The sequence below is a fragment of the Pteropus alecto genome, unplaced genomic scaffold (genome assembly GCF_000325575.1).
Source record: "Pteropus alecto unplaced genomic scaffold, ASM32557v1 scaffold114, whole genome shotgun sequence".
In the NCBI taxonomy this organism is placed as follows: Eukaryota; Metazoa; Chordata; class Mammalia; order Chiroptera; family Pteropodidae; genus Pteropus; species Pteropus alecto.
In genome coordinates, this window is record NW_006435793.1 from 2,379,682 (window position 1) to 2,444,193 (window position 64,512).

The 64,512-nt window shown below is 43.1% G+C and overlaps 2 protein-coding genes and 1 pseudogene across 2 annotated transcripts; 1 reads left to right on the plus strand and 2 right to left on the minus strand.

The window, feature by feature from the left end:
* Nucleotides 1-22,909: 22,909 nt before the first annotated feature.
* On the minus strand, nucleotides 22,910-31,053 carry SEC61B (Sec61 translocon beta subunit). The gene is made up of 4 exons (XM_006911537.3): nucleotides 30,895-31,053; nucleotides 30,598-30,695; nucleotides 26,507-26,608; nucleotides 22,910-23,667 (listed from the first exon to the last, which is right to left on the minus strand). Exons 1-4 carry the CDS (start codon nucleotides 30,895-30,897, stop codon nucleotides 23,580-23,582), a joined length of 291 nt encoding a protein of 96 aa, XP_006911599.1. The 5' UTR covers nucleotides 30,898-31,053; the 3' UTR covers nucleotides 22,910-23,579.
* On the plus strand, nucleotides 30,896-36,499 carry ALG2 (ALG2, alpha-1,3/1,6-mannosyltransferase). The gene is made up of 3 exons (XM_006911538.3): nucleotides 30,896-30,983; nucleotides 31,343-31,713; nucleotides 34,122-36,499. Exons 1-3 carry the CDS (start codon nucleotides 30,896-30,898, stop codon nucleotides 35,022-35,024), a joined length of 1,362 nt encoding a protein of 453 aa, XP_006911600.2. The 3' UTR covers nucleotides 35,025-36,499.
* Nucleotides 36,500-42,000: 5,501 nt separating this feature from the next.
* LOC112479491 lies at nucleotides 42,001-42,119 on the minus strand (annotated as a pseudogene).
* Between the last annotated feature and the right edge of the window lie 22,393 nt (nucleotides 42,120-64,512).

Below are 64,512 nucleotides of genomic sequence, written 5' to 3' on the forward strand. Positions count from 1 at the left end.
TAAACCCATTTGACAAGCATATGCTGACAGCCCCATGGCAGAGGTTCTTACCCAAATGCCAGGGAGGTGAGCACCAACTTCCTGACTAGTCTCTCACATGACCCAGGATGCCATGAGGGCCCTGGGTGGCTGCCACCAGCTCCAAATCAGCAGGTGGTAGCAGCAGCCCCAAGATACTGGATACTTTGTGGTTCACATGATGCTTCTGGAATCTACTTAAAATAAATTATAGCTCTACCATGAATATAATCCCAGCAAGGCCTGGTGCCAAGCACACTTTCTTGCCTGACTTTCATTCAGGGACAAACATTCTCTAAAAGCCCCACTCATTGTGTATGTGTGTGTGTGAGAGAGAGAGAGAGAGAGAGACCACTCATGAAAATCCTCCACCATAACTGAGATATGAACGTTATGCATCCTGTCATTTTTGCAAGCAGGGGTGAGAGCTGCTGTTCTCTATTGTATAGTTTAGAGGTTTCATATTCCTTCTGAGCTGGTCTATTGCCGAGTTGTTCCCATTCTCGGCCATTCCTATTTAATCCTTTTGGGAGACCAAGGGGGAGGGGACAGTAAATTTCCAAGAGAAAATTAGAGACCCTGAAGCAAAACTGGAAAGAAATTTTGAGATCACCTGGCCCAAACACCTTGTGCTACAAAGAGGGAAACTGAGGCCCAGAAGGAAAAAAAACCCCCCTGATAGAACCGAAACTACAAATAAGAACTCATTCGTCAGTCCAGATTTCTTCATCTACACTCTGAAATGTCCAGGTTATCATACCCCATAATCCAGAATGAAGGTCGTTTTCCTTCTGGCTCAGACCTAGGACACGGTGAAGAAAGGGGGAGAATGTCCAAAACAGCAGATAGTGACATAGCATAGACTCGACCTTCATAGTAACATCACCCCTAAAAGCTGACGGAACAAGTTGCCCACATTTTAAGTAAAAATGCCTCAAAACGTGTTCTCTTAACACCTTCATATTCAGACCAGATGGGGAAGCCAGGGTCCCAAGAAGAGGCAGAAACCAAGTGAAGGTCACACACAGTTAGGTGAAGGGTGAGATTAGGGGCTTGACCGCAGAGAGTCCAGTCCAGCTTTTTCCTTGGCAGTGGGTCAGACCGCCAGCAATTCCTGTCCTGAGGCTACCAGCCAGTCCTGAACTTGGGACTTCATCTCAGCGTTTCCTACAGAAAGTCAGCTGTTCTTTCAGGCCAGTGGATGCCAGGTTGATATTGTATTTCTCTCCTTGGCCCCAGAGACAGGGACACGCTTTCTCACAGCCCAAGGCCATCCCCTGCAGCGTGATTTCTGTGTAGTGGCCCAGGGAACAGCTGGCTCAGGGACTGGCACACCGTGGCTCTGAGTCAGGCCTGGCTAGCTGTTAGGATCACCTGCCTGCCAGGAGGGCTTGGGTTTACCACCCCCTGGCCATGTGTCACAGCAGGACATGCTGAACTCACCCCCTGACTTGAGGACATGGGTTGGGCTGTCTAGGGTAGGTAGAGCAGGAACCCTGGAAGTACTCCACACAGCACCCCTTTCCTGGGGTGTCTTCAGAGCATGTAGCAGGGAGGCACTGGTCTAGCTCCTGCCCTCAGGCAGGGGGAATGGACATTCTCAGCCTCAGAACCCCCAGTTCCAGACCCATCTCCAGCACACCCATCTTGTGGGGCCTGTCTAGGAAACCAGCAGACCAGCTCAGCAAAGGATGGAATGGGATGAGATGCTTTGCCCCAGAGAAAGAATCAAGGGTATCAGAAAGTAACACTTTGCCAATGGCCCAGGTCTGTGGGCTGAAAGATTTCAAAGATCTAGCCCAAGTCCTTCATGGTACAGGAAGGAAAACAGAGGTTCAGAGCGGAAAAGAATCGTGTCAGGGGGTTGCACAGCAACTTAGAGCCAGCACTGAAGTCTGGTTCTGCTGTCCAGCCCAGTTCCTAGCCTGCAAATGTTTTCAGAGCGTGGAGGTGACAGACCTCACTCAGATCCCCAAAGCATCATGAGGGAACTATCTCTAAGAGCCACGAGGTGCCCTCACAGGGTGAGTGTCAAGTGTAGTTACAGTCATTGCTTTTTACAGCATCAGGCATTGCACATGGCACTTAGAGGCACTGCCTTTTTAAATATGTTCCGCAATCCTATAAGTGCAATTGTTGTCATCATTTACGTGGAAATTAACCCAAAGACACTCATTGGACCCTCTCTAGTCATCTCTTGTCCCTCTTTGCCCCTCACTGTTAAGGCCAGTCAATGGAGAGTTAAAGCCAGCCATCTCTGGAGGATCCCTGGAACAGGAGGAGAACGAGCTGTAAACAGAATTCCAGGTAACCAAGGTCCTGAGGACCACAATATGGACTCTCCGCTAAACGCCATTCGAAACCCTCTCCAGCCAGTGAAGGGGCACAGCCTGGAAGTGTCCAGCACTTTCTGCAGATGGCTCATGGGGCCAGGTGGGCTCACCTGAACCGCAGCCTCCTTGCGAGAGCACATGCTGGGAAGAAGCTTCGCCCACAGTAACCCTGGCCCTTCTATTTTTGTTCCCGCACACTCACCGGGGCTCTGTTCCCTCCTCCTCTTCTTGCTTTCCACCCAACAGCCAGCTGCCTATCCATTTGAGGAAGCTGAAATTAGAGCCCTCTGCGGTCTTTCCTCCCTGCCGGCCTGGTAATGCCCTGTCACGGTTGTGCCCTCCCCGTCACTAAGACTCAGTCTGGGGACGAACTGGGGCACAGTTGGAGAAGGTGACCCAGAGAGCAAGGGGCTGGACTTCAGGTACATAGAAAAGCAGCGGAAGAGCTTGAAGGCACCGGAGCCACTCACCCTGAGGAAGAAGAAACTCAGGGGAATGCGGTCAATGTCACCATATCTCTGAAAGAATGTCAGGAGCAGAGAGAGCGGGCTCACTCTTCAGAGCTCCAGAGGAGAGAGAAAGAGGGCAGTCACAAGGGGAATATTTTGTTCAGAATATGAAAAAGATCCTTGACTCTCCTGAGATGGCCTAGGGTACTTCAGATTGAATGACAAACACATTATACTTTGAATTATGAAAGCCCAGACTGGAGCCCCCCACCCCCACCCCACAACCTCCCCCGCCCCACACTCCTTCCTGTGCCCCAGGGAACAAGGTGCTCAGGAGTCATCATCTCTAAAATATATCCAATGAGGCGTATCTCATAAACTCACTCAGAACTCCTTGTAACACATCCAAAGACAAACTTGGAATTCCCCAAGAGGAAAAGGGTCATCCATCACATGTACCAGTCTCAGCCTCCCCCACACAGAGGCTGTGATCCCAGCCAGGGCTTTTCACAGCGGGCTCTGAGAAAGGAGCCCTGGTCAGGAGCCACATCAACCTGGGATCAAGTTCCAGCTCTGCCTCTTATCATCTTGACCTCTAATGAGACACTCAGCCTGTCTGAGTGAGTCTCAGTTATTTTACTTGTAAAATGGAGCTGTAAACTCCTGCCCTACCTTCTTCGTAAGGTTGTATAAGGATCAAATGAGAGATAAGAGCAAGTACCTTGGAGGGTACAGGTTACTTATACAAAAGGCAATGATGTGTTGAGAATTTCTAACTGCATTTGTTTTTATCCCAGGAAGAATATAGGTAACACAACAATTGCATTCAATAATTAATGTCCATTCGGTAAACTTTCTGTCCCTACTGTACCAGATTCTGGAAAGGCAAACATAAATAAGACAAAATTCTGTGTTCTTCAAGACAGGCTAACTGGGAAGACAGACATGTAAATTATTCACTAACACAGAATGTGGTTCACAGAGGTATATACAAGTAACAATGAAAGGGAAGAGGAGAGCGACTCTGCCCGGGGCTGGGGGAGGCGGGGGTGAGGGCGCCAGATGAGGTAACATTAGAATAGAGTCTTAAAGAATGAGCACGAACTTTTATGCACCTAATAACAGACTACCAAAATATATGAAGCAAAAATGGACGGAATTGAAGGGAGAGATAGACAACTGTACAATAATAGTTGGAGACTTTGATACCCCACTCTCAATAATGAAAAGAACATCCAGACAGAAGATAAGTAAGGAACTAGAGGACTTGAACATTATATAAAACAACTAGATCCAACAGACATAACACAGAATATTTTACCCAACAATAGCAGCATATATTTTCTTCTCAAGTGCACCTGGGACATGCCCCAGGACGGACCATACGTTAAGCCACAAATTAAGTCACAGTAGCTAAAAAGTGGAATCAACTTACCTGTCCATCATCAGATGGATGGATAAACTAAACGCACTATATATCTATAATGGAATATTATTCAGCCTTAAAAAGGAAGGAAATTCTGACACATGCTACAGCCCGGATGAGTCCTGAAGACATTATGCTAAGTGAAATGTCAGTCATGAAAAGACAAATACTGTATGATTCCACTTATATGAGGCACTTAAAGTAGTCAGATTCATAGAACCAGAAAGTAGAATAGTGGTTGCCAAGGGCCAGGAGTGAGAGAAATAGGGAGTTATTTTTAAATGAGGAGAGTTCCAATTTTGCAAGATGAAAAGGTCTGGAGATGGATGGTGGAGATGGTTGCCCAACAACGAACTTAATGCCACTGAATTATACAGTAAAAAAAAAAAAAAATGGGTAAATGTTAAATTTTATGTCATGTGTATTTTACCACAATTTTTTTTTAAAGAAATAATTTTTTAAAATAAAAGAGTGAGGAGAGAGTTCCATGCACTCCAGGTGATGGAGAAAAGTCTAGATAAGAAATAGCTTGTGCAAAAGCACAGAAGTACACAAGCAACTCGTGTTCTTTGGAATAGCCAAGGCATCCCCAACATGTAAGACACATGGAGGCGAGGGGAGCCACAGCGGACTGGAGGAGGTCCCCAAATGCCCCACTAGGGAGTTTGCGTGCCACTCTGTGGGCTCTAGGGAACCACATGGTCACAGCAAGGCTTAGAACAATCAAACTTGGAGGAGCCTAGGGAGGGCAGACAGACAGAAGGAGGCAATGTGTAAAGAGCAATACCCACTCTAGACAGACATTAAAAGACAAACTGCTTTGAGACTGCCCCAGCTCCCAGCCCTGTGGTCGCCTTCTGTGGTCACCATCCCAGTTCTGCAGTGAGAGTGACTCACGCCATTTGCTTCATGGGGGCCACCAGCTGAAAGCAGGCTGGATTCCCCTGAAAATGAAACCAGGACCAGACGCGTTGGCGGAGACCCAGTGCAAGAAGCTTCTTTCTTTCTGCTGTGTCATTCTCTATGCGCGGTGCCGTCTGTTTGGGTGATGCCCTAGAGATGATGGGGGTGGGGGGGCTTGCGTCCCTGCAGACCCACCCTGTGGTTTCCACCAATTCACAGGAAGACACGTTCAGCTGTTCAAATGTGCAAATGGGTGTAAGGAGTGGGAGGAGGCCCCTCTGAAGTCCTCCAATCAAGTCAGTGTGGGAAATCCCAATTCTGCAACTTATAAATGGTGACTGTGGGCAGCCCCGTGTCTATATTTGGGTCTTAGTGTGCCCATCTATAAAATGAAGGCGTTAGACCTATAACATTAAGAAGGGCAGGATATCACTAGACACGTTTTAAAAACTAGACAATTTGGTATGCACACACAATCCAGAGGATGGGGCACAATGTTCTTTGTTTTTCCCCTTGAGTCTTTTTGGTCTACGTTTAGTCTAGCTTCGCCAAGCTTAGGCGAATGTTCCCTCTGTGATCTACCTTCTCTCTCTTCCTCTCTCTAGTTCCCTTAGTTTCTTTCCCTCAAGTTTTCTTGCTTTTATGAGTGGAGGGACTATTATAGGGGGCTTGGCATTCTGTGGATGGCAGGAGAAAAATGAAGGCAGGTCCTTCCCCGTTTGACCACAGGACAAAAAATCTACAAAATAAATCTATGAGTAAAATTAGCTGCCTCTTAGCCAAAACTGGTATGTTATTCTGCTCAAAGTACCACTTGGTCTTTCCAAAGGCAGCAAGCCAAGTAAAAAAAAAAAATTTTTTTTTCAAGAAAGAATCTCCTGAAAACAGGATTGTCAAAAGTCAATTTGCCAAAAGATCAATTCACTGCCTTACTGAGAATGTTCTTCACATGACATTGTAGTTTTAGCACCATGATAGAAGAACTGTTTGTGTCCTAGTTAGGTGGGCTAGCCCCAAGATAAGGCAGGTCACCAACTGACTTCAAGGATTGCCCTGGGGGTCATCTGCATTCCAGCCAGCTGGGCAGGGAGAAACACATGGGAGCCCCGTGTGGGAGGTGCACATCACCAGCAATCGCATTCTATGCCTGGCTCTAAGTGGCATGTCCACCTACGAAGCAAACTGGGGATGTAGTCCCTGCACAGGCAGCCCCCACCCCCACCCCCCGGCCCACCCTGATAGCTCTGGAAGCCCTGCAAAGGAAGCACTTATCTTCAGTGGGCAGCCAGCCATCTCTGCCACATATGTGTTTCAGACACAGCGCTCTTCTCAAATGCTCCATTCTACACAGCCATGTGTGGGCCTTTTCTTACACACGGCCATCTCCTCTGGTTTGGCAGATTACGTTCTGTACTTCCCTTGCCCCAATGTGGACCATGTGAATGAGTGCACTTTCCCTTAAGCGCCGCTCACATGTGGCCTTGTACTGAGCTCCAGGTTTGGCACCTTATCTGCCTGGCCTCAGCCTGTGTTTCCGCCCCACTTCCGTCCGCCCTGGCATCTCCCTGGGCCCTGCAATTCCGTGAATGGGCTTCCCCTTCAACACAGTCTACTCTCTCCTCTAGTTTTGAAGACTGGTACCCTGTCCACGTTGGGAGGGAAAGCCTGTAGAGTTCTGGGAAAAACAGATTGGAGATAGAAGCTTAGCTCTAAGGGACTAAGTAGTTGCCCAGAGAGGTCGCATTTTGAGTTCTTCAAGGTAACAAAGAAAGAGGGAGCCCCTGCACTTTGAAACTGGAAAAGCTGTCCTCGCCCCTCTGCCCTCACCACAGAAACCATCCTAAACAGACCATTTAAATGTAGGAAACAAAAGAGAATGTGGGGACTTCTGCTTTTAGCTAAGATGCAATAACAGGGACTGATATATCCTCCTGCTTAAAACAACAAAAAGAAAAGAAAGGAGGGAAGGAAGGAAAGAAGGAAGGAAGGAAGGAAGGAAGGAAGGAAGGAAGGAAGGAAGGAAGGAAGGAAGGAAGGAAGGAAGGAAGGAAGGAAGGAAGGAAGGAAGGAAGGAAGGAAGGAAGGAAGGAAGGAAGGAAGGAAGGAAGGAAGGAAGGAAGGAAGGAAGGAAGGAAGGAAGGAAGGAAGGAAGGAAGGAAGGAAGGAAGGAAGGAAGGAAGGAAGGAAGGAAGGAAGGAAGGAAGGAAGGAAGGAAGGAAGGAAGGAAGGAAAAGAGAGAGAGAGAGAAAGAGAGAAAGAAAGAAAGAAAGAAAGAAAGAAAGAAAGGAAAGGAAAGAAAGAAAAAGAGAGGAAGAGATGAGCGAGAGTGAGAGAGGGAGACAGTAAGAGAAGAAAGAAACAGAAATATATAAAACAGTGGTTTTCCACACACTGGCAATCACACAACGAAAACAGCCATGCCTGAGAAACCAGAAGCAAATGAGGTGAGCCCTGTGGTTGCCCCAACTCACTACCTTGTGAGAGTCCTCCAGTTTTGGCATATGAGGGAGAACTGAGACAGAGTCTGGCAAACTCCCTGAGTTGAGGAGATGGAGCTGAGAGTCCAGGGGGACCAAAGCGGTCAGAGTTTACAAAATAGAACACCAGAGAAGAGGTCTCTGGACAGAGAGATAACCTTGGAAATCAACCACTCATCATCTAAGGAAACTACCAGAGGTGGAAGAAAAAACCACCCGAAAGGGTTAGAAGAAACAGAGCCAAGGGCTCATATAGGGCCAGGAACAGTGCCCCAGCCACCAGTCAGACTGGAAAAACTCTGTAATTCACAGGGCATGAGGTACAGCCCTCAGGAAGGTCTTGCCTGCACAGCGAGGAATAACCAACCCTAACCTGCACTGCTTTAGATCCACCTAGCAAAACATGTTCCCAAGTACTAACTGCATCCTGGAACAAAAATCAAGATTTATAGGAATACAAATATCCAACACCAACAAGACAAAATTCACAATGTCTGATATCCAATCAACACTAACTAGGCATGCAAAAAAAAAAAAAAATCTGGAAATCATGACCCATAATGAGGCCAATCATTCAAAATCAACTCAGAACTAACACAAATGTTAGAATCGGCAGAGAAGGACCTTAAACAGTTATAACTGTACTCTCAATGTTTAACAATTCAGTAGACATGGAGAATACACAGAAGACCCAAATCAGACTTCTAGAGATGAAAACTACACTGATCGAATTCATGGTAGGTTAGAGAGTACAGGAAAAAAAGATTTGTGAACTTAAAGGCATAGCAATAGAATCTATGCAAAATGAAACACAAAAAGAACTTTTAAAAATAAGAAGAGCATCCGTGAACTGTGGGACAGCTTCAAGTAAAGATGAACCAACTTCCCTTGGGAATTCATTCTTCCAACCCTCCGCTTGTAGACCCCCAAAGGGTGGAAAGTCGCCAACCACTAAGGGCGCCTTTGTCTTCCCGGTGGATTTTAGGGGTGTGTGTGTGTGTGTGTGTGTGTGTGTGTGTGTGTGTGTGTGTTCTACATTTTTTTAACTGAAATACATCTATAGATAAGTACACATGAGTGCACAGTTCACTTCTTTTCAAAAATATTTATAAAAGCTTTTTCATTTTGAGATCATTAGATTAGCAGAAAAGTTGCAGAGCTAGTTCAGAGGTTTCCTGTATACCCTTCATCCAGTTTCACCTCATGTTAACATCTTACATAACTGCAGTGTACTTGTCAAAATTTAATTAATATACTGCTATTAATGAAACTACCGACTTTATTCAGACTTTGCCAGTTTTTTACATTAATGTCCTTATTCTGTTTCAGGATCCAGTCTAAGATACCACATTGTATCTATTCCTTAAAGGTTTAAAGTTGAAACCCAGAACCCAAAAGTTGCCTTATGGGGGAGTCGGCAATCAGCAGTGATCAACAGTGGCCCTGTGGTCCACTATTTACTACCCACACTTTATACCCACAAAGGTAGGCTCAGAATAAGCCTTCTGTTGGAAATCACCTAATATACATTACCGGAGTAGTATGACCTCACTGGAATAAAAAAAACTAAATGTATGAAAAGTAAGACTACCAAAAAAATAGACCAAGAATTTAAAATAAATATCATATATATTTCATTATGAGACATGGACCCCAAATTCATTTTTAAAACCAAGTGGATATATTCACATTGGATTAGAAAAATGATAGGACAGATTCAGCTAAAGAATATATTAGTGAACTAAAAGATTAGATTGATGGCAGCAGGAAAAAAAAATCCTAAGAAGTAGAGAGATTAGAAGTTCTTCACATTTAAATAATAGTTCTAACAAGAGAGAAAAAAATAAAAAGGAGAAAATATTTGGGTAAATAAATGGACATTAATTTTCTAGTATTAAAGATGAAAGCTCCACATTGAAAATGGACAGAGAATAAAAACCCACACCTACACACATTATGGGGATACTTTTTAAATTGTCCCAAAGACAAAGATGAAATTCCAGAAGACTCCAGAGAATACAGAATACCTACCTAGAGAAAAAGCAGAGAAATACCTAGAGAACGTCTAGAGAAAAAAAAAAGTACCTACAAAGATTGACATTAGTCTTTCAAAAGAAGCATGGGATATAAAAGACAAAAGAATTATATTTTTAAAAACTGAAGAAAATAATTTGGAAGTTAAGACTTTATGTCCAAAAATTGGTATTAAAATATGAGGGATAATAAAAATAGTCTCAGGCATACCAGGTACCGAAAGGGCTACCACACAAAGACACATTGAAAAACAATTGGAGAAAGAACTCAAAACTTAAGAGACATTAAATTCAGGAAATTTTCAAAATCTAGAGTGGAGGAAAAAAGAAAAAAGAAAGCATTTTTACATAATGATCGCATAGGGATGGGGGAGAGGAAGAGACGAAGGACTGGGGTCTTTTTAAGAAGAGACTAGATCACAGAGAAGCACATAGGGAAGGCAGTGAGAAGACAGAGGGATGATCCTGTGAGTACACAGGGAGAAGGCGGCCATCTATGCAAGCCAAGCAGAGATTCTTCCGAAGAACCCAAACCTGCCGACACCTTGATCTTGGACTTCCAGCCTCCAGAACTATAAGAAAAAATACATTTCTGTTGTTTAAGCCACCCAATCTGTGGTACTTTGTCATGCTAGCCTGAACTAATACAATGACATAGAGTCATGATTTTTTTTAAAGCTGCTTGGTGCTTTGCTTCTTAGAAGGAATACTATGTGAAAGCCGATGATATTGTTATAAATATTTATTATTTGCATGTATAAATATGTATGAGATTAACTTTCTATGGACACAGGGTGGGAGTCAGGGAACTGGCAGCAAGGGTCGGGGGGTGTTTCACTTCTTCCTCTGCTGTGGCGGCCATCTGATGGCCACAAGGCTCAAGTGCCAACTCGAGGCCAAACTGTACTGACTACATTTAAAAGGTTTCTCTCCGAAGGTGTGGGCTGTGCCGCACAGCAGTATATTCATACCATTGAATATTCTACAGCTATTAAAACGAACAAAGTGTAACCACACGACATAACATGGCTAATCTCATAACCATAAAGGTAAAAAATGCTGGTGACAGAAGACACAGTATGACTTCACTCATGTAAAATTCACAATGTTTGGACGAATACATAAACCAAAAAAAAATGATTCTCTCCCAAGTGAGGCTATGATAACCTAGAATGGAGAGGGAAGGGGTAGTTATCAGTGAGGGGACCCAGGAAGAGCACAGATGTTTACAAGGTTCCATTTCCTGACGCGGGCGGTGGGTACACAGGGGTTTACTTTATAAGTATTCATTAAAATGCGTAATTTTAAACTTTTTGTGTAAATCACATTACAAAAAAAAAACAGGAGGAAAGCTAAAGCAAATATAACTCGATATTAACTGTTCTCAATCCTGGCAGGTCTATATTATGTCATTAATTATACTTCTCTGTAATTTGGTTTTTTTTTATTTTTATTAAAATATAGTTAACATACAATATTATATTAGTTTCAGGTGTACACTATAGTTATGCAATATTTATACACCTAAAGAAGTGATCACCAAAGGTCTAGGAACCATCTGACATCATGCATTTATTTTTTTCAAATTATTATGCTGAGTAAAAGAAGCCAAGTGAAAAGAGTACAAACATGATATATAAAATTTTGTATTCCATTTATATAAAATTCAAAAAAACTGCAGACTACTACTCTAGGGGGTGATGGATATGTTCATTATGTTGATTGTAGTGATGGTTTCATGGGTGTATACTTATGTCAAAATGTATCAAATTATATGACTTTAAATATGGACAGCTTCTTGTGCGTCAATTATACAATAATAAAGCATTTTTTTAAAAAAACTTTCTTGTGCCTTTTCATATATTTCATATAGTCTTCAATATACATTCATTGCTTAGAAATGAGGGAGATGTCTTTCAACGGTCAGGGAAACCTGAGTAAGAACTGTGATGATCTCTCCCAGAGGGCTGCATGCGTCTTTGGGTCAGTCACGACATTCAATTATGTCAATATACTTTTATTCTGGCTTTGACATTAAAAGGGCCTCCACTCTTCTCTCCCCCTTTCTCCCCTCTCTCCACCTCCCATCCCTACTTCTCAATATCCTCTCTCTCTCTCTCTCTCTCTCTCTCTCTCTCTCTCTCTCTCTCTCTCTCTCTCTCTCTCTCCCCCCCCCCCCCCCCCCCCATCCCCCTCCCTCCCCTCTTCTCTTTCATTTCCGTCCTCCTTTTCTTTTCGGCTCTCTTGCTGGCTCTCACAAAACCCTATTCTTCAATTGAGCAGGCAGCTTTAGGAGACATGACAACACCCATAATAATGATAAATGATCATTCCTGTCATTGACTAGCTTTTTATAGTTTATAACACGCTTTCTCATCTCTGTCTGTTGATTCTCATAACAATCTTTGGGTGTAGTAATAGGAAAATAAGAGGCAACTGTGACCGCTTCTGCCTTCTAAGGAGGGTGGTAAATTTCCTATCAGCGGGAAAATAAATCTATTTGCTTCCCTTTCCACTTTCAGACACTGTTAGCGGAGACAGCAGATGAAAGAGTCAGTTCTTTTACCCCAGCTCCCTCCCTTCAGCAGTGCGATGGCCTCTTAGTTCTAATGGAATGAGTCACCGGCTAAACAAAAACAGCTCCAGAGCTGAGTTGGGGGTTGTGGTAGACGGTGTTGGTTGCCTATCCAAAATGTATTCTTCTCTTCTTCCTTACAAAGAGCCCTGATTTTGATGCAAGCGGCAATGTACACAGCTGAAAAATTAGATTTCCCAGTCTCCCTTCCAAGTAAGAGTGGCTATGTGACTAACTTCTGACCAATGGAATGAAGGAATAAACTGTTGTATAGAAGTTTTGGAAATGTTCTCTGAAAAGGTGACTGACTTAGTTGGCAAGTCCCTTGTTAACCTTCCCCTTCCCTCTGCCTGAAACATGAATGTAATGACTGGTACTGCAGCAGCCATTTTGCAGTCCTGAAGTGATCTTGATTGAAGAAGACAACAGGCTTGTGCTAAGGAGAGTAAAACAGAAAGACAAGAGAAAGTGAGGACATTGATGAGATGATAGCACAGTCCTACCAGACCTAGAATGCCTACCTCCAGACTTCTTTTCCATGGGATAAAAACTTAAACCTTTTTTAAGGCATGGTTTTATAGGTCTCTGTTCCAGCAAAACATAGTTCCTAAATAATAGAGAATTGATAAGCTAAGCTATTCTGTTTTGAAGTAAAAGACAGGGAATTTCTGGGATGAACCACGCAGAAGGGTCCTCTAGAAAGAAAGATTCAGGAGTAATGTGGTGAGTCAAATCTGTTTCCTTGTGTATTCTATGAAGTCTACACATAAGTAGATGCCTGTGTGCATGTGAGGGGAATGCAAGGAAAGGGGTTTGTGGTTCCACTTCAGTGAGGTGTGAGGCCAGGACAGCACCTGTGAGGTAGCAAGTTGGTCCAACCACCAAATTAATTCAAAATAAACAGGATCTGGGAGCTAGAGGAGGAAACATTCACATTTCTCTTTATACCTGAGAGACAGCTAGAGAAGCTTGTCTCACTACACCTGGGCTGAGTTTTGACCAACGCCATTTGGATCCCATAAAACAGGTACTGAATTAATATTAGGATTATAGAAAGAAGTAACCCCATTTTACAAATTAGGAAACTGAGGGCCATGAAGGTGAAGTGACAGCTGGCTTGAAAGCAGCTGTTCCAATTCAAAGTTTGTCTGTTTTTCATTATGCCAGAGCCAGACCCGAGATTCAGGAAGAGCAGTGAGGGAGACAAAAGAACAGTCACCACCTACGCAGCAGGTGGGCCGTGTGAATCCTAGTGGCCAGTGATGACAAAGTTACAGACAGATTCCCTTCTCATAAACATGTTTATGTGCACATGTTGCCTCCCTCCCGTGGAGGTAAATATATGAAAGCCAAATACACGTAGTGCTGTCATATATAACAGGAGGGATGGGCCACGTTAAGTTCTAAGGCCCAATCCTGCTCTAACCTTCTATGAGCCTATATAAAATATATCACTAGAGTAAGGTTAAATCTATTAAACTCTAAATGAAAATAAATTCAGCTTTACATAAATATATGCTACATAACAATGAGAATCCACCACTTCACAAATCACCTCTCTTAGGAGAACAGCACGGTCTACAATTAGTTGAGCCCTGAACACACAGTTGTTCATCCCTATGCTGTGCTCTCCTTGAGTCATTCCCTTACTGTCCTGATACCTGTCATAGTGCATTTCTAGCTCCTTACACCAAGTACAGAGGGACATTTACATTAGAAAATCTACTTTAAACCCTGAAAATCATTCTCTTTAAATAAAAACTAGGCACAATGGGACTTTAAAAATACATTCTGGTACTGTCCCAACAGCACAAGAGTGTGTGACATGAAGCTGGTAACATCGGCAGGGCCATGGGAGGATTTTATTAGACAAATCAGGTAGTTTATTAAACACCCAGGGCCTTCTCATCATAAACACAGCCAAGCAGCCCTGGAGTAATGGGGAATGGCGTCCCTTAGGAGCGCTAAGCTCTTTACTCTGGCATCTAACGAGTATGAATAGCTAAAGATGGATAAGATAATTTATGAGTCTTCGTGAACCAAAGAAAAGGGTGATTTCAAAGGTTCTTTTGGGATCACGGAGGTCTTGCCTACACAATATGCCTGGGTCAGCAGGCCTCTTCAGGGCTTCAGCAGAACTAGATGCCCATGAACTGGGTAAGGGAAGAGTCTAGAGTGTGGGACCTTCACCTGTGAGTATGTCATTGCCTTGTTTGATTTATTACCCTCTAAACAACCACCTGGTCCTGTTCTCTGGCAGCCTACATTATTGTAGTTGAATAGGGAAAGTCTTCCTGTTCCCTGCAGGTGGGAAGCAGTTTAAATACATCGGCTCCATAAACAGAGCTACGACTCAACATCTGTAGAGTGGCCCAAAAAAGGAAGGGATTCCCAAAGAGCAGTGAGCTCCCCATCACAGGAGGTATCCAAGCAGCATCAGAGGCTAGAGGATTTCATGTTCAAATTGGAGAGGGGGAAGGGTAGCCTAAAGGACTTCTATTTCCTTTTCTGTCCTGAAAGTTGGGGATTCTGTGACATAGAGGACCAAATGGCACGCAGCGTGAATATTACTACTTGTTTATTAGGTGCCAGGCACTGTGCTGAATACTTTACTTGACGTCTTTCATGTAACCCTGACACAAAATAAAAGTCAGCCTGTCTCCCTTTCACATGATACCATACCCGAGCGTTCACAGACGATGGAACTGAGGCTCGGAGGCAGCTGAGCAACGAGATCACACAGCTCCTAAGAGCCAGGCCGGGTCTCAGCCCCGAGATCTTGTGCTTTCTGTTCTCAAGGGTGCTTCATTCACACAGGGGCAAGGGTTGCAGCAACTGGATCATACAGAAACCTGGCTAGCGCCCCACCTGGGACTGTCCCTCCTCCTCTGGTGACCATTTTTCAAGGTTTATATGCAAAGACAGGAGATTCGGGGGGTAATAAAGCTGGGGAAAACAGAATTTGAAGACTGGGCGAACGGGTCTCTTAAAGGTCAAAGGGCTGCTGTACCCAAACTTGACAGAATAGTGAGAGGGTAGAACACTGAAGCTTTGGTGTCCTAAAAAGGACACTCCAGGGGAAAAAAATTCTAGCCAAAAGTGTTTCTGTTCCTTTGAGCTGCAGCCACAGTTTCTCTGAGAGACCTTGGCTGGGCAGGATCCTTGAGGCCGGAGCCAGCCTTTGTTCTACCTCCTCACCATCCAAACCCCTCCTGGCAGAGAGCAATGGTTTCTTAAGACTCGGCTGCTACCCCAAAAGCCCCCTGCTCATGGCCTGAGCCCTCCTGAGGAGCCTGAGGTGGTCTGGCTACTCTCAGATCCTGAGATTAAAGCCAGTAGAAGGTAAAAGAAAAATTTAAGAGACTTGGCTTTCTCTCTCTCTCTTTCTCTCTCTCAAAAGGCAGCCCCCAGCAGTGTTCGTTCTCAGAGAGGCCCTGAGAAGAAGAATGGTCACTTTCCCTTCTCCCAGAGATAATGGAAGAGAAGTAAGAAAGTACCTGTGTTTGAAGGCAAAATGACGACAATTAATCTCTAAGCACAAGGCCTCACCATTAAATTCTTTGGAGAAACAACTCTAGGAGTTTAACGACAATCAAGAGAATGAAATTGAATTAAGAGAAATAGTAATTAAATCAGGGGAAAAGTTTTTGCAAAGGGGATAGTAAAGGAAATTAAAACCAGTAATGCTGAAAAATGTGGTGGGCAGAGCTGGGGGAGGAGAGGGCTGGTGGAGAGGGGGAAAGAGCAGACAGAGCGAAACAGTGTGGGAGATGCAGAGTATGTGGCACTAAGGAAAGCAATTTGGAAATTATTCTCAAGAGACCAAGTGTCTGCCTCTTCCAATTTGTGTCTAAATATGCCCAACTTCTAATGGGAACATCCTTTAGGAAAATAGAAGAGTCAGTTGGATGAAGCATAGAACTGTGGCAGACTTGAAGTAGGAAGTGACCAACTGTCCCAGTTTGACCATCCTGGTTTTAGTAGTCAAAGTGCCATGTGCCCAGGAAACCCCTCAGTCAAGGGCAAACCGAGATGGTTGGTCACTCTAACATGGAGGCAGGCAGCCTTGGTTCCCAGCTTTGCTATGCAGAGTCAGCAACTCCGTGACTTTGGGTGAATCAATCCATCTCCGTGGGCCTGTTTTCTCACCTGAAAAATGAGTTGTCAGGAGAACCTCAAAAGTTTAAGGATATGTCTAGAAGTCTAAAACAGTGTGCATGAACTAAAAGCTTGATAAATGGGAGTTAATCTAAAGAATACTGATACAGAAAACATAAAATATTAGCAAACAGTGCAATAGCACATTAGAAAATAATACATTGTTATTGTTTCGGGGGTCCCCAAAACCAACCACGTGTTCCATGACTTTCTAGAATGACTCACAGGACTCAGTATATAGTTGTAGTCACAGCTAAGGTTTATTACAGTGAAAGGATATACAATAGGATCATCAGGGGTAAAAGACACAGGTGTAGTCTAGAGAAATTCCACATTCTTCCTCTCCTGTGTGGGACACATCAAGCATGTTCCTTTCTCCAGCAGCAAAGAATATGCAATGTTCCTGTCCAGAAAATCCATTAAAGACTCAGTGCCCAAGACTTTTATTGGTGACAAAAATATCTTCTATCTGGACACTACCAAAATTCCAGACTCTTAGAAGGTTAGGTGGTGTACAGGATAAATCACATTATCAATCAGCCTCTTCCGTTAGGAACAGTTGAAATGCCAAGTCTCCCGACCACCAGCCAAGGGCCAACCTTATAAACAGACCTTTCTAAAACTAGCAGTGTCCAGCCTGTGTAAACTTGCAGTTGAGTTCATTCCAGGAATGCAAGGATAATATACAGAAGGGATCATTCAAATCAGGATCCCCAAGCTGCTGTGTATACCATCAAATGCCAGCTGGCCAGGCCAGCCCTTCACGGGTCCAAGCTTTGCTGGTGGTGGCATGAATGCCATCCGCCCTGCTAAACAAACTCTGGTTACTGCCAAATTCCCTGCCAAGATTTTACTGCCAACCCAGGTCTTCTTCTTGGTCTCTTCAGCCAGAACACTGGGTTTTTCTCGGTTTATCAAGAGATGAACAAGTCTCCTGACTAAACAATCTAAAGAGAAATAGTGCTCACCTTTTGCATAAATAGAGGCTACTTTGTTTACAATAGGGGATATCCACTTCCAGTCATCCAAAATGCTTGTGTTTCAGATCTGGGGCACTACTTTTCCCAAGATTAAGGTACCAGAGCAATGAATCAGAGTCTGCTGATTTCTTGCTCCCCAATAGGAACTTATAGAAAAATAAAATCATTCAGACTAATAATAGGGAAAGGTTTTTAAGAGTTTAGAAATCAAGAGGTTCTATAGCTGTGCAGATACGAAAGAACTAGGAAGGTAGTATGAGAGATTTCTAAAAGCATTGCTGAGTTATGACTGGCTTCCCCTTAATCTGTGCATTGGCTCAATGCTGGGGCTGCCATGAAAAAGTGCCAGACTGGGTGGCTTAAACAACAGAAATGTATTGTCTCACAGTTCTGGAGGCTAGAAGTCCAAAGTCAAGGTTCTGGCAGGTTTGGTTCTTTCCGAGGGCTATGAAGAAAAGAACTGTTCCAAGACTCTCTCCTTGGTTTATAGATGAAGTCTTCAAGTTCAAGTGGTGTTCTCCCTGTGTGCTCTGTGTCTAAATTTCCCCTTCTTATAAGGATACAAGTCATATCAGAGGAGGGAACATGCTAATGGCTTCAATTTAACTTGATGATCTCTGTAAAGACCTATTTCCAAATAAGGTCACATTCAGAGATACTGGGGGTTAGGACTTCAATATATGAATTGGGGGGGGCACAATTCAACCCCTAAAACTTGGAAAAATATAAGTGAAAATCAGAATTGCTTTCTAACTTTTATCAGAGGACTGTGTTTCTTTGTATGGTTTTTTTGCACAATAGCCCAGGAATATTGAGTTGTACAGAAGAGAATAATGGGAGGGTGGAAGGGGAGAAGGGGAGGGAGAAAAGGAGCTAGAAGAAAAAGAGAAGGAGAAGGGGAAGGAGAAAAGAGGAAGAGCAGTGATCTAGGTCAGACCACCAAACCTGCACCAGTTTCAGAGATTGGTGAGAATGACAACTCACTACTCAGCTAAGTTTGCTTTAATTTTGGTTTATTATAAAACCCAAGAAGCATTGCACAGGATATACACAGAATTAATACAAATGCTTCGTGGCCCCCTGATACCTTCCCTTGTGTCTCATAGAAGGATACCCCAAGTCTGGTAGATTCAGATGCTCTTGTGCAACGAAGCATTTGCCAGGCAGAGAGCCATGGCTCTCTGCCCTTTACACCATCAGGATGGACACGGGGGCATGCCACACCCGTATTTAATGGTCCACCCAGTAAGGAAATCCTTGCCCAGTGTGATCATTACATATTTGCACCTTTCATTTCTTACTGCCTTCTGGAGCTGGCTGGAGGTCTCAGTGCAGTAAGACTGCTACTAAAGGAAGTCTGACAAGAGTTTGTTTTGTTCATTCAGGCAGCACGTCAGCTATAAAAAGAGGCGGTGCTGAGTCAAAGTGAGAACCGAAGGGAGAATCAGGGCTCTGTGGCCTCTCAGGGCCTTCCGGCTTCTTAGCTAGCTGACCATGCATACAGCCAGGTTATGAGGACACAAAAGGCAAAATCACAGAAGGCAGGGTGAATTTCCCCAGACACAGTAGACTGCGAAGAAGCACTGTGGTTAAAGCTTCATAGGAGAGCAGGGGGATAAAATTAATACACTTGTACAGGTGATGGGCCTGGAATAAACTACAGGCCCAGCGACCTTGGCCCCACATTGTGGCTGCTGTTTTAGAGAGCAGGCACTCCCAGTCCGGTGCTGGCCAAATCTGCTAAGTAGCAGAAGCAGTAGCAGAAGCAGGTAATTCTGATGCACACTAAAGTCTGAGAACCACTAATCTGAATTCTACAACCCAAACCAAATTAGATAGGGTTCTAAGAGAATTTTGTTTTCTTATCAGCAACTATGTTACTGTGTAGGACAGGTAAGACAATAGAGAATATAGGTTTTATTCTCTACGTTGCCTATGACAGAGTCAAAGGGAAGAAAAGCAAGTGAGTTTGCAGGACCAATTTAACCCTTTCATGTGTAATTCAAGTTCTTCCCCTCAAGTCTTCAATTGCTTTCTAAGTACAAACTTCTAGATCTTTCCCCAAAAATGGAGTGATCTAAATTATGTATGACTACACCTTTGATTCCTATTTAGTTAATTTGCATTTTGTCATTTTAATGTCTTCAGCATGGAAAAGGGACTTAGTTGCCAGAGCGACCAGGAATAGTATTTAAACAGTTTGGCCTTTACCTTACCCCTACTTGGTCAATCTCACTGTGTTCTTGGCTCACCTAACTTTTGTGGTCACAAGAATGCAAAACAGTAAAGTTCTGCTGGCTGCTTCTCCCTATTTTGTCTCTAGGAAGTCACATGAACCTGTTTACACTCTCCTAAATTTACTAACATAACTCATTTTATTTTTACCAGCTAACTTTGCTGCCTTGACTCCTCCCTCTTTGATTAACACTGCCCACTACTCAAAGCCCACCACTCGGTTTTCCAGTTTAGAATCTAGCCTCCAGAGATGGGCTGGCTTATGCACAAGCCCAAAATAGGGCTTGAAGTGCAGTTCTGGAAAGGAGCCCTGCCCTGGAAGCGGGAAGCCTGGTTTGGGCCTCTCCTCTGCTAAGACAATATTGAGCAAGTCCCTTCTCCTCTCTGGGCCCCAGTCGCCGGTGTTATACAATGGAAAGACACGATGAACTCTCGGCCCCTCCAGCTCGGGCATCCCAAGGCTCCCTGGTTTTCCTCTGTTGGGTAAGTGATCATACAGCATGGATTTCTTGGGAGCAGTGCCACTTTTGTAATTCCTGGCACCATGACCCACCTACCATGAGCGTGTGAGCTCTTAAACTTTGGTCTCAACTACTGATTTCGCTAATAGTTGCGGGGGCCTTGAGAGTGTTTCCTGTCTGGTCTCTCCATATACACATAGCTACTTAGAACTGGTAGCCCCAGGTGGGACTAAAATTCTAGCATCCAAATGCCCAGCCCTTTTAAGCTATGAGAGACTGTGCCAGGTCATTTGTAAAACCCCAATAGAAGGGCATGGCCCACAGGGATCAACAAATATCGAGTGAATAAACATTGTGCTTTCTCTACGACCACAAGAGCCCCGTACAGTGAACAAAGCTCAGGCCTGAAATAAAGAAATCGGATTCCTTCCACAGTGCCGAAAACCTCCAACTAAAGCCACGTAATGCTTGAAGCATACCAAATGATTGAGTGGCACTTTCTTGGAGTTGTGTTATTTTTAAAAGCTCTATCGTGGAAGCTCTCTAATACTGTGACATCCTTCCCTCACCCTCACCACAAAATACGTAATAATCCATCTTTGTAACTCCACTGGGCAGGTCAGGGATCTGGAGTTAAATCTCAGCCCCTTCACTTATAAGTAAATGTTTTGAGCTTCAGTTTCCTCTTGTATAAAATGGGGCAAACAGTAAATTCCTCATTAGATTATTGATCCAACAAGAAACCTCTATCTCGAAAATTATGGAGAATAAGCACTTAGCTGTTAGCTAGTTCACAACGCATTGTTGGCTCATTCTTCTCACTTAATATTACTTGGTGGGAATTATAATACTAATAGTCATTTACATATAAAAAATAAGACCCAGAGAAAGGAAGTGAGTCCCCCATGTTCTCACAACTGGTAAACGACAGGGCCAGCAGCTGAACTCTGGTCAGTCACACTTTCAAGCCTACAGGATGGGCAGGAAGCGCAGAAAGTTTGGAAGGCCTGGTGGTACACCGGAAGAGTCAAACAAACTTGGTCCTGTCCCCTCTCCTGCAGCATCCAAGGGGAGGGGCGATGCAGTTCTGAAGCTCCCCAAGGGCAGCTGAAGGGAATCAAGAGCATGACACCATGCATATCGGAACTCCACATACTGTATTTTCTGTTGAATGAAGCCAGCTTTGTAGACATTTCCATCCATTTTCACTTGATGCCAATATTGCGTTTCAGACTGTCTTTTTCAATTCTTCCAGTGAGGACATTAGCACCTGGAAAAAGAACTGGAGCCTAGACTAGAACAGATGTGAAAAGAAGCTATGGCATGTTTCACCTCTCCTGGGAACAAATCTCTCAACTATTGTTTCACTGAAATGAGTTCAGGGTACTACTGTGCCCAGATTATCCTAGTCTTTCCATCCTGGACTAGTCTCAGGGACTCGCCCTTTCCCTAACGTGGTTGTTCCCCAATGACTTAAAAGGCTCTGTCCAACCTGCAGTTTAAGTGGAATAAACTTGTCACAAAAGGACAAAATACTGTATGATTCCACTCATATGAGGTGCTTACAGAGTCAAATTCATAGAGACAGAAAGCAGAATGGTGGTGCCAGGGAGCAGGAAGGGGGAGAGGCATTACTATTTAGCGGGCTTTCAGTTTTCTTCTGGAGATGGATAGTGGTGATGGTTGCACAACAATATTAATGTACTTAATAAATACTACTGACTTACACACTTAAAAATGGTTGAGATGGTATGTTTTATGTTATGTGCAATTTACCACAATTTTTAAAAATTGAAAAAGAGAACAGCTTGAACACTAGGATTATACAGCATTGTATCAACACAGCCAAAACTAGATACAAAATAGATGTATATCTTCGTGCCCAACTCCTAATTTTCCTTCTGCTGAATAAAGCATCTCCTTGCTCTGCTAATGAAAACTAGCATTTTCTTATAAGTCACTAGCTCAGAAAATTCAGAGATTTTCCACTATTAATCCACTAGAGACCACTGCTGGGCAGACAGATCTAACAGGCAGCACTGTGCAGGAAAGAGAATGTACCCCTCATGACCCAACAGCTCCCCCAAGTGGCTTCAGCAGTTCCCCCAGAGGAAAACAGACCCCTTTAAACAGAGGAACAGACTTCTTTTCCATAACTTTTAGCTATTTTTGGTACCACCAACCTGAATATCAGAAGAAAAAAAAAAATCTGTTATACATACTTTAATTTCTTCCAAATAATTTGAGATCTTCTTCCGCTGAATCTCAAAATGAAGATACCTATTTCAAGCAATAAGCAATTCCCAGATCCAAGGGAACCAGTTTTTCATAATTTTTTTCCAATAACTTGCCATTCATAAGGATTTACTAGAGCACACTCACCCATAGAGTGCCCCAGGAAATCTTTTTTAAAGATACATACTTTAACCATTTAAATTTGGTACTTTGGACCTAAATTTACCTTACAGCCAGGACTTAAGAAAAACACTTATGAAACTGCTTAACTGTCTAGGAATTTTTTAAAGCTTCCTTTACGAGAGATGTTTTTTAAGTTATCTGCTTTTTAACTAATATATCTCTTTATCATGCTGTAATTTTGCTGGACGCCTAGGGCATTTCATGTGGATCTCAGAAATTCTGGTTTAGGGTTCTAGACTCTTGAAATACACATACCTTCTCTTGGTATTTCCTAGGGTTTATCAGAAACTGAATGTTTACGCCCAGAATGGCAGCAGAAGCAAACTAAAACTTCAAACTTTTTTGTGTGGGTTGGAATTATATCAACTCAGTCTAGAAATGTTGATATTCACTCTGATTAGAAATGTCTTTAATTTTCAAAATAAAAACAAAATTTGATTTGATATATTCAATTATCAAATGATTTATTTCAAAATAGGTTTAGAAACAACTGGTAAATAGATGGAAACTCCTGGTGTACATTCACAGAATTAAGAACTGGGAGAAAATAAGAAGCAAAATATTGTCTGCGGTTTTAGAGACAAAAAAAAAAACCAAAATGAGCAAACATTTCATCTAAGATTTCTGATTTATCACTTCTATGATTACTCCCCTGGGTACCAGATGCCTTTGAAAACAGATTTGCCTGATGGAGTCATAGGCACAATCCTTGAAAACCACAGAGCACCCAAAATGACAATCACCAGGACAGAATTACCTAGGAGAAAACAAGCCAAGGCCAATTATAGAACCTTGGATTTGAATGATTACATGATCATTTAAGAAACTGTCAATCCAATAATCTCCACAAGACATTTAGACATGTTTTCTACATATCAAAAGGCAGAGACTAAAGGCCCTGGCATCAACAATAAGACTTGATATAAATGAATTAAAAAGTTTATTAGCCATAGAAAAACATCTATTCCTTAAAATCAATTCTCGATAAGTTCTCTGTAAAACAGTAAGCTTACAGAAAATGTCTTTCTCATGAACAGAAAATCACCATGCTTTTGGTCCAAGATATGTTGGGTTTTTCTCCTTCAGATGATAGACAGATGGATGTAGCCAAATCTATGAACGAGTGTACTTGCCCCAAATGTGCAACATAAATACAGAAGCGATGAACAGAAGACTCATAACCAATACTGGAACAGGACCACTGAAAATAAGAAGGAGAGGCACGTTTACTTTCAGTGATAATACATTATTATATCTGTAATACTAAAGATTGCCTGGAGGAAGGGAGGAGGGGGAGAGCACCTAAGGTACATCCAAGAGTATTATTTACATCATTACAAAATAGTCCCCAAATTATTATTGTGGACATTTTAAGGGTGTGGTGATAGCATTCTTGTTATTTTGACCAGAAGAATCCTTATCCTTTAGTAAAATGTACTAAAATATATACAAATAAAATGATCAGATGTATTTTGAGACACTAGTCAAATTTCATGTATTTGATATTTTCCATAATAAAAACAAGTAAAATTTCCCAAACCTCTTTAAGTGCAAATGATCCAAATATCAAACTATTATTTCAAATTAAGATTATTATTTAAAGACAATCTTCATTGTCTAACTACAATATACTACGAAAACAAAGATGAGAACCACATTATAAGTTACAAAGTGTTTTCAAATATATAATTCCATTTAATCAACAAATTCACATATTAATCTCAATTTACATATGGAAAACTGAGGCCAGAGAGATTATTTGCTTTAGAAAACACAGCCAGAATTAGAGACCTGAACTTGAGTTTTCTGATTCCACACATATTGCTCATTTCACTGCTTTAAGATTTCCATCTTCAATGCTCGGACATTCTGGGCAACATGTGTTCAGTTTGATTTATGAGTTTACTGTAGGAAGGAAATAGACTTTACTCATCATCCCTTACCTAAATCAAATGCTTTTCAAGTTGAGAATTGGTACATAAGTTTCTTACAGGGAGAACGCCTTAAGTTTACACCACCTGTAAATGCTGACTTTAGTAAAATGTTACAGACCCCGCCTTTTTGACTCTTCCTGCAAACAATGGTTTTGAATTCAAGATGTCACTTCACCTCTTGGATACAACTAGGGAGTGGAAGTAGAAAGACCCCAGAAATCTTAACGATTAAGGCAGTGGAGTAACCCAGTGGTGCAGCAGGTAACAGAATCCTCCAGTGAACAATAACAAAAGAGATCGAAGCCCTTACTATATACTATTTTGTTCTTTGAAAACCTGCACAATTACGAGAGTAAACGAATTTAAAAATATATGGGAAGAGATCTTCATCATATTACAGCTGTTCACACTCTCTACTTTAAAGCAACGTTAGAGTAACATCCGCCACAGAGCATAAAGCTGAAAGTGCAGCTCTGAGTTCAAGTGCCAAAGTCCGAAAGCCAACTCCATCAATTATGAGCTATGACTGTGGCCCTCTTATTTAACCTTCTCCAAGCCCAGTTACCTCATCTGTAAAGTAGTGATGATTGTAGTACCTCTCATAGGATCGCTGAGGTATTAAATAAATACACACACAATGTGAGTGTATTAAAAATCAGATTATAATAAGCTCTCAGAAAACGCTATTATCATCAACCTGAAAAAAATTCTAAACTCTTACAAAGAGCCAACGAGCTGTAAGATGTTACTTGACTGTTCCAAGATGTGGATTTGTGGATACTAATTCTCAACTGTGTCCTCTCACCAAAAACGTCTCTCTCTGGCGTGATGAGACTGTGCTTAATGACACTTCAAGGACCAGCTTCTATCGATTCCTAGGAATACTCAAGCAGTAGTACGCCTGGCTGCAGGACAGTGAAAACCCAGAGCAAGCACAAGTGAGACTCACCCACAAGAGAGCAGCTTTACCGACTTCTTGTGAAGGGTTTAATTAGAGGCCCCTGGATACCCTAAAGAGCAAGGGCTTCAAAATGTCTCTCTGAAATACTCAGAAAACTTACCTCTACCAAAGACCAAAGGTTGTTTGAATGCCATCAATTCACATATCCCCAACTGCAACAACTATTTCCTAAAAACATGCTCATCTTACAAGTCTTCAAGAATTCTGGGTAAGTCTTCATAAACTAAATTTGTGATCTAAGCCAAGCTATTGGTCAAGTTAATTAAACTAATCCAAATAAATCTAATTTTGTCTCTTCTACCAGACAGGTGGTATGGGATTGAACAGTCTGAATATTTGGTTCCAGTTCTGGCTAGCTAGCTTATCTTTGACACATAACTTTGTCTCCCTAAGCCTGAGCTTCTGAACCTGCAGTTCTGTGCAAACTGTCATTATTCCAATTCCTCATCCACTGGGTGTAGTCAGGAAACAGCTGTACACAGAGCTGTCCTGGAGCCGATTTGACCAGAAACCTGTGGGATCAGGTCGGCTATACAGTACCAGAAACTCTAGAAAGCGAGGTGAAGAAGGCATGGAGACAAGGATCCCCCAGATGCCCATTCCTAGCACCTAATGAGCATTCTGAGCCTTAAGAACTTGGAAAGTGAGATGTTCACCCTCCTGGGTCTACTCACCACCCGTGAAAGGTAAGGAGGCCAAAGAACTTTCAGTAATGCAGCCTAATGCAGCAACTTCCATTAGGCTCTAATAATGTCAGCTTATGCCTCCAGGGGAGCTTTGAAAAATCACCCAACTCGTGTTCACATGTCACCCCTATTTCTCAGGGTGAGACAAGAACACCAAATGAAGAGCAATTTCATCTAGTTAAGCAGTTTTCCCTCCAGTTCTCTCTATTCTCATAATTTATTATGACATAGCTACATGAAGATTTTCCCTTGCTTTCACTCAATCCATGAAGAGATGTTATTCTAGGCACTAAACTAATTGGCTGATATACAGACAAACCAAACCCAGCCCACCTGGCACAATGAAGCTGTCATATATTGTCAATTTCATCAAAGCAAACACCCTTGGTGGTAGACAGAGTGCTGCCAAGCGGCTCTGGGATACTAGACAGAGACACAAGGTCTGCTCCCAAGACTTACACTTTGAGGCCAGGCGAATCTTCCGTGTAGAATCGCCACATCCCCCCAGTGCCGGCTGAGGTTGTGCGGCCTGCGCTCCTTGTTCCGCAGCTGGCATTTTTCCTGTAAGAGAAAAAGTGCTACAAACAGCCTTTTCTTGGGAACCCTTATAATGACAATATTACATATGCTACCATTACACTGTTAAAGAACCGAAAAAAAGAAAATGCTTTTCGTTAGTACATCCCATATTCTTGTTTTTACTCCACTGGTCATGATAACCACTATGAACTGAGTACCTGCCATATGGTAATGCATACGATAACCCTGGAGAGTAGTTACCATTTCTGTTTGAAACATGAGGAAATGAGGCTCAGAAAAGATTATGCAAAGTGCCTAAGACCATACAGCCAGCAGGTGGCCGAGCTGGGCTGTAGACCCAGTTTTGACTCCACAGCCCATCCACTTGCCCACACATACAGGCAGCTAATTTAGACGATGTATTTCAACTTCTGTTCACATGTATCTTTGTGAAGTCAAGTAATAAACACCTACTCTAAAATGCCCTGAATCTATATACAGTTGACCCTTAACAACATGGATTTGAACTATGTGGCTCTACTGATATGCAGTTTTCAATAAACACCATAAATGTATTTTCTCTTCTTTATGATTTAACATTTTTCTCTAGCACACTTTATTGTTAAGAATATAGTATATAATACATATATATGTGTTAATCAACTGTTTATATTATTGGCAAGGCTTCCTGTCAACAGTAGGCTATTAGTAGTTAACTTTTTGGAGAGTCAAAAGTTATATGTGAATTTTCGACTGTGGGGCAGTAGGTGGGTGGGTGGTGTGGCACCCCTGTTGTTCAAGGGTCAACTATAATCTGATTTTTAAATGACTACTTTAAAATGTTTTTAAATTACTATATTTGCTACAAGAGACAAAAACATTAAGCTTTAATTGTACCAAGTTCCAAAATGGAGCATATATTTTACAAAAAAAAATTTTGTAATCATTTCACTATTTTGATATACTGACCATAGATTGTTGACAGTAAGACAGGATGTGAAAAAGTACAGAAAACACCCAACCAGAACTTGTCCCTCACAAGGGGATCAAAGCCCGTGACATGAGCTGTGTGAGGCAGGCAGTCCTGGCATACTGACGGACAGAGCCTAACAGCACTTAGGCCATGGACCAGAACAGGCCCAGGAACCTTTCCCTCTCCTCCTCAGTCACTGGGGAAGCCACTCAGCAACTATTCTCCCACAAGGCACTACTCCCATCCACTTCTCATCTCGCCTCAGGGCTAGAGTGCTACAGCATGAGAGTAAGTACTAAAGGTGAGAGAAGTCAGAAGAAGTCTTCTGCAGTCCATTTATCACCCACTCGGAAATTCTAGGTAAGGGGAAAGGAAGAGAGAGGGTAAGCTCTGTCCCATCACTGCCCCTCACCATTAACCAAAACCTAGTATACCCGCCCTTAAAATCCCATTCCAGTTATCTGTGGGCTACTGATTCCGAATTTTTTTAAAAAAGAAGGGCACAGAGGAAGAAACCAGAAGTGAAAACCCGATCTTCACCAGCTCTTCTCACTGTCCTCCCAGTTCTGGTCCTAATCCCCACCTCACCTCACCCTGGCACGGACTTTACCCCACACTTTAATGGAAAAAGCACTGGTTAGAGATCAGGGAGCTTGCCCTGCTGCGTGAAATAGAAGAGTGGAGTTCTGGCTCCAGTTTGGGTTCCAGCAAAAGTGCTGTGTTCATGCTAGAACTGTGAGAGCAATCAGCGTCAAACAATAATTTGGATCTACTGTACTACAAAGATTATATTTCAGATACATTAATTATTGGTTACATGGTGGCATGGGAACTTATAACTCCATTTGTTTGACTGTTTCTATGGGAAAACTGATTGTAAACATACTGTATAGGGGTTTACAAAGTAATCCATACTCTTAGAAGAACTTTCACACCCCGAGATACACATCATTAATCTGTGGGGCAGGTACCTAAAATTTTCTTCCTTGTTTATTAAAGGGAACTTGAGCTAGACAGTAAACCCCGTGTGGACATAATAAGTGACAGGCTGAGCGAGGACAAGGACCCATGTGCTTTCCACTATTCCCATAACCTTCAAACTCCAGATCCTGTCTTCAAAATCTCCTGGAATTACAGGAGCTCCAAAGGAATCAGTCTGGACTCTTTTAAGATTTCTTACATCTGCTGGCACATGGAATACAGAAGAGGATTTGAAAGTCAGGGTCCCTAATTCCACCACTCTATAGCCCCCACCCGGGCTTACTTTTCTTCATAGCCCTTCTTGCGTAAAATCACCTTATTTATTCATTTGACTTGCTGACAGTCTCCCACACTGGAATATTAAGGTTCATGAGACCACACCCTGCCTATCTTGTTCAGAGATACATCTTCAGAGCTGAAACAGTGCCTGGCATGTTCCTTCAATAACTATTGATGACTATCTTACCATCCCTTGCTGTTCCATCATCTTAATATCTCTGATTCCCATTAGGCCTGCTTGAATACTGTGGAGCACTTTACACTTTATAGTGCATTATTGTTCCTTTCCATCCTCATAGCACTTTCCTTTTATACTACATTAGAAAAGAGCAAGGACTTCAACCCCAATCTGACCTTAAATCCCATAACGTTTCTTCTCCAAGGTTAATACTATCTCTATCACCTCACTGAGCATGGAGAGAGAATGCAAATCTGTTCAGAATTGCTTTTCACAGTTTATCAAAATTGCTTTCCTCTGAGCTGAAATCTGCCTCAGTAAAGTTCAAATTATCAGTTTTAGATTTATCTACTGTAGCCGACAAAGTCTCATCATTCTTCACATCCTTACAAAGAGGTTTCACGTATCTCCTTTCAAGGTCTTACCCTCTCTAGATAAAACCCCAGTAGTTCCTCCAAAAATCCAAAACAAAAGGGTTGCCTGATTCCTTCATTCATTTATCATTTATTGTGTCGGGCCTCACAGTAAAATAGAGATGACTTGGACAGTTTCTGTCTAAGTCTAATGAAAGAGATAAACACAGAAACAAATGATACCATGATATGAATGAAGTGCTTTGAGAATAAAAGGGAAAACTAGTAGCTACTGCTGCTTTCAGAGTCAGGAAAGGCCTCAAGTGGAAATAACTCTGAGCTTAATCTTGGGAGAATAAATAGAAATTTGTGTGAGTGTTGGGGGTGGGGTCTAGTGAGTTCAGAAAAGAGTAATAAGCTCCCTGTTGCTGGATCACAGGGAAGTGGGAGAAGAGAGGCTGCTGAAAAAATAACCAAGAACCTCTGTCTCCCCCTCGCCCCTTTTTAAGTTCAGCAAAAAAAAAATGAAAAAAAAAGAAAAAATAAAGAAAGAAAGAAAAAAAAAAAAAAAACAGAGAAACTAAGTAGAAGAGGGACAGAATCAGAGCACAGTATTGATTGGAGCGGAAATGACCTGGAGAGTAGAAGAGTTAGGCAGAAAATGCAAACGTCTAGATGAAGAGGAGCTGACCGCTAAATTGGGGCAATAGAAATGGAGACAAAAAGAAATGAGGTTTTTCATGTGTAATTTAAAGTCTGACAAATGACTGGATAGAGACAGAGCATAAGAAAAATCCAAGATGACGCTTAAGTTCTGGCTTTGGGTGAACGAGTGTACGGCAGTGCCATATGGAATTAAGGAAATATAACTAGGGGTAGGCTAGGGCTGAAATGATCCGAGACTGAGTTTTGTGTCCGACAAATCATGTTAAATTAAGTGTGTATGGGACCTCCAGGTAGAAATGTGAGTGCAAAGCTCAGAGCCAAAGACATCAGTTCAACGACATCAGTTTTGTCAAAGTTGTGTCTGACCCTATTTCAATTTAACTTTCCTTTAGTGGTAGCAGAAACTGTGCAATGCGAAGAAAATGTTACTTCCGTCTCCAGACACAAAAGACCAGAAGCCCATTACTCCTACTACCACGTCACCTGAGGCTCATTTTGCCCTTGTGAATCTTAAAATCCCGAAGTCTCCTTCTCAAGACCAGCGAATTCTTGGGCCGCATCTGTCCGAGCCCACAGCCAAGAGGGTCGCAGGGATCCTTACCTCTGCCGGACGGTGGAACCCGCCGCCCGGGCGGCCACTGCTTTACTGGGAGAGCGTCCTGAGGAGCCCACGTTAGTGCCACTGGGGGTCGGACCAGGCTGTAAAGGGAGACAAGGTGACAGTCAGGTGAGCGCTGCCCGCCAGCCCCCAGCACCGCGGCCCTGACAGCCGAGACCTGCACCTGAACAGGATGGAGGGAATAGCAAGGAAACCACGGAAGGAGGGCAAGGCGCAAGGTAGAAGTCAGGGAGCCAGGGAGAAGCAGGGTCTAAGGAGGGACAGATAGAGGCACCATACCATGCTGGAAACTGGAGGATGGCAAGAGGCTGAAGCACAGCACGGGAAAGCGATGGAGATCTCAAAGGACCGGCGGCTGGAGAAACTGGGTCAGGCCCCGCCCCGCCCCGAAACCTGCTGGCAGGGTCCTCGCTGACTCCAAGGACGCCTGGGTTGTCCCACCACATGCCTGTAGAAATTTTGCTACAGGCGACTTGGTCAGCTGCTGTGTGAAAAGTACAGACACTTAGTCTCCTTTCTTTGGATTACAGAGTCCTTCATAGAGTCCAGTCCCTACCAAAGGGAAGATATAGCCATGGTCAGACGAGAAAGTTTTTCTACGGCAGCTACTAGACGCCCACAGATTTGCGCTGATGTGGCCGAGGCGACGCACGCGCTGCGGGGCGTGGTCAGCTCCGCAGTGGCCAGCTGGGAGCCGGGGGAAGGAGCAGGCGCTCAAGTCCCTAAGGGCGCCGGCGCAAGTTCCGGGCTGTGGTGGAGAAGCAGGCTCAGGACAAGGAGATGGGCCCCAACCCGTCGGTGCTGTTTCTGCACCCTGACCTGGGTGTGGGTGGTGCCGAGCGGCTGGTCCTGGACGCGGCGCTGGCACTGCAGGCGCGAGGGTGTAGCGTGAAGATCTGGACGGCACACTACGACCCGAGCCACTGCTTCGCCGAAAGCCGCGACCTACCGGTCCGCTGCGCTGGGGACTGGCTGCCGCGCAGCCTGGGCTGGGGCGGCCGTGGCGCCGCTGTCTGTGCCTACGTGCGCATGATCTTCCTGGCGCTCTACGTGCTCTTCCTCGGCGACGAGGAGTTCGACGTGGTTGTGTGCGACCAGGTGAGGCCTCCACGCCGGGCCCTCGCCGCGTCTCCTTTTCTCACTGTACAGGGCACACTCACTGCATGACCTCTGACGACCTCTCCCAGTCTGTGGTTCGGAAAGATTGGAACTGATCTGGAGAGATGAGAGCTAGGAGTGACTATAGTTCTCGTACTTCAGTGTGGACGCTTTAATGTTGCACGCTGTAGGGTCCCACCCTCAGAAGTTTCATCCAGGAGCCCTGAGGTGGGGCCCCGAAATCTTCGTTTTCAAACTGGCTCGTCGGATGATTCTGAAGCAGCTAGGACTTGGGGCTCTTTCTAAGAAACAAATGCATTAGAAATCAGCCTTCAGTCACCTTTTATTTCTGTAACTCGTTTGTCGTTTGTTTTCCTTCTGCGTTATTCCTGGTGATGCTACTTCTAGGCCAGAACATCCCACTGTTTGTAGCCTTTGGAGCCAGGCCATCCTGTTTCTCAGCAGTGTCATGTGTTAAAAACACCAAACTAAACATGTCATGTTTCTATTAAAACTTTAACGTGGCTCCCATTAGTTTTTGTAGGAAAGTCCAAATTCTTTCTTTTGGTGAAGACTGCTAGCCTGGATCTGGGCTCTAGCTATTCTAGATTCTTTATGTTTCCAACCACCACCCCCCGCCCCCCACCCAACCCCTCAAAAATTTTGTTTTAAAAAGTAACATTTACTGGGAATAAAAAATCAAATAATATAAAAAAGTATAATGTAAAAGTCCCATGCCAGTTCCACTCCCTAAAGTAGCCACTGTTAACAGTTTATCCTGTAGCCTTACAAAAATTGTCTATGGCTACAGCAGCATATGTGTGTCTGCTGATGAATAAATCTTCCTACTTGTAATTTAGGATTATGACACACCTACTATTGGACAACTTGCTTTTTTTCCACCCAGAATTTCTATTTGGGGCATCCTTATATATCAGGATTAGAGATTGACTTCTTTCCTTGTGGTAGCTGAAATCTGCTTTTTTGTGTGTGTGTAGCATAATTTATGCATTCTTCTGTTAAAAGACACTAGCAATGTGACCAGTTCTTTGTGAATAGAAGGAATGTCCTTGTACCTTTTACCTGTACTTAAGCAAGCTTGTCCTTTGAATAAATTCCTAGAAATAAAATTAGGTCGAAGAGTTGTTCATTTTAAATGTCAGTAGCTGTTGCCAAATTTGCCTTCCAAAGAAGTTGTGTCACTTCACTCTCCCTCATGTATGATAGAGCCTGTTGCTCCTTGCTTTTGTGCACGTTGGTTGTTATCAACCATTCTAATCTTTGCCAAACTGATAGGAGGAAACAGTATCACATTATTACTCCTGAGCTACTTTTGATCATCCTTGCTAGTGTGAAAGCTATTTTTAAGAAATGTGGACATTTGCCAAACACCCTGCATGTCTTAACTAGTCAGTAAGTGTGAGGCAGCTGAAACCGCGCAGGTAGAGAAAAAAACTGACCTTGGAAGTAGGAGACCGGGATTCAAGTTACATTTATCTACCACTTCCTAACTAAGCTTTGGATAAATCCCTCAATATCTCTAAAGCTTACCTGCCTCAGGTGTTTAGTGAGCTGAAGGTTAAGGGATTTGTAAAGACTACCGAAAGGAAAATCTAGTAATGCCAGCATGTAGTTCATGTTCAGTAATGATTATGGTTAACATTTATTGAGCATAGACTATGCACTAAATTCTTAACTGTTTACATATCCCATTGCATTTAATAATCGTAAAAACCGTATGAGTTTTTTGGTACTATAATTATCACCATGTTACAGAAGAGGAAATAGGCCCAGAGAGAGGTGGATTACTTGATCATAGTCACACAGCTAGCTAGTAGAGCTGAGATTCAAACCCTGCAATCTTGATTCCAGAGTCTGCACTCCAAACGACTGTAGTTCATTCATTCAGTTCCTTAGGAGAAGGAAGATCCTAGAGCAATTTTATCTAGTATGGTAGCCACTAGCTGCATGTGGCAATAGACACTTGAAATGTGACTGGTCTGAACTGAGAAGTGTAAAATACGCACCTGATTTTAAAGATTTAACGTGGAAAAACAATAAAATATGTCATTAACTTTTTAAGTATTGGTTATATTTTGAAACGGTAACATTTTAGATAAATGAAATATTTTAAAATTATTTTAACCCTTATAACATTTTTAATGTGGTTACTAGATTTTTATTTCTTGAACAGTGCTGTTCTAGAAGAAACTACTGGACTATAGCACATATCCAGCCTTCAACAATCCAAACATTGTACTGGGTGAGAGTCTGAGGACACAAAGCAGAATCTGACATTGGCCATGAGGAGCCTACAGACTAGCAGGCAGGGTGGGGTGTCTGTGCTTTCGATTTAATTGAAGTTAGTTGACCAGTCACTATTTGTTGTTGATTTTTGCTTTGACTAGGTGTCTGCCTGTATCCCAGTGTTCAAGCTGGCCAGACAGCCTAAGAAGATCCTGTTTTATTGTCACTTCCCAGATCTGCTGCTCACCAGGAGAGATTCTTTTCTTAAACGCCTGTACAGGGCCCCAATCGACTGGGTGGAGGAACACACCACAGGCATGGCAGACTGCATCTTGGTCAACAGCCAGTTCACAGCTGCCATTTTTAAGAAAACGTTCAGGTCCCTGTCTCACATAAACCCTGATGTCCTTTACCCATCTCTGAATGTCACCAGCTTTGACTCAGCTGTCCCTGAAAAGCTCGATGACCTGGTCCCCAAGGGAAAAAAATTCCTGTTCCTCTCCATCAACAGATATGAAAGGAAGAAAAATCTGACTTTGGCACTGGAAGCCCTAGTAAAGCTGCGTGGAAGATTGACAGCCCAAGACTGGGACAAAGTTCATCTGATCATAGCAGGTGGTTATGATGAGAGAGTCCTGGAGAACGTGGAACACTATCAAGAATTGAAGAAAATGGTCCAGCAGTCTGACCTTGACCAGTCTGTGACCTTCTTGCGGTCTTTTTCAGACAAACAGAAAATCTCACTCCTCCATGGCTGCACATGTGTGATTTACACACCAAGCAATGAGCACTTCGGCATCGTTCCTCTGGAGGCCATGTACATGCAGTGCCCAGTCATCGCTGTTAATTCAGGCGGGCCCTTAGAGTCCATTGTCCACAGCGTCACAGGGTTCCTTTGTGAGCCTGACCCAGTGCACTTCTCCGAAGCAATCGAAAAGTTCATCCATGAACCTTCCTTAAAAGCCTCGATGGGACTGGCTGGCAGAGCCAGGGTGAAGGAAAAGTTTTCCTCTGAAGCATTTAAAGAACAGCTTTACCAATATGTCACAAAACTGCTGGTATAATTAGATTTTTTAAAGGTATTTACGCTACTTTCATTAATATCCTATTTATGGATTGTAGACCCAGTTTTGAAACCATAAACCTAGAATCTAGTGGAGAAGAGTTTTAAAAAAAATACACTTGAACCTTGACTCCAAGCTACCTTCCTGTACACCATACCTTCCTATCTACTTTTTCAGAAAAATGCTTTTATGTTGTAATAATTCTTAGTCTTATCAGTGTTAAGATTTAAATGTGGCATAATTCCATGTTCAGCAGAATATTTCAATTATATTTTCTCTAGATTATTGCTGCTCTGCTTATAAATTTTTAGTCATACTTGGTGTTGATAGTTTAAGTGTATCATCATCAAAGTTGATTATTTTGGCTTCACCACATAATGAGAACAGGGTCACTTTAGTTCCCAGAGTCAGACCACCTAAGTGCTCATTGCCCTCTATTGGGAGATTTTTATTTGCCATACCTTTGCCTGGATCCATAGCAAGAATGCACTGTGCTTTTTTACAAAGATGATTTATTGTATTTTTGCACACTGAGACATGACAATAAAAGATGTTTATCATAGGAAGAGACAATAAAATACTAGTTTGGGGCTTCCGTTACCTATATGTGTATATGACAGCCAAACCTGAAGTCAGAAACTAAAGTAAACTGGATATTGAAATGAAGAGAGAATATTGTGCATGAGCTGTGCCTCTTGTTTAGGGTTTAGTTCTTAATACCATCTGATTCATCGGCCTTGTTAATATTTGTGTTGTATTTAGTAAGCTCCTTCTAAGTATGACACACAGATGCTCTTTACCCTTCAAGGCTTGGCTCATGCCACTGTGTGGAGCTTTTCTTGACCCTCCACCCACCTCCGAAAGTGGAAGTAATCTGCCCTTTCTCGTAGTCTACCCCTTTCATGGCACTGACTGGTCTTACAGTTCATTGTTTACATGTTGGTAAAATAAACACAAAGCACTTCTCAACACACCTTTAAAGCTAAATTCATTTTTAAAGCAAAGATCATTAGCCAAGGGCTCCACATTAATCCACTCTAAGAGCACCGACCTGAGAGCCTAACAGCCTTTGTAACCTTGGGCAGGATACTTAACCTCTGCCTCAGCTGCTTCATCTGTAAGGTGGGATAACTTTGTACTATTCTACTTTCCTCATAGGATGGTTATGACAGTAAAATAATACATGTAAAGTATTTAAAACAGTGGCACATAGTATAGGCTACATAAACGTTAAGCTATTTTGTAATTTGGGGGTATTGAAAATTACTGTAGAAATTCCATGAGTCCATGCTGTACTACTATATTGTTCTTTGGGGATTCTTAAGAGGATGACATTTCAGGCTGCAATTTATCACATAAGTCTGTATCACAGGAGTATTTTAATGAAATGACCTTACCAAAAAAAGGAGTTCTTTAAAATGAGAGTGTCAAATATATTGAGTCTTTTGTAGAATAAAAAGTTCTGTTGAGTTGTCTTCTCTGGTATCATGAAGCTTACTGTCCTGTAAAGTAGGTCATCCCCACTATGTGGCTTGGTGCATATGTTTCTCAGGGAACTACAACTTCTGAGAAAGGCTCTGGCCGCTGGGTTTAAGACTGACAGACTCAGTTCTGATCCATAACTGATCGTGCTCTGGTGTTTACCCATTATATATATATAGGTACTATAACTTGCCTATTTGACCGTTTTATGCAGATCCTTCCCAAATGAGCTACGTGGGTTCATGGGCCTTAAGTTTTACTTCCCTTCATTGTCTTAAGCCCCAGTGGGTGATAGTAAGACCACAGATCTGGGAGGGATGGCCCTGCCTGCCACGAGCTTCTAGCCTCTAATGCATTAACCCCTGGCTCCTGGACCTAGGATAGAACTTTGCCCATAGGAGGTATTCACAGCTTCTAAAACTAAGCTGATGTCAGGGAACATAAAAGCATAGAACGTTGACGTGAATTGTCTGGGGCTTTATCAATAGTAATTCTTAAAGCATTTACTGTATGCTGGGTGTGATGAGATGCATAGCAGTCAAGTCACTGAATCCAAACAGCTTCATGAGAGTAGGTAGACTTCCTTTATAGGTGAGTGTGGTTAAGCAACTTGCTTCGGTCACAGCCTTGAGTGGGCAGAGCCTCAAGGGTCCAATTCCAGCCATTTTACCTTTTTTAGTCTAACTTTGCCCTCATCAAACTCCTGTGTGGTGTTTCTTCAGTGAAATTCCCTCTACAGTGTTACCACTCAGGTCCTCGGGTTTAGAAAGGCCTTCCTATTCATTTTCCCTTTTCATTTTCAGAGCAACATTGTGATGTATGATTACCCATTTAATACACAAAGAAAGAAGCTCAGAGACGAGATACTTACCCAAGGGCACACAACTGAAAAGTGATCAAGCCAGGATTCAACCACGGTTACCTGATCTATCCAGAACTGTATATAATAAGATTCCTCAACCTGCACCCCTTTGATAAGCATAAATATTACATGTCTTTCAATACTTTATGAAATAAATACAGCATTCTGAGTCATATCAAAGTGAGGAGACAAGCTGCTCTTCTGTCTTCAAGTTAGTCCTCTGACTAATTACCCATTACCCTAGGCCATCCCCTGTGAGAATCACTGCACTGAGGCCATGCTGCCTGCCCTCCCTGTAGCAGACACTGGGTCATTCAAAGACCTAGTGGAGTTATCAAGGTCATTTACTTGCTCAAAACAGAAATTCGAGCTAGCTTAACTCAAAAAAGGTTATGAGCTGGGTGTTTGAAAGAATCCAAGTCAGAAAAGACAGTCACACTTCACCAGGGAAAAGTGACCCGAGATAAAATCTTCCCTCATGTGGTCTCTCAAGGAGGTAGCTGTTTTCCTGCATCTGCTTGCTCAGCTGTGCACATGGTTGCAAACCCCTGACTGCTTATTGCCTTCCATGGATGGAGAGATCTCTGCCAGTTAGCTGCAATTCTGCGCACGCGCGCGCGCGCACACACACACACACACACACACACACAAGATGGGAAGGGGTGGAGTCATGTACCTGGAAAAGAGATCCACCCACTCAGTGGAGGAGGAGTAGCATTGTTCTTCCTGTTTGAAAGTGATCCAGTGACTAATGACTTGACAGCCTTTAGAGTTTGTGAAGCTCTTTCCGGGTTGTCTCATTTGCTCTTCATAGCATCCTTCAAGGTAATTATTGTAGTCCTTTTTACAGTAGAAAAGCTGAGACTTACAGCTAGGAGGCAATGGAACAGCAATCAAACCCAGGTCTGACTCCAAGTTGACAGTACTACAGATGCCTCTTGAGTAAATGCCTCATCATCTTCTAACCTGTCCAATACGCCACTTTCACTTCCACCATCTTGTTCCGCCTCTTCTCCTTCCACAAGGAAAATGAGGTATCTGAACACTTCACTACACTGCCCTCTGCTTGCCCCCTGCCCCGGTTCATGACAATCAGCCCTTCTCTGTCCACCTCTGCCAGTATCACTAACTGTCTTGTGACCTCCTTTCTTTACCTCTTTAACTTCCAAAATCAAACCACTCGAAGCTGAGTTGGACCCAGAGGTCACCTAAATGTATTACACTTACACAGATGGGAAAACTGAGTCCCAGAAAGAGAAAGGGACCTGCCTGAGGTCATACAGAGGGACAGTTGCAGCCCTCCTCTAGCTTCTTTCCGAACCCCCTCACACCACCTCCACGTATCAAAAACCCTTGATCTCCTACCACTTTCTTTGAACTCCTTACCCCTTCATTTCTAACTTCAGCCCCCTGCAGTTCTGTCCCCAACAGCCTGTGAGGGTACTACCATCCAGATGCCTCATGCCTGCTGCCTGAGGAGGGTAGAGAGCTTTCCCAATGACAGACCCAATTTCCAACCTGCCCTCCTTGATTAAACAGCATCCCTTGGGAGGGACCAAAGGGAGAAGAGGTTACGGTGCTGACTCCTGAGGCAAGGGGCTGCTGGAGCCAGCACTCTGTCCTTGTCAAGAGGACTAGAGATTTGGTGGGTCTCACAATAAGGGTGACCTGGCCTTGTAGCCCAGAAATATGACCACAAGTAAATGCTAAAATATCTTGCAGGCAGCGCTATCACTAGGCCAGCCACTGATGTCATTTGAGACAAATATAGTCTAGAAGAGTCTCTCAGTGTGTGTGGGGGGGGGGATTGTGGGAGCACAAAATAGCACAGGCGTGACTTACCTTTGTGACCTGACACTCACAAGAAGTTGCTAGGCAGAATTAGAACAGTCTGCTAAAATGATGAACTCAGATTGCCCTTTGCTTTTTTGTGTTACTTAACCTAGAATTCCAAATACCGAAAACGTATCCTGATGGTGATAATTCTAAAAGTCTGGGTTTCCTTATCTGTTAAATGAATACAATCAGATTTAAGTAGCCCACTCCACAGGGTGTTTGTAAAGAATGGACAAATAAGAGAGTGCATAAAAGGTACTGAATCAGCATATGAATGAGTAAGACAAAGGATGTGAAGCTGATTGGGTAGGGATGAAGGTAGCCTTTCACAAGCCTGTATGAATTGCCCTAGTCTGTTGCCACCTCAATAAGGGTAGCATTGGAAGTCTGCCTACCCCAGGGAAAGTCACCTCATGGGGAAATGGATAGATGGTGTAAACAACCGCCAACCAGGGGTATTTCCCTCTCACTTTGTGCATTGCTTAACTCAGTATCAGGAGGTTTCCAACTGTCGAGACAGGTGGTACTAAAGTAAGGACAGACAAATAGATCAATCTAACGGAATAGAGTTCTGAAATAGATCTGCACATATGTGGTCGACTGATTATTGCCAAAACTACTAAGGTAATTCAATGAGGAAAGATAGCCTTTTCAAGAAATGGTGCCGGAACAACTGGATATCTGTATAGATAATAATGAACCTCACCTTTATCTCACACAATACACAAAAATGAATGTGAGGTAGACCATAGACCTAAACATGAAAGGTAGACTAACAACTTGAAGAAGAAAATCTCCACAACCTTGGAGTAGGCAAAGATTTCTTAGAAAAGATACAAAAAGCACAAAGCATAAGGAGAAAAAAATGGTAAGTTGAATTTCACAAAAACTAAAAACTTCTCAAAGGACACTTTTTTTTTTTTAAAGAAAGACGAGCCACAGACAAGGAGAAAATATTCATAATTAGTATATGTAATAATGATCTGCATCTAGCATAGGTAAAGAACTCTTACAACTCAATAGTAAGAGGACAAACAATCCAAATTTTCTAATGGGCAAAGGATTTGAATGGCTACTTCACAGAAGATATCTGAATGGCCAGTAAGCACATGATAAGATGCTCGACATCATTGGTCATCAAGGAAATGCAAATTAAACCCACAATGAGACACCAGTACACACACCCATAAAATTCAAGACTCTGAGTAAAAACGTTGATGAGAATGTGGAGCAACTGGAATCCTCTCACATTCCAAAATGGTACAGCATCTTTGGAACACAGTTTGATAGTTTCTCATAAAGTTAAACATAACATCTACCATACAACCTGGCAATTCCACTTCTAGGTATTTTGCTTAAAATAAGTGAAAACATATATCTAAACAGACTTTTATTCAAATATTCAATGTGCATTAAATTTTTCCTCTGTTTGCTTGTGGGGTTTTTTTGTTTGTTTTTTCTTTGTTTTGTTTTGTTTTGTTTTTTACCTCCCAGCAACTGGTTTTCTCATAAGAAAAAAAGGTTGAACATAAAAGTATAAAATGATCCTATTGGTCGCCTATGTTTTAACAACATAGTTTTAGACATTTGTGTTTCCAACTATTGCCCTATTTGGAAAGTATAGTTTATTCTAATTAATCCCTTATTATATATTTAGATTGCTCCAACTTTTTGCTACTAAAGCAGCCTGCAGGAAAAATAATTGACTTTAAATTCTAAAAGCAAATAGTCAAAAAAATTTAAAAAGCAAATTTAAAAAGCAAAAACAAACCAAAAAAAAATCAGAAAAAGGTAGACTTGAAAATGTTGCAAAACTGCCTAGCAGTACGTCAAAAAAAATAGCAATTTAAAAAAGTCACTAACTGATGATATTTATTTTCAAACTAAATTACTAGTTTTCTCTCAGCCAAATTGTACGTTCCCTTTGTATTGTGGAGCTTGGAAATTTAACGCTTCAACAGAGTAAATGCAGAATCACATGTCAGGACATATATACCACCATTTAAAATCTTAACAAGGTAACTGTGTCAGAACTCTCTTGGTTGCAAGCTGGACTTGGGCGTCTAACCAATACAGTACTGTTCAACAGAAAGTAGAAATTTTTAGGAAGCCACAGGGATAGAGCGTCATTCAAGGAAAAGTTGCATAACTGACCCAGGAAAAGTGCAGGAATGTAGCTAGGCTTGCAGTTCAAATAGAACCAGGAATTTAAAACCCACCAGAACAGCGTTTGCTTATATAAGATTCATTGTCACTCTTTGTAAATCAGTTTCTTCCTTGTGCCAGGAAACATGACGGACAATTGCAGCTGAGACTGCCATTGTACCATTTGCATCACCAATGAGGAATCGGCCCTCTTTTTCAGAGTTTGAAAAGACAGCAGTGAAGATTCAGATGCCTTCCCTTAAATTAATAAAGCAAGCCTAGGGGCAAGGTACTCTGGTTTCCCAGGCTGAGGACGGCTCCCATCAACTGTGACCAGGATTCAGGGTCACAGGGCATCAGGAATCATTAGCTGAGAGAAAAGAGCCTCGGATGCAGAGAGGAAGGAAGAGGAAGCAGTTCCCAGAAAAAGGTGTGTTGGGCAGATAAAGTAGGTGTCCTCTCCAGGGTTCAAAGTGGAGATCTTCCAAAAACTTACATCCTAGCAAACAAGCCATCATTTCCAACATACCTCTTGCTCATTGCTTCGACTTCCATAGTAAATCTTGCTAGTATCTATTTAGGACCTACCTTGTGCACGGGACTGGGGAAAAAGAAGTGAAATTGTTAAGTTTAATACTATTTTTTTTTTAATGCCTACAGCACCTGGTCTCCCTAGGTGGTCTCCCATCCTAGTACTAAACAGGCCGGACCCTGCTTAGCTTCCAAGATCAGACAGGATCAGCCTTGTTCAGGGTGGCATGGCAGTAGACCATGGACTATAGCTCCACTAGGGAGCAAACCCAGGACCTTCTGCATGTAAAGCAGACATGCTAACTGCTACACTATGGAACCACATCCAAGTTTAATAGTCTTTGACTTGTATCTTTCTGCATTGCTTGATATTAATATTCCAAGACCTGACTTTCTGTTTACATTTGAATAACCACATTTTAACCAGGTTTTAGTTTTGAATATCTCTTTTTGGGGGAGAGGAGGATTGTCTAATAAGCAGAGAAATCTTGGATTTAGGGGGGCTTTTTTCCTCGTATCTATGAGTATTGGTGCTTAATTTTTTATTCAACTTTAATAAAGTCTTTATTAAAGACTACTAGGGTTTCTCTTATTATACCTTTGTATATATAGATATATATCCTTTCTACCTTCCTTTTTTTCTTAAGAAAATAAAAATCATTTTCTCTTCCCTCTGCATTCTTTTGATCTACACTGATGTATGCTGTTATTCCAATGTTTCAATACAAGTAATTTCTTTCAAATATTTTAATCTTTTGATGTCAGTTTAGACAAGTTATTTGATGCAATTGTTTAGACTTATACAATCAACTGGTCTCACTTCTTCCAACAAGTTCTCATCTGCCTGCCATTCGAGAGTTCCTACTTTAAAGTCATTGTTCCCTTCAGGTGGAACATACCTTCGAGTAACACAGTAACATTTTTTGCATAGAGAACATATTCATTTGCATAATTAATCCCCACTGCCTTTACATACAAATAGCTTGATTGTATATAAAATTCTTGAATCCCATGTTTTTCTTTCAAAGCTTTGCAAATGTTGTGTTATCACCTTCTAGGACAGCTTTTCCTATAATATGTTCTGGGGAAAATAAACTGTAAAAGATGCTTCAGGAAAAAAAAGACTTTTATGGGATTTATTCTTTGTATATCAACTCATTGGATCCTCACAGCGCCTGACTACAGTTGATAGAATTTTTTCAACCCATTTTAACAGATGAGAAAACTGAGGCACAAAGAGCTTAAGAAAATAATCTAGTAAATGGCAAATTCCAAGTTGTCAGCTCCACATGACTCACAGCCTACGAGCTGGCAGGTAAGGGAACAACAAAGACAATTTCTATAACTTTCCCAAATCTGAAAAACATAACAAGAAATCTCATGCACTGAAAAGAAAAAGGTACTTTCTACCCAACCGGCTCTGTAACAGAAATGCCACTGAATTGCAGCAAAGGCACTTTAAGGGGTAATCTGATTGTTGTCAGTGCAAGTGTTCAAACTCTGCTGTTGGCCAACGTCCAGGACTCATCACTGAATACTCATCACCTCATCAATGCAGCCTCCTGGACTGACGGGCAAAACAACATCCAAACATTCATTGCACATCTGTGCCCGGCAGATTACACATTAGCAATTCAAATCTGGCCAGTGTACGGGCCGTTCCCGCAAATGCGTCTGTTTGGGTGAGATGCCTTGTTGTCTGGGACGGATAATAACGCAACTCGGTGCAATCTTGAAGAACAATCAACCCATCTTGCGAAGGTGACTGGCTGTGTGTGTTCTTGCCCTGGTAGCATTGGAACAATGGCCTCATAATGCACTCGACTCAGCTGGCAATGAAGTCCTGTCCTGATTAGTAGCAGTGGCTGGTGTCAATCACCACGGGATGCACCATTGTCCTCTAGTCCCCAACACAGTTTATTTACAGGAAAACAAAGGCTTTGGGGGCTATGGCTGCTTCCCAGAGATTGCAAAATAGATTGAGCTGTCAAGGACACAAAGTAGATGAAGATTAATGAGTTGTGCGGACAATAAATATGAAGCGATGACCATGAATATGCTAATGGGCATTATCCATATACGCCATAATTGCTACCAAAATTAAAAGGTGGCATGAAGGAGATGGGTCACAAGGTGACAGGGAGATAATCTTGGACGCTTGAGACGCTCACCCCAGATAAGACCCTCTACAGGTCTCCTTTCCCAATTAAATCACCCCAAAGCTTCATTGTTTGCAAGCTGTCTGAATAGTCAGTCTCCTTTTAAACAGGGATGTAAGGGGTGAGATGAGGGGGGAGTGCTGGAAAAGTTACTTTAGGGAAAGGTGTAATTAGAATAAGAAAGGTGCTTATCAAAGGCAAGAAGCGATCAGCTGTCAGGCTCTCCCTTCCTCCCCAGGGACAGAACTGTCACTTCAAACTTTAGACCCCCCACCCCACCCCAGAACCACAGGGATTATTATAACTATAAGAATGTTATTTAGATCTTTTCAGGGAGGAATAGCTAATTTTTCAAATTATTCCAATACTCTGATGATTATTTTTAAATAAACATAATAGAGACTTTTGAAGAACATAATATTTAAAGGAGAATGAAATTTTGTTTCTATGAATGATTGGAAAATCTATGTCCTGTAGAACTGTGACATGGCTGTGGCATAACTGAGTCTCACCCAGCCTTGCGGACTGTCTTCACAGTCATCCATCCACCAGTGGGTGCTCTCTGACCCCATCACCCCCTTTCTTCCTTTCCATCCCCCTGTCTGTGGATGGCAGTTATGTTAGCATAATAACATACTGAATAATGCTATGAGAAGCCAAGAGCATTAGAAAGAGAAAAGTTTTCTTGTTTCACAGTTTCTCTCCTCTAGAGAAACGGGGACCCCAGACCTCATCCAGCAGAATTCTGTGAAGCAACACCCCCTCATTGTAAGAATTCATCTTTGCTCCTTCAGGATAGAGACTGAACGTGTATTCTTGGCCAAACCAGGTGAAGGGGAGAAGATGAAATCAGGGTTTCGAGAAGAAGGAAGAAGGATAGGAAAAAGGAAGGAAGGTCAAGAGAAAAAAGAGACTGATCAAGGCTGACTCTATATGGGCTGAAACCTGCCTAATAGGAAAAAAGGAACTTTGCACACAGGTATGGAACAAACTCACTGAAAGGGGTGGTGGGAGAAAAAGGTGCTGCCCTAAATAATTTTGGAAATTAGTCGTGTCTGTAAAACTAAAGGCAAAAGGAATGGCACATAAGCACTTTAGTTGACAAGTTCTTGCCCCTGGGGGTGAGGGTTAACAATTCTGAAACCACTATACATGTACACTGGGATTGAACAATTACAGATGGTGGGAGTCAGGTTTCTCATTGTTGGAGTGGGAGTTTACGGGTGCATAAGAGAATAAGGCTTAGAATGATCAACATGGTAATGGATTAAATTGGAGATAGCAGTACTAATTCATGGTTAACTTAACATAGACACGCATGGTTACATGTAGAAATATTTATAGATATGTGTATATATACAAATTAGTGTACACACATATATTTTCTTGCCTTTCCAGCTGAGAGGACCTAGAAAATGGCAACAACACTTCATTAGCAATAAACATACTCAGCACCCAAATCTTGGTTCCTAGTGCTATTCTCCAATAAAAGGAACCAAGGCCCTTTAGAGAAATGACTGATCCTAGGATGGTGCGGAAAATATACAAGGTGAGCCTAGAGCATCTTATAAAGCCAAAAAGTAAGACGCTGCTGAGAAAAAGAAAATTAAAAACTCACATAGGAGTGGGTATGTCAATGGGACACAGGTGCAACAAAAGAAAGTAGTACTAATTTGTAACCCAAAATATAAAATAAATATCCATAATCCATACTGATGAATAAAATATTAAATAAATAAATGAGGGAGAATAGAATAGACACAGTAAAAGAAAAACTCAAAGAGTCAAAAGTTGATTGAAAGGAAATCAAGAACAGCACTATTTCTTGTATACCTGGATTTCTGGACTGAGACACATAGCTGCTCTGCAGAATTTCTATAAACATTCAACAATCTAACACATGGGAAAGGATCCTCTGCATGGGAGATGCTTAGTAAATGTTTGCAGAATCGAATGATATGAGTTTGAAATTGTCAACTGCAGAAGGGGCCAAAGAACCTAATTGACTGCAGGCCATTTCATGCTACCTGAGTGGATATTAGATGGCCCATGAGATGAGAGCCTAAGGTTTTCTTGGGTACATTTGGAAAGAGGAGTAAAAAGGCCAGCTTTCCTGACAAGATGCAGTACATGTTGTCACCCTGCAGAGGCTGGTGACTTTCTTCCAAACAGGACTCTGCAACACAAGCAAATACAGTGCCATGAACAGAAATGCCATCGGCCACGCTGATCAAAGGTCGGTTCTACTTCAGGTAATTAAAAACAACAGCAACAACAAAATCAGAGTAGGTTAAAACAAAGCAGCTTGAAAAAATCCATTTTAGAGACATTTGAACACAGATTTAATATTAGGTATTACAGAATTTTTAGTAATTTTCTTAGTAATAATAGTATATGGTGATGTAGGAGTATACTCTTATTCCTAGGAGATCGATGCTGAAATATACGAGGATAGAGAATCATAAGGTCTGGAAATTACTTTCAAATGGTTTTGCAAAATAATTTTAAAAGAAATGGAAAGAGAGATAAAGCAAATATGGGAAAATGTTAAAGTAGATAATAAGCTTATTGAAATGGCTGACTTCGATTTATTCAATTTTGTGTTTCTCTTCATTCACTCACCACTCCCACCCAAATCCATTCTCCACTCTGCCTGGCACGTGATGGACACTCAATATGTTTAGTGAATTAATATTAAAAATAAAATTCTCTTTACCCATTAACATTTGCATAACTAAGTAAAGATGTGGTTTCAAGCCATTTGCAAAGAAATACCCACAACTAATTGCTTCCTTAAGTAAACATAATCTGCTTAAAATCACAATCGAACATTGATTTTTCTTCCCAGAGTCTCGTATCAAGCAAGAGCCTACCTGCCCTCTGTCCCAAGATGCTCCAGCCTAACTCTCCACACTCAGAAGGCCCGGCTTCCTGCACCCAACACACCTTTTCCCAGGGCTGTGTTCCTGCTGTCCCCACTCAGAGTCCCTTCCAATCAAGACCTTGGGAGCAAACCACGTGGGCAAAGGCAATTTGATGGAAAACGGTACTTATATTGTACATTTACAAAAAATTATTTAAAAGAACTGACTGACAATGGAAAACATTTATTTGCAACTACCTTGTAAAAATTTAAGTAACAAAAACATTACCCAAGAAGCAATGCACTCTAGTTCACTTATGAATGAATTAGACATTTTTAAAATACTAAACAGTTTCAGATTTTTTAATTGTTTAAATTCCTCTTTTATCTCTTTTTTCTTATTCCAAAGGAAATTTTCTCTATTATAGAAAAATCAGAAAATGAGGATCAGAAAAATAAAGTCATTCTCACGCTGAGATAACTGTCACATTATTGTAGATCCTTTTGTATTATAATGATAATAATAATAATTTAAAACTAATATCTATACCAGTTAGTAGGTGCTTACTACATACCAGGCACATTTTAGTCCTCACAAGAATATGAGATTTTCGGATGAAGAAACTGAGGCTTAGAGAAGGCACAACACTTGCCCAGGATCACACAGCTAGCAAATACAGAACCAGACTCAGACCCGCAGATCTGTTTACCTCCAAAGCCTGAACTTGTAACCACGGCTCTATACTCTCTCCCATAAATCTCTATCTTGTTTTCACAAAAACAAGAGTCTATCACATAATCCCCTATTGTTGTATCATTATATTGCTTCCAGGTCGTGTTTGTGAACCAATTACCAAAAAAATTAGTGGCTTAAAACCACATATGTTTGTTCTCCAGTGCCCTGTCCTCATGCTGTAGGGCATTCTGTACTGGGGTCTTCCTGGAGGTGGCTAATCCTGTCTGGTCTGGGAGTCTCAGGCTGATCACTGAAGACCTTCCATAGCTGAGATCCCCAGGGCCTGTACTTTATAGCTTCCTCTGCTAATCTTTAATCTATATAAACCAAATAGTTATCTCAGAGCTTCCTCATGCCCCACCAGGCATGTGAGAAGTCCTGGATCTCTGTCCAAGAATCAAATATGCATCCAGGAGCACTGTCTCTGCCTGTTTCTCTGGACCTCTACTTGCCTAGTGCTGCCTCACCACTTCCATGCCATACTAGACATGGCACCACACCAAAGCTAGACTTCTCTGAGAAGCTAAGAGCACCAGCCCTGATTTTTTTAATTCCTCCAAACTTAGCAAGTAAGTAGTTTCCTCTCCACGCACTTCCTCTGTGAGGTTTAACCCCAAAGTGAAATGGTGTATTTGTCAGCTCTTGCCACACTAATGCTGCATAACAAACCCCTTCAAAATTCAATGGCTTCCAACAAGAAGCATCTATGTTTTTCACTGACAGGTCTGTGCTCTGGCTGAGGCAGCTCTGCTTCTGGCTGCAGAGCAGCTGGGGTGGGCTCCAGGTATGGGTTGGGTTCAGATTCGTTCCACATGACTCCATATTCTCGTTGGAACAGCAGCTGCCAGAGACACGTTCTTCTCTGAAAAATCGAAGAAGCACTAGAGAACATAAAAAACACATTGCTTCTTGAGGCCTTGGCTTTTCCATTCACATTCCACTGATCTAAACAAGCCCCTTGGCCAAGTCCAACACCAGTGAAGCAGGAAATATGCTCTATCATTCTGTGTTCTGTGAGGTGACAAGACAGAGGGAGAGAATGGTGTTCAGGGCGTGCGAGGAGGGAGAGGGAGAAACCACCTCTTCTCAGGAGCCCGGAGAGGGCCTCGGAGACAAGATGATCTGTGTCGCTGTTTATTTACCAAATGGCTCCGGGAGGAGGGGCATTCCAGGCAGAAGTCGCAGATTTAAGGGACTGTGAAGAGAGAGCATGTGTCGAGTCACAAGTCTGGCGTAATGGGAAATAAGCCTGGAGAGAGGGGCAGAGTCAAATCACAGAGGATTTCATAAGCCTGAATAAGGATTCCGAGGGTTGCTGGACTTTGTTCTAGAAGGCATGGGGAGTCTGTGATGGGTTTTAAACAAGGAAGAAGCCTGACCACTTTCGCAGAGGGTTAACAAGTGTGAGGCAAACATGGGTCTTTTCACCCCTAAAGCAGTGCTCTTCCTGTGAGGACTCCCCATCCACCCAACTTGCAGTTACACAAGGCTCCAAACACCAACATGTCTTCCTCTGTCCTCCACCATGTCAAAGGTCACCATTAGCTCCTCACCTTCATGGCGAAAGAAGAAGGGTGAGGGAGCCTCTGTCCTAGTGAAAAGAACTGCTTCATTTCACCTGACTTACAAAACTTGCATGGCTGTAGACCATCGGTATAAATTCTGAGTCTCCATCATATTTATTTTAGTTGGTGACTAGGAATGTTTGAACAGCATACAAATTTATGGTCAGAAAATATTAGCTCCTAAACACTGAAACCCTACGCCAAAATCACCTCTTTAAATTCAGATTGTTTTCCCATTTCATCATTTGCAATCAGAGTTTTCATCGTGGACAGATTTTTACAGGTCAGCCCTAGACCAGAGATTTATTTGTGCTCATAAACAAAACCCTGATATTAATCGCAAACTATTTCTGATTCTCAGTTAACGTTCTTAAACATCTTGTGTCCCAAGGGACTCTTTTCCCTGTCACATGAAGATGATATTTCAAGATTTATATTTCCCCAAAGAAGCTAGTAGATCATAAAACCTAATGTATTCCGTGGTTTGGAATGATAATTTTGCAAAGAGGTGAGGGAATATTTCACTGTGGATCATTATAACATCCATGTAAGTTGTTAATATACTACTTACTACTTCTATTTAAATATTCATCTAGCTCCCATTTATGGGATGATTCCCAGGCCCCAGTGTGAGCTATGGGTGGCACATGTATTGGGAGGGGGGACAAGTGAGGACAAAGCCGTGGACAGCTCCCTGACTTGCAGTAGCAGGATTGTGGATGGATATAGAAGGGAAGAAGCCATCAGAGGCAAAATGGCCAGTCGTGGTCAGTGTGTTGGAGACTAAGAGGAGAGAGTTGTGGCAAGGAGAAAGGGAACAGTGGGGTCCAGGGCTGACATTGGATGTTTATCCCTGGAGACTTGGCTAGGATGGGCAGAGGTGTGTGTAGAGCCCACACATGGAGAGACTGAGAAAGGGAATAGCAAAAAGAGGGATGTGATGCAGAGAAGCTATCAGAATGCAGGAGGAGTCAATTTAACTAACGTTTTGTGTAGCTTCGCCTTGGTCCTGTGCTTGAGTTGCTCCCAATCTAGTCGAAGGGCAGAGAGGCACATGTCAAAGTATCTTTCAAGAAGGACCTTAGTAAGGAAGTCTGGGAGCAAAGATGAAGGAAATTTGAATTCTGTCCCTTGGAAGTGATCTCAGAAAGCGCCTCAGTATGATAAACTGGGATTGTACTGTCATCAGCGGCAGTCTTCAAAAAAAAGCGTTCAAATCTCAGCACCTCTCTTTCTAACTAGGTGGCCTTGAGCCTGTGCCTTTTCTCAGTGCCTCAATGCTCCCATCAGCAAAATGCAGATAATAATATGACTCACCTCTTAAGATGGTTATGAGGATGAAATAGAATATGTGCACAGCTCTTAGCGACAAGCCTGGCACACAGTAAAACCTCAATAAACGTTAGGCTTTACTATTATCCTAAGTGGTAATCGCCCAAGGACACTGAGGCCAGGTTTATCCAAAAGCAAAGAGGAGCCACCCCATATCTTTAGGCAAGAGAGTGCTGAGACCCAGTCTTCATTTTAGAAAGGAGCCTGAAGGCGGGCAGAGCTGAGCGATAGCTAGGGGATAGGAAAGCCTGATGCAAGCACAGCAGCAGCAAAGGAAGGCTTATTTGAAACGAGGAGGCGCTGAACCTGTATGAAGCAAGGAGGAGGGAGGCGGAAATGGAGATCTTGGGAGGAAAGAGGGAGGTAATCTCAGTTCCAGGTGGGGAGTTTTCAGATGGATTCTCCTTTCCTACACTCCATAAACTTCAGTTTGCTTTAAATGGGCACTGAAATTTAAAAATCAATGGAAGCAATGGGAGATAAAACTGAAGAAATATGGGCCACACGATGTATCAATGTTCCATTGGCCACACAGCAGCTGCGAAAAGGACCGTGTGCCAAAACGGAGCTGCCACAGCCCCAGTCTGCTGGAGATTAAGACATCAGAGACTGGATAAGGAGCAGCTACTGCAGCAACCCGAAGGTGGAGCTTAGCATTCAGGCCCCAGAAAGAGTCGGCATCTGAAAGGCAACCAGAGCCCCCTGATCCTCACTGCTAGTCTGTGTTAGCCCATTATCAAGTCGAATTAAGCATTCTGTCATTCTCCCCCTGAGGCATGGTGGGGAGAAGGGCCACGTATGCATTCATGGTAATGTCCTCCAACCACGGCTCGGCTGGGACACTTTGGGGGAAGCTTAGAGGTCAGGAACAGTCAAAGGACTAAATGTTTGCTCGTTTGATGGAATCAGAATCAGGAAATTTTAATACTAATATATGTGAATTCATAGGAACGAGTGGGGAGAAGACAATGGTTAGAGATCACTTGGTCCAACCTGCCCATTCCACAGATGAGAAAATCAAGACCCAGAGAAAGAAGAATATCTCTCAGGCTCCTGGTGCATCAGGGGCTACTCTTCACCTGCTTCCCTCAACCCCCCATATCAGTGATCTTTCTCTGCCTCCACCTCCCATGTCAAAACAGCTCGGAGGATTACAGGCTCGGAGATGCTGGCCCACTTCCCGCCCACTGTACTGATGGCAAGACACTCCTTAGGTCACACAGTGAGGTGAAGTGGGAACCAGGAACAGAGCTCTCAGCCTGTCGACTGTGACCAGCTCTCTCCCAGCCTCCATGCCTCCCTCTGGCCATTGAGGTCTTAGATATAGGGACACGGCTCTATGCCTGTGACCACAGAGTGGTCACCTTCCATGACAAGGGCACTGTGGGCTCCTTTGTCTCCGCCTCCCTCTCCATGACAGGAAGGAAGCTTTAAACAAACACCAGTAGAAATGGCTTTGATCAGAATCTCTTGTCCTCATTCAAAACAGCTCGGAGGATTACAGTTTAATTTTTTAAAAATCTCGTCTTCGTACACAGCGTCCTTTAGAACTCCTTCACAGTGTCCTTTAGAACTTCACTCCAATAAGTTTAATTTTTAAAAAAATCTCGTCTTCGTACACAGCGTCCTTTAGAACTCCTTCACTTCCTTTGTCTCATTTAAACCTCATGATCACCCAGTGAGATTGGAGCAACAAGCGATATTAACCCATTTTACAGGTGAGGCAACTACAGCTAGAGGCGAACAGCCTCTGAGCATCAGAGCTGAAGGCTAAACCCACTTCTCCTGACTTCTCAGGTGAAGTGTCCTTATACCGAAGGAGCCATCTTTAAACTAGACTGCTCCCTAGGATTGAGATACGACCCTCTTAAGGCTTTAAAAGCTCTGGTGAGGGAGGGGCGAAATCCTCATTATCTTCCCTTAACAAAGTCATCTTCCATTCCTTCCCAGATCTCCCAGGCTAACGCCTCAGTGTCTCTATAAGAACAGCCGATGTGTGGGCGACCATCGTCCTCTGGTGGCCAATAGGCTAAGTGCTTTATAATCTTAATTCCGAGAACAAAGACCTGACAGTCCTCTGCCTCCTCTCTCTGGACAAGTGAAAAGTGGCAGTGACAGTTTTTTATTCTGGAGTCCCTGGCCTTCACTGCCGTGGCCCGACTAATTAGATGTACATCAACTCGCTAAAGAGCTGTTGAGGGCCTGACTGTGGGGCCAAGTCTGAGAAACTGAGGTGAAAATTTGACTTTTTCAATCTGAAAGCTGCTTCAATGCTCAGGAGGGTGACAGCATGAGTGTTGGTTTCCCCTCAGAACCTACCCAGGCCCACCCCGCAGCTTTCACTGAAACCCAACCTCAAGGCCCAATTCTTCCCCACTCCTGCAGGAAACTTTGCCTGCTCCCTCTGGCTCTCGTAAAGCAGGTGACAACTGTATGCCCCCACTTGTGGCCACCACCTCTGGCTCTGCCTCTGCCATGTGTCAAAAAGAACGGGGACTGGGATGATACCCATTCGACTTTTAAGTTTCCGAAGGCAGGGGCTGGTCTTCTTCAGCTTCTAGAATAAGGCCAGGCCCAACATGGAGCCTGGGAGGGAGGGAGGAAGGGAGTGAGTTTGTTATATCAGAGAAGACTACGGCCTAGCCATTATCTTGCAGGCCTGTGCTGAGCCAAACAGAACGAGGTTCTCTGGAGAAAGGTGGGCTTTGTAGGCGTCATACCTGTCAGTGTGTTGCTATGGGTTCGAAGATGAGACCGCGGAAAGAATTTCAAGATAGAGTGAGATGAAAAGCACATCCAACCTGCAGTGCTTTTTTCTTCACCTACTTTTTGCAGCCTACATTTCTCCAAGGCGTCCTCAGAGCATGCCTGTTTGTCATGTGTCCTCAGGGCTTGCCTGGGGAGGAGGGAGTCAGCTGGACCTAGGAATGATTCTGGGGAGTTATCACAGCCCCTCTACTTTCTCATTTATACAAGGGAAGCAAATAATATTGATTGAGAGTTTTCGAATGTTAAATGAGACAACTGATGAAAACCCATTTGTACCATGGTCAGTCTTTCCGGTAGTTTCTGGGTTCTGAGCCCTGGGTAGGCCTTTCCTACTGAATCATTCATTCAGTCACTGCTGCAATAATTCAGGGTAGTGGTCCTGAGTCTGAGCGCCGGAGTCAAACTGCCTGCGTTTGAGTTCTTGCTCTAACACTTACCAGCTCTGGCACCTTATGCATATAATCTAATCTCTCTGTGACCCGGACAGCTCATGTAGAAAAGGGAGCAATGACGGCACTCACATCATTGGACTTCTGTGAGCACTGAATGAGTGAACACACACAAAAAAGACATGAGATTGGCGACTGGCACGTAGGAGATGCTCAGAAAAGTGAGCTCTTACTGCGTTATGATGCAGAAGCTGCTTGTCATGAGGTTGGCTCAGCCTGAAATGGTGGATCTCAGAGATGGAGCTGAGCTGCCATTTACATAAAAATGGCTCTTTCTAATACACACACTTGCTGTGAGAGTCTTCACCCTGTGGTCGACAGGCCGTCGGTGTGAGAGGGAAAGCTGAGTATGCCTTAAAGACATTTGCTGCTCTAATGCCTATTGAATTAATGAATTAATAGTTTCTATATTTTTCTACATAGATTTGCACTGCATGCAGGAAGCAATAACAACTGAAATGCTGGGTGTGATGTCCAACCTATGACGGCACCAAGCAGAGGCCAGTGGCAGATATGGGAGCCATACATCTACCGAGAGCCCCGAAGACCTTCATGCCAACCCAGGACCATTTAATATTTTCATTAATGACTTGAAGGATGGAATTGAGACCCAGCTAATCAGATCTCTGCATGATACAAAGCTGGAAGGGATCTTAGCTACTTTGGAGGACAAGATTAAAATGCAATCCAAGCTTGACGAATTGCAGAGACAGACCTAAATCAATAAAGGGAGCGGCAATAAAGACAAATGCAAGCTGCTCTGAACAGAGCTGAGCAAATTATCCAGGTACCAAATGGTGATGAGAGGAATGAGTTTTGAGGGGGCCGGGTGGAGCTACCTGGATGTAAATTCATCAAGTCACAGTATTTGTAAAGTGGAGGCTCAGCTCTGTCACCTGGTAAATCTCAAACTTCAGTGAGTGTAAAAATAACACAGAGAACTTGGCAAAATGCAGATTTCCAGACCAGGGCCCAAGATCGTGATCCCGTTCATCTAGAACAGTGCTTGGATGATTCTGATGCAGGTGGTCCATGGCCTGCACTTTGAGAAAGCTAGGACCCTAGCAGGTAAGGGGGTGGCCTCTGACCATACCTCTATGTCCCAAATGTTTACTCTGGAACACTCATACATGGGATGCTTTGCAAAAAGTGTTTTCTATGGTCACATAAGTTTGGGAATGCTCCCTCTTAGAAAGAAAAACAACAAAAAAGTCACAAGGTAAGTGAACATATTCATGACTCCAACATTTTCTGCAATGAAATAAACATCTTAACTAGGTTTAATCCAGAGTTGCCCACATTTTTTGACCAGGAAGCAAGCCAGTGCTTCGTGTAACATCCAGCAACATCTTGTGAAACACACTTCAGAAACTGTGATTCCCATCCGAGCCCCCCCACCACCATCACTCAGCAAATTCTCCAGGACTTCTCAGTCTTTTCACTGCCCCGTGTTGACACTTATCCAGGGGGCTGGAGCTCGAGATCATCTTAAACGCTGTTCTGTCTCCCCAACTTCCCTGGGTCTGAACTTCCCTCTAACATTTAAAAAGAAAATGAGAGCAAATCAGCTAGAGCTTCCAGTCTTAGGTGTTCTCTGGCTTGGTAGCAGTGCGCCATGTGCCCCAGGTCGAGAAGGGGAGGGGGAGTGCTCTTCCTTCTTTATTCATTGTCTTTCTTGAGCTTATGTCAACAACTGCTGCGTGCCCCACCCCCATCATTTAGTGTCTCTTCTCCCGTAGTATTGTTGAATGTGGCCTTGCTACAAAACCACATTTGCAGATGAGGTGGTCAGTCAGAAGTATGTGGAAGTCACTGGAGGGATTTCTGGGGGATTACCTGAAAGGGGGCTGGCACATTTGAAAGGCACCCTTTTTGATCTTCCCCACTTCCTCCTCCTTCTTTCTAGAAGGCGTGCTGGCAGCCATCTTAGGCCATTAAGTGAACTTGAGGATGGAGGCCATTCACTGAGGATGGCAGAGCACAAAGAAGATTTTGGCATTGTAAAGCCACCAGAGCAACTCGGCACTGCCTAAGAGAAAAAGGCGCACCCTATTTTGTTTAAGCCACTGTTTTTCAAGTCTCTGTTATCAGTCGCTAAATGCAATTTTGAACTCATACATTGTAGAACTAGCAAAGCCTTTTTGTCATTTTCCACAAATCTCAGCCAAGCTGGGCTACCATCCTGACTGTGAACCTACATGTCCTTGCAGTACCTCATGCATGTGTGTGTGTGTGTGTGTGTGTGTGTGTGTGTGTGTGTGTGTGTGTTTTTATTCTGCTACCATCCTGACTGTGAACCTACATGTCCTTGCAGTACCTCATGCGTGTGTGTGTGTGTGTGTGTGTGTGTGTGTGTGTGTGTGTGTGTGTTCTTATTCCCTCTTTGGCATAAGGCATTTATGCTACTTGAGCCAAAACAGTTCCTGCATAGCCATGCTTGTGTTTGTATGTCTGGCTGCCTCTCTCTATTCACTTTTATTGGAACTACAGAATAGAATTAACTCAGAATGACATTCTTGAGGGCCTTTGATCCCTCTAGAATGAACTTTCCTTTTGGAATCTTTGTCTTTAGAACATTTTTTCCTAAAGTTCTATAACCTACATTCCTGTCTGAAACCAGTGAGTCACTGCTGAGAAGTGGGTTGAATGGAAACTCCATCTCAAGACATCCCTTTATATCACCAGTGAGACTTTCTGGGGAGGGGAAGAAAAATCATGCAATTGCAATGAAAAGCAAGAAATGAGCATAATCAAGAGTCAGATGGATCTATATGATTTGCTTCAGTAATGGATCGGGGGGCAGAAGGGGCCTCTCTGCAGCCTTTGTCCTCCCCCCTACTTGGCTGCCTACCAGCTCCAGGGGCCCTTGGAGATCCTGGTCTGGGATGCATCCCTATGTTGGAGGTCCTGCCTGGCCTGGAGCAGCCCTGCATTTTGCCATTGAGGCACCTGCCAAAGGAGAGAAGGAGATCCACTTGAGTTCCTTTCTGCTTCTGACCTTGTGGCCTGTAAAGCAACACAAGGGGCTTTGAACTTCTTCTCTCCTGCTCTTTAACTGGGAAGTCCATCTGCAAGGAAGTTTTTTTCCAAGTTCAGACCTAGTGAGGCCATTGCATTTTCTGAGAGATTCAAATGGGAGACTCTCCTGGGAGAAGGAATTAGCATTCACTGAATGCCTAGCTGCTGACCAGTGCATACTCATCACCATTATCTTCAGTTTAGCCTGTTCTTATCATCTTCCTGATCCCTGAACCTGCCTCGCTACCTTTGCCACAAGGCCTCTGTAGGTTTTCACACTGTGACCCTGATGTGCATAACAACCCCCCGCCCAAAGCATCTATTTTCTCCCAATAACACAGGTGCCATATATGTGCCTTGAGGAAGGCAGCAGCCACGTGTCATGCATGCACTTTCCATCCTCAGTGCCTCCTGGTGATTGACTGCATGGACAAACAAATGAATGGATACTGAATAAATACTGAACAAATTCAATATTTATAAACATGTACAAACTGTGCTACTCCCATAGGGAAGAAGTTTAAGGTGAAATTCACAAAGTTTCACTCAAGGATAATTACACTCTTACTCCTTGATACTCCAAACAAAAACTACCGTCCTTCCCTGAATAGCTCGCAGATGATATCCTTGATCTGTAAAGAAAACTGTTCCCCTAAAAACTTTCTGAAATAGAAGAAGTGGGTGTCTGTAAAATGTCAAGTCATTTTTTCATATACTCACTGGGTTGCTGACCAAATGCCTTGTGCTTCATCTTCTGCATCCTTTGGCCAAATAAACCAGTCAGTGCTCAATTCTCCAATTGACTGGATGGCTCAGGGAACAAACCCTCAAATCTGATTACAGGAAAATTCATTACTTGAAGTCCTCCCTCAGGGTTCAGAGCTCATAAAAGAAACCAGCAGAGGCCCCTGTTGCAAATCTACAGATGGGCAATAATTAACCTGAACTAATTATGCCCAAGCCCCAGGTCAGTCTTCCCAGATCAAGGCTGCCTCCTGACAAGCAGGTTTTCAGAGCAAGAACTCTGCACTCAAACACTAGAGGAACATTCAGCAGATTTTAATACAAAAGAGCTCGACCCAAATAGCATCCTCTACCAGGCAAAGATGGAGCCGGCTGGAGATTCACTGTTGGGGACATAGCTAGAGCCCCAATAAAGTGACAGTGCAAGAATGCTTTTCCTAGAAACAACTTATGAGATTCTTAAGGATTTTTAAACCAGTACCACCACAGACATCAACACATGAAGACAAACAGCAAGCGAGGAAAGCTATGTTTTTATTTAATATTTGAAAAGGTGACATAGAAAAATCAGGAAAAAAATGAATACTCCAAAAGAAGAAATAGGAAAAAGTTTGCTACAGAAATAACAGTCAAAATGATTTGTTAAATGTTCAACCTCATTCTAGTAATAAAACAACAAAATCGAACTATGAGAAAACTTTTTGTCTTATGAGATTGGTAGTTTCTTTTCTTAATGCTAATGCTCATATTCATAATCACACACTTTCATACACTGTTGGTAAGTGTAAATCGCGCAACTTTTGGAAGGCACTTGGCAAAAGATAGCAAAAGTCTTACAATATGTATATCCTTGGCCCTTTTGACTTAAGAACTTTATCCTTAGGGCAGTGCTTCTCAAGCAGAGGCAATTTTGCCACCCAGGGGACATTTGGCAATTTGGAGATATTGATTGTCAGGATATTGGGGGAGGTGGAGAGTATGCTATTGACATCTAGTGAATAGAGGCCAGGGATGCTGCTAAACATCCTACAGTGCACTGGACAGCCCTCCAGAATAAGAATTATTGGTCCAAAACATCAATAGTGTCACTGTTGAGAAACCCTGCCTTAGGGGAGAAAGTCAGATAAGTATACAGGAATATATATGCAGGGATATTCAATACAGCATTTTGTAAAAGATTAAAAAATGAAAACCAGTGCATATCAATAGGGGAGTAGTTATATAAATCATATTCCATTCATACACTAGAATACCGTCGAGCCACTAAAAATGACATAAATCTGTGTTTCTTGACATGGAAGTACATTCTTCATGTAGTGCTATGTGAGAGTATCTGGTTTCAGAATCATATGCCTAGTATGATAGGACTTTTTGTGTGCATATATGTATAGAAGAAAGTCTGAATGCTTTTAACCACCCTACCGCATATTTGACAGTGATTTCTCTTTAGGTGGAAACATGATGAGTGATTTTAATTGTTTATTTTAGCTTAGCAGTGTTTTCTATTTTTCTTCCAACCACACAGCTAAAGGAGACCTTATCAGATTAGAGTCAGACACCGAATATTCTGGTTCGGTCCTTTTCCAGCAACGTGAAAAATGAAAAGCGAGCCTGTATTGCCATATGCCACCAAGCAACTGGGGCTGCCCCCTTAGACAGGTTAACCTCAAACCCCATAAAGTCACCTCATGGCATGGTGTCCATATTTCCCTTTTCTCCTTTCACCCTGAAGCACATTTTTATTGAACCTGAAGACTTTTAAAACTCCAGAACCAACATGATTTGGAAGGGCTGCCCAAAGCAATGGAAATAAAGCAGGAGCTTGAACAGGAGAAACGTAAGAGGAAGCGGAAAGGCTGCATGCAGACCTTTGAGAAAGTCCGCAAACATAATTCTGAAAATGAGGGCCATTCCCTGATGTGCATAGCTGGAGCAGCCTGTGTATAGCAGTGGGAAAGAAGGGATTATTAGGTAGCAGGAGGAAATTTTCTGGGCATGGTTTGGTTTTAAGAAGCAGGAGAGGCGGGGCTCAATGGGAGATCACCCAAACTAGCCATATTTGCAGGAAGCAGTCTTCCTCTGGAGCAACTGAGAGAAGAATTAATTTGCATGGCAAAAACAAACACCACTCCCCGTCCCAAAAAAGAAAAAAATAAAAACAGGCTTCCTACCTCTGTTGTCTTGTGAATGACAAAGGCTAAAGAAACTCATGTATAATACCTTGTATCATTTTTGAAAAAAATCATTGTGCTGGGGACAGAGCGGTGGAGCAATCAGACACACTTCCTGCCTTTGCAGAGCATCTTTAGCAAACCCCACAGCAAATCACTTAGCATGGCATCCAGCACAGAGTAGGTGCTTACTAGGTGTTCGCTATTGTTGTTATTAATACAACTGACATTATCAGCAGTAGCAGTAGAAGCAGCAGCAGCAGTAGTAGTAATATGATGAAGGAAAAACAAAAGCTGTCGTAAGAACTTACAGTGGGGTGAGGGGAGTCTCATTGAGGGTGGATCATGAAAGCGTCTCTGGGGAAGAGCTAGAGGAAAGAAAAAGAACATAAGTCTCCAGGAATTTACAAAAATCTTGGGGACGACTTGGATTCTGCTAGTGCATGGCACTGGTATTATAGCTGGGCTTAGCTGGATCTAGGGGCCAGAGGTACCCCTGCTGACACCTGAGCCTATTATAACTCAGAGGGCTCCCTCCTCCACCCCATTCCACCTCTCCTGTCAGCAGGTGGGAGCAGCCTGGCAGGGACTAATGAAATGTTTACTGAAAAGATTAGCTTGTCAGTGGAGCCAGGACAGATGGCTATTGATCCTCTGCTGTCTGTCATCCCTACTCCATCTGAGACTATGTGTGGAAGCAGGTTCCCTCTAATCCAGAACTCAGGATGGGGGCTCAGGACTTAGGCACGGAGAAGGTCTCTTAGATCTGTGGAGTGGTCCTTGAGGCCCTCGAAGCCCCCACCTCTGCTCTCTTGGATTGTTCAGCTGTAGAATCGTGAAAAGAACAAAAACACTTAATTATTTTGTGACCTCAGACTCTGAGAGACCGAACTATTCTCATCTGTAAAATGAGGACAATACTACCTACCTCACAGAAGTGTTTCAAGACTTAAATCAGGAAATCGATATCAAAGTTCAAAGAACCAACGCATTTGGAGGGATGTTTGTTTGATCTTTAAAAATGAGAAAATTGAAGCTGAGATGAGAACTCTTGTCCCAGTCTGTGAATTTTTCCAAGGTGACATGCCAGTTGGGGGTCTTGGCTTGTAGGATGTCTTAAAGAGCCTGATCTTCAACATGTGGACAATGCTGAGCCACTGAAGGGTGTGACTTGATAAAAAATATGAGTTTAGGAAGATCACTCTGGCTATAGGGAGTAAGACCACAATTTGTCACAGCTAAAGTAATGGCAATGGGAAAGACAGAAGCTCCTTAGAGATTGAATGTATAGGGCTGGATGTTTAATTGAGTGATTGATTGGACATGAGAGAAGGAGGGAAGGATGACTCTTATGTGCACGGCAACACTTTCAATGCGAAGCCCTAGGGGAGAAGCAGACAAGGGGAGGGTAATGAGTTCATTTTGAACGTGGCGAGTGTGAGATGCCTATAAGACTCCCAAGTGGGGAGGAGGCTGGATATGATCCTGATGCTCAAGAGTCAGATCTAGACTCAATATAGAGATTCGGGAGCCTTCTTCTTCTTCTTCTTCTTCTTCTCCTTCTTCTTCTTCTTCTTCTTCTTCTTCTTCTTCTTCTTCTCCTTCTTCTTCTTCTTCTTCTTCTCCTTCTTCTTCTTCTTCTTCTTCTCCTTCTTCTTCTTCTTCTTCTTCTCCTTCTTCTTCTTCTTCTTCTTCTCCTTCTTCTTCTTCTTCTTCTTCTCCTTCTTCTTCTTCTTCTTCTTCTTCGTCGTCATCATCACCATCACCACCATCATCATCATCATCACCATCACCACCACCATCATCTAGTTGGTAATGGAAGCCACCAGGGTGGATAGGGCTGCCCATGGAGAATGTGTGAGGACAAGAGAAGGGGACTAAGGGGAGAGGCAGAAAGAGATGCCTGTAAAAGGAAGAATGTGGTTTCACGGAAGCCAGGGGAGAGTGAGTTTCAGGAAGGAGCGAGGGAGTGATCAACAATAGAAAGTTCTACGGAAAGTTCATATTTAAAATACCCAAAGATCTAAAATAGAATTCCTGGACTTAGCAACAAAGAGGTTATTTTGAACTTAGGAAAGACTGTTTCTGCTGAGTAGTCGAGAGTGGGTGGGAGGTGGAAATATGCGATGAGTATAGATGGCCATTTGGAGAAAGTGGACACCAAAGGGGAGGAGAGGGGGCGGGCTGCAGCAGGATTCGGGCAGGGGTAGGGAGAGGACAGGGAAGGCAGGGCTAATTTAGGATGGGAGCCGCTTGAGAGTATGCCAACGAATAAGAAGAATCCAGAGAGCAAGAGGGGCGAGTCAGAAAGGAGAGAGGAGCAAGTCCCTGAGGAGGCACAGACTCAGACAGAGCCCAGGTGGGCAGCCCAATGGACAGGGAGGCTGAGCTCCAGCAGGGAGAAGGAAAGCTAATTAGGCCACCTGATGGTCTCTCTTTTCTTGGGGAGGGAAGTGAGGTTGCCTGATCAGGACATGGAGGGGCCAGTTAGAGCAAGTCAGGAAGCTGTGAAACAGCCGCGGTGGGGAATGGAAGAGAAAGAACTGACTCGGGACACACGAAACGACTGACAGGCCAGATGGAGGCCCAGCCGGGATGAAGACCAGGAAAGTGCGCAGGGAAAGAAGAGCTGGGTCTGAGAGACACCAAGGATTCAAGTGGGCAGGACCCGGAAACTGATGGCAGGTGGGGGTGAAGAAGTGGGCACCAGGCCCCTCCGATTGCTGGGCTGGGGGATTCTATGCCATTCAACCCAACTACACACATGGGAGAGGCGATGGGAGCAAATTGAGGGGCACTTTAAGACGGGCCACCTGGAGACAGCTGCTCTGCCCCTGAGCAAGTGCCCACACCTCCTCATTCCCTCTTAGAAGCCTGTCGCTTGTCACCCTTCAGGGGCATGAAAGTTAACAAACCTGATTGTCCGCCATCTGAAACAGAGAGAATGCTGCCTCCTCATTGCAAACTACCCCGAATGCACATGGCAGAGTGGAGAAAGGACCAGGCCAGGAAGGTAGCCAGGTGACCCTGTGACCTTGGGCATTTCTCTCCCTTTTCCTCTGCCTTAGTTTCCTCACACGGGCAATAAGATTATTTCCAGGAATCTCTAAGGACGTCAGCCAGTGCAGACATTCCTTAAAGCGCAGTGTTACTTATAAGCGTGTTTTTTTTATAACCCGAAGTGCTGCTGAGAGGGGTGGATGCAGAGCGGTGCTCAGAAACACAAACACGCAGTTAACAGAGAACATCTCGGAAAGATCTATCTGAATGTACAACACTTCCTGTTAATTAATGGCTTCTTTTGAGGTTATTAAGTTAGACTGGGTAGGTGTGTGGCCTTTCTTTCTACTGCCCTTCCAATTAACAGGCACTTTGCTTGGTAAATGTTAATTTAGAGTAATTGGGCGTGCAGAAGAGGGAAGTGCAGGCAGGGGGAAGCAATGCTCCTTCTACTGTAGGTTAATTGCTAGTAAGTGTTGTTCCTGCTGCCCTGGTCCTGGATGATTAATGGCCTCAGAGTCCAGGCTGAAACCCCTGAGAGTTGGCAGAGGCTGTGGCAGTCTTAACCCCTCCGTGACTGAGATGAAGGCAGAAAAAAATCCCAGTAGGTCTTCCTGGGCTTATGAGTGAGCTCCTCACTGTGAAACAGGCAGCCAGATGTTAAGAGAGTCGGGTACCCTTCAAGATTATGTTGCAAACATACTTCCTTCCACTGATACGAAGAAGAGCTAATGGGGCCAGTTGGTACCCTGAGTTCTTATCATCTGGGGAAATCAAATTGATTTCAAATAACTCTAGCACCCTTAAGTACCCGTTCTCTGTCAATCACTTTCAGCTGAGTCAACCCAATATAATCAGTTAGATGTGTCCACTTGGCTAGGATAAAATCCCCAGTTATTAAAAAAAAAAAAATGCTAATCTAAGTATTACTACACAGGTATTTTGTAGATGTGATTAGCTTTCAATCAGTTAATTTTAATTAAGGGAGATTATCCTAGATAATCTGGGTGGTCCGGATTCAAATCAGTTGAAAGGTTTTAAGAGCTGAGTTGAGGTTTCCCTGAAGAAATTCCACAGTAAGGAAAACTGGGAAGACACACATTTGACAATACTATAGTGGCCAAGGCTACACAGGAAGCTGCCCCTGCAGCCCCCTATGGATTGTCTTGCTCTGAGACTGATCCCACCCATACACTCCCCGTCCCCCACATAAACCTTTTTCCTCCCCTCTCCCCAACCTAAATGGAGTCCTAACTTCTCCCTTCTTTTTAGGAAGGGCAAATAGTTCAGAGGAAATATTGTCCAAGCTCCAATTCAGGGCACTGAAACCCAGCATGGAGACATGACAGTGGGGGAGGGGAAGACGGGCAGAGGAAAGAGAGACCATTGAAGAAGGCCTTCAACAATCAGCTTCATTCTTCAGTTGAGACATCTATGTCGAGGGCTTCCATAGTAAGCACAAGGCTGGGAGAATGGGTGAGACCACTGGGCATCCACCTGAAGCACCAACTCCTGTCATGCAAAGACCTCAGCAAGAAACAAGAGGGAGAAAGAACGGATTTACTGGAACCTCTCACGGGGTGATTATGCTTGTTGTGGCGCGATCAATTCTAAGACCCACGGAGCCAATTGAGATGAATTATGAGCCTTTATTAGCCGGCCGGCGACTGACTCTCTACCACGCAGGGTTAGAGGAGATCAGCCCCGAGCTTCCAGAGGAGGCAGCTTATAAAGCCTCCAACTACATCCTTGATTAAGCAGATTACAAGAAGCAGAAGTTAGCCGTTAACGTTTTGTACAAAGATAAATGTATCCGTGGCGGGCGG

Bases quoted from the DNA above. Each gene is read 5' to 3' on its own strand.
- ALG2 (XM_006911538.3), top strand. From the start codon at position 30,896: ATGCTGGAAACTGGAGGATGGCAAGAGGCTGAAGCACAGCACGGGAAA. The intron at 30,984-31,342 runs GTCAGGCCCCGC...CAAGTCCCTAAG, and splicing joins CCGGCGGCTGGAGAAACTGG to GGCGCCGGCGCAAGTTCCGG. The intron at 31,714-34,121 runs GTGAGGCCTCCA...TGCTTTGACTAG, and splicing joins ACGTGGTTGTGTGCGACCAG to GTGTCTGCCTGTATCCCAGT.
- SEC61B (XM_006911537.3), bottom strand. The intron at 26,609-30,597 runs GTAAGGATCCCT...TTTCTCTTACAG, and splicing joins GGTTCCACCGTCCGGCAGAG to GAAAAATGCCAGCTGCGGAA. The intron at 23,668-26,506 runs GTAAGTCTTGGG...TCTTATTTTCAG, and splicing joins GATTCGCCTGGCCTCAAAGT to TGGTCCTGTTCCAGTATTGG.